Source organism: Palaemon carinicauda, chromosome 29, assembly GCF_036898095.1.
Source record: "Palaemon carinicauda isolate YSFRI2023 chromosome 29, ASM3689809v2, whole genome shotgun sequence".
NCBI classification, from domain to species: Eukaryota; Metazoa; Arthropoda; class Malacostraca; order Decapoda; family Palaemonidae; genus Palaemon; species Palaemon carinicauda.
This window is the reverse complement of record NC_090753.1, coordinates 86,747,650-86,819,738: the sequence shown is the minus strand read 5'-3', so window position 1 is coordinate 86,819,738 and position 72,089 is coordinate 86,747,650. Positions and strand designations below refer to the sequence as shown.

Sequence of the window (72,089 nt, the reverse complement as noted above, 5' to 3'; positions counted from 1 at the left end):
ACTCCCATATTATCTAAAGTTTTTGAACGTCTTCTGGCAAAACGTCTTAATAGGTTTGCTGAAGGTAATCATCTATTCCCTAGTTTGCAATTTGGTTTTCGGAAAGGCCTTGGAGCATGTGATGCCCTTCTTACAATCTCCAATGCAGTACAGAAATCCCTTGATTGTGGTCGGGAAGTTCGTATGATTGGCCTTGATTTTAGTGCTGCCTTTGACCGTGTTAATCATGAGGCCTTTGTTTTCAAACTGAAACAGTTGGGAGTGGGTGGGTCGTTTCTTAGCATTATTATTGATTTTTTAAGTAGTAGATCTCAGAGTTGTTGTTGATGGGCACCATAGTGAGTATAGGAATGTGATATCCGGTGTTCCACAGGGTAGTGTTCTTGGCCCATTACTTTTCATACTATATACACATGACATGTGGTTTGGCCTAGAAAATAAGCTTGTTGCATATGCAGATGATGCTACTCTCTCTGCATCAATTCCATCCCCTGAATGTAGATCTGGGGTTGGTGAATCCCTTAATAGAGATTTAGCTAAAATTAGTGCATGGTGCAAATTATGGGGTATGAAGTTGAATCCTAACAAAACTCAAAGTATGATTGTAAGTAGGTCAAGGACGGTGGCTCCTCAACATCCGGATCTCAGTATTGATAATGTTTCTTTAAATTTGTATGACTCTTTCAAAATTTTAGGCGTGATTCTTGACAGCAAATTTACTTTTGAGAAACATATAAGGTCTGTGTCTTCTTCAATTGCACAAAAAATTGGCTTATTGAGAAAGTCTTTTAAGATATTCGGTGATCAATCTATTCTGAAGAAGTGTTTTAATTCTTTTATTCTACCCTGTTTTGAGTATTGTTCTCCTGTCTGGTCTTCAGCTGCTGATTCTCATCTTAATTTGTTGGACAGAAACTTACGGTCTATTAAATTTCTTATTCCTGATCTAGATATTAATCTCTGGCACCGTCGATCAACTAGTTCATTATGCATGTTGCATAAGATTTTTCATAACTCTGACCATCCTTTACATTCAGATCTCCCTGGACAATTCTATCCTGTTCGTAATACTAGGCAGGCAGTTAATTCTAATAGCCAGGCCTTCTCCATCATAAGACTCAATACTACGCAGTACTCTAGAAGTTTTATTCCAGCTGTTACCAAGTTGTGGAATGATCTTCCTAATCGGGTTGTTGAATCAGTAGAACTTCAAAAGTTCAAAGTTGGAGCAAATGCTTTTTTGTTGACCAGGCAGACATGAGTCTTTTTATAGTTTATATATGACATATTTGTTGTTGACGTTGTTAATAGTTTATATATGATATATCTCTTTTGACATTACTTTTTTTAGAATGATTTATTGTTAATTTGTTCTCATCATTTATCTATTTCCTTATTTCCTTTCCTCACTGGGCTATTTTTCCCTATTGGAGCCCCTGGGCTTATAGCATCTTGCTTTTCCAATTAGGGTTGTAGCTTGGATAGTAATAATAATAATAATAATATGGACACACGGCGTGTAGGACCCACGCCCCTTGTGCCAACAAGAAAGGGGATCTGAAGCTCTGGGACCCGCAGAACTGTACGGTCTGCCAGGATCGCCTGGTCGATGCGTTTAATAACCCTCCCTCAGCGGAGATTAGGGACGCTTCTCGAGATAAGCTACGCAAGTGGGTGCGTGGCTTTCAGAAGAACGCTACTGGACCGTACCTTGCCACTGAAGATATGAGGGCCTTATTGTTCCCAAAGGCTTCCCCAGATTCTGTGGTCCCCAAAGATCAGATCCCCACCGTCCAGATCACGGTGGAACCCGATGTCGTCATGGCCCAGTCCATGCACGAGTGTCGCCTGGATGTCGAAAACGATGAACGTATGTCGGATATTTCCGAGGACACGGAGAGGACCCTCATGGCCCAAGGTGCGGAAGATGAAGAGGACCAGGTGGATTACACAGTCGGAGCAGGAGGTCGCTCCGCCTTCCATCCCCGCCCCTACTCCTACACCGACGGAAGTGTCTCTCCCGTCTACCTCCGCTACCCCAGATCCCATCCCATCCGCCCAGGAGATGTTCCGTATGATAGAAGCCCTTATGGAACAGAAGCTTCAAGTGACACGAGTTCATCAGATCCATGGGAGGGTCCAAAGAACCGAAGAGGATCTCGGTTAAGGACCTCCCTGCATGCTCACATGCCAACCCCTGGAGGTATGCTGAGCATATGGTTATCGCAACAGGCAGGATCTTTATCAGCGATAAGATCGGCACGGTTGCCCTGGAAGAAGTGGAGTTCTTCCCGAGCTTTGAGGCTTACCCGGACTGTTACGTCCGGCTTCGTTCTGAACCTGCCTCTAAAGAAGAGACCGAACCCAAGAAGGTGATAGTGTTCGATCTCCCGAAGGCTCAGGCTATGCTAGCCAACGCGTTCAAAAGTAGGGGTTTTACCTGCTCTAAGCTTCCGGCCCTGAGCAAGCACCACCCTACTTACGTCGCACCCGACGACGCAGTCCTTCCCTTCACGGAAAAGGCCTTCGCTGCGTGCCACAAGGGAAGAAGGGAAACCCTGTCCTGCACTGGAGGAGTGCAGACCCTTCTCCATGGTAACTCCCCCCGACGTTCGACACTGGAAGGATATCCAGCATACCTTCGTGGTGGGAAAGTTAGATCCTGACGTAGCTGGACGTCAGTTTAACGAAGACCTCCCGAAACTCAATGACCATCTCCTTCGTCGGGAACAAGACACGAAGGAAAGGCTCGCAGCATCCATGTCCCTCCAAGTACAACTTGACGTCATGGCTGGTGACACCAGAGTCCCCGTCCACTATATGGTACTCGCCAAATCACACATGGCTACTCTGGTAAAGGACTTGTACAACTTCATGAAGGCTCGGAGAGCCTGTCGAGAATTTGTTTTCAAGTGCCACTGTGAGACACGAACCCCGGAGGCTGATTTCCTCCAACATCTGGGGTAAACACCTTTTTCCCTCCGATCTTGTGAAAGAGATCACTGACAAGGCTGCCACTGAGAATAGGAACCTTCTCAACAAGTGGGGCATGTAAAAAAAGAGGAAATCCTCTCAGGACGATGGCCCTCAACCTAAGAGGAAATCCTCCAAGCAAAAACCCCAGCAACGTCAACAGAGACGGCAGTTTCCGGAACCCGCTACTCCCCAAGTGGCTGCTCAGCCACAACAGACCTTTCAGTTGGTCACCCAACCGGTTTTGTCCCAGTCACCGGTTTTCACCCCTGCCTTTGAACAACAGACAACTACCTTTCGTCCCAAAGGTAGAGGCTCAATCAGGGGTGCAAGCAGAGACGCATCTCGCCGTCCCTCCAGAGGCAGAGGAGGAAGGGGAGCTAGCGGCCGAGGCAGTAAACCCTACTGCCTCGGGACACCAGAAGCAATGAAGTTCTTCCGGTGGGAGGAAGACTCCGCCAATTCCAGGATCGTTGGACCTTCGATCCCTGGGCACACAGCATTGTCAAGAAAGGTCTAGGCTGGAGTTGGACTCAATCACCCCCAACCTTCCAGCAATTCTTCCAACGATCAACCCCCCTTCTGGAAGAATGTTCTAGACCTCTTGAACAAGGTGATAAGGAGGGTAAAGTCCACCAGGTTCCAAGGGAGACTGTTTTGCGTCCCCAAGAAAGAATCCGACAAACTCAGTCATTCTGGACTTATCCCCCCTCAACAAGTTCATAGCGAATGACAAGTTCAAGATGCTGACTCTTCAACAGATAAGGACCCTTCTGCCTCGAGGTTCTTACACGGTCTCCATAGACCTGGCGGATGCATACTGGCACGTTCAAATGAACCATCACGCTTCCTCCTACCTAGGATTTCGACTCCAAAGGAAAAGCTACGCCTTCAGGGCCATGCCCTTCGGCCTCAACGTGGCCCCTCGGATCTTCACAAAGCTGGCGGACGCCATAGTACAACAGCTCCGCCTACGAGACGTCCAGGTGATGGCCTACCTCGACGATTAGCTAGTCTGGGCTCCATCGCCTGAGGATTGTTTAAAATCCTGCAGCAAAGTCACCCAGTACCTAGAACACCTGGGATTCAAGATAAACGCGAAGAAATCTCGCCTCTCTCCAGCTCAGAAGTTCCAATGGTTAGGAATCTAGTGGAACCTTCAGTCACACCGCCTTTCCATCCCCCAGAAGAAAAGGAAGGAAATAGCAGGGTCTGTCAAGCGACTACTGAAATCCAAACGGATCTCAAGACGCCAGCAGGAACGAGTTCTAGGCTCTCTACAGTTCGCCTCAGTGACAAACCCAGTGCTTCGTGCACAGCTAAAGGATGCCGCGGGAGTCTGGAGACTTTCTGCATCCATCGCTCGGAGAGACCTCAAGAGACGGCTCCCAAACAGACTTCGACTTCTCCTCAAGCCGTGGTCGGAAGAGACGGCCCTGAAAAGGTCCATCCCTCTTCAACACCCACCTCCATCACTCAACATCCCCACGGACGCTTCGCTGGAGGGTTGGGGAGGTCACTCCCACCAAAAACAGGCTCAAGGCACATGGTCTCCCCTATTAAAGACGTTTCACATCATCTTGGAGGCCATGGCGGTCCTTCTAACGCTGAAGAAACTCTCCCCGCCTCCCTTGATCCATATTCGTCTAACCCTAGACAACTCGGTGGTAGTTCGATGTCTCAATCGCCCCAGATAAATCAGGTGCTTCTAACAATCTTCCGTCTGGCAGAGAGGAAGAAATGGCACCTATCTGCAGTTCACCTACAAGGATTCCGCAATGTGACGGCGGACGCTCTATCTCGGACAAGCCCGATAGTCGGAATGGTCTCTAGACGCAAGATCATTCTCCTTCATCTCTCGCCAAGTCCAGGAACTTCAGATCGATCTCTTCGCAACTAGCAACAACAATCAACTTCCTCGATATGTGGCCCCGTACGAGGACCCCAAGGCAGAGGCAGTGGACTCCATGTCTCTGGACTGGAACAGATGGTCCAAGATCTACCTGTTCCCTTCCACCAACCTTCTGCTGAAAGTCCTCTCCAAGCTGAGAACCTTCAAAGGGACAGCGGCCCTAGTGGCTCCCAAGTGGCCCCGGAGCAACTGGTACCCCCTGGTCCTGGAGCTGCAGCCCACGCTGATCCCTCTCCCGGGCCCAGTTCTCTCCCAGCAAGTACAGAAGTCGACTGTCTTCGCTTCATCATCGAAAATCAAGGACCTTCATCTCATGATTTTCTCTCCCTAGCCGCGAAGAAGAGGTTTGGGATCTCGAAGGAAAGTCTAGACTTCCTCGAGGAATACAAGACCGAATCCACAAGACAGCAATACGAATCATCTTGAAGAAAATGGGTCTCATTCGTCAAGGCAAAAAATCCTACGGAAATCACCATTGATTTTTGCATGTCCTTCTTTATTCACCTTCATGGACAGGGCTTGGCAGCCAATACGATTTCTACTTGCAAATTGGCCTTGACTAGACCACTGTTGTATGCCTTCCAAATTGGCCTTGACTAGACCACTGTTGTATGCCTTCCAAATTGATCTGTCCAGCGACATCTTCAATAAACTGCCGAAAGCATGCGCTCGTCTACGCCCAGCACCCCCACCGAAACCGATCTCCTGGTCATTGGACAAGGTGCTCCATTTCGCCTCCAACTTGGATAATGATTCATGCCCTCTGAAGGATCTGAATCAGAAAGTTATATTTCTCTTTGCTCTTGCTTCAGGAGCCCGAGTCAGCGAAATAGTGGCATTATCAAGAGAAGAGGGTCAAATCGTGTTTACTGACTCAGGAGACCTTACCCTCTTCCCGGATCCGACGTTTCTCGCCAAAAACGAATTACCCACCAAAAGATGGGGCCCTTGGAGAATATGCCCCCTGAAGGAAGATGCCTCTTTATGCCCAGTAGAGAGCCTCAAGGTCTATCTCCGCAGAACTTCGGACTTTGGTGGATGCCAACTCTTCAAAGGAGAAACATCGGGCAGTGACCTGTCACTGAAACAACTAAGAGCGAAAATTACCTACTTCATTCGCAGAGCGGATCCTGACAGTACACCCGCCGGTCACGATCCTAGAAAAGTTGCATAGTCTCTGAATTTCTTTCAGAGTATGGACTTCGAAAGCCTTAAGAGTTTCACAGGCTGGAAGTCCTCGCGTGTTTTCTTCAAACATTATGCGAAACAAGTGCACGAAGTCAAACATTTTGTGGTAGCCGCAGGTAGTGTTATGAAACCTGCACCTAACTCTGCATAGAACAGTGAGTTACTTGGGACTCTAACTCTTCGGGTGCCTATGTTGACCCTCGAGTGATACGTAGTGATGTCGAAAACACTTAGTGCTTTTCTTATAACTGTTCTTATCCCAGGTGAAATGTCAGTCGTCACAAGAGTGCCGCATGCCTAGAGCATGATGTGTTTTATTTAAAGACTGACATTCCTCGAACGAGTGCCTACTAATAAATTTTAAATTCCCTTTCAGATTCAAGAGCAAGTCTTTATTACTATGTACATTATAATTTGTTGTAAATTAACTTTACATATTATTGCAATTTATTTATTTTCTCTGCAATTGTGAAATAAAATTCTTATTTTATTACTTGTGCGTCTCAATCCGCTCCTACTTATCCTATGAAATACATGTCTGTCATAGTTTTATCCCCTTCCTCTTATGGCTAATGAAGATACTAAGGTCTCAACCCTTATTACATATTCACCTATGCAATGTAATATTCCAATACGAATACTTACTCTCTTCATACCTTAGAGACGAGACGATTCTCCTCTACATACAGTGCCTAACCACCACTCGTCTGCACTTGAGAATGTTCCTATATGAATGCCAACCATTCAGTCTTGTCTCCAAGTTCTTCAGGTTCTTCTGGCAAGGTGAATAGCCCTTCGATAACCACTTTGATCTCGGCATGGCCCGTGGGAACTTCACTGCCAGGGGGGCAGGAAGGTCTCTTCCCTACGGTTCTTCTATTAAGATTACTATGCTACCCTGTTCAAAGCCCTTGGCACTTACTCAAATAGGGGAAAATCTACCACGATACATTGATTCTCTGGTATTCTTCCATCAGGACGCCATGGCTTGAGCCCAAAAAACTAAGTCCAGTTTTTCAGGTCCTACCCTGCTCTGCTGTATCATGGCGATCGGCAAGCAACTGGCTTCAGGATGAGGACGGACGTGACGTCATTTAGCAATGGCGCCCGTTTAAGTCTCGAGTACCAAAAGTAGCCACGAACGAGATTAGCTGTGGAACGGCTCCCCAGCTATTCTCCGCCCCTACACACCGAAGTGTTAACTCTGTTTGGGGTGTAGATAGCTATGTGGCGCGTTAATACATGCGTCCCCTGTTGATATACGATGTCTCAAAAGGGAAATCTTTAGGATACTCGCTCCAGAAGTTAGAATTCTGTGATAACCTGTGGTTAAATTCTCTGGGAATATTTAGTGATATACCCAAGGAAGCTACCTAAAAGAAACCTTCCATCAGGATGCCATGGCTATCTCACCCAAAAATAGATTTTGAGCGAATTGAGGTTTTGGTAAAATTACTGACTATATACAGTATCTCAAGTTCCGAACGTATTGGTTTAAATTAGACTTGTAATCTTGATGCATGCTTATTAAATTCTCTTGTGAAAATCAAAGTTTTGAGATTGCAAGGCATTTTCAATATTTTTTTTTCAGACTAATTTAAATATTTTCTTGCAGGCCTATTGAAATACCTAACCAGTTAGTATGGCAATTAAACAGGCGAAATAAAGGTTTACTTTGTACCGTTTCATGCAACTTTTTGTTTAATGTCTTTAATTCTTTGAAGATGCTAGTAACAAAGTAAATTAAAGGATGAATCTCTTAAGTATTTTGATATTTGAGGTAAATTTCATTCTTTTTAGATTATAGTTCGCAAAGGTTTAAAGTGTGGAACTTTATTTTGAATGTTATGTGCAGAAAGCCTATTCTAGACCTTGATGTGCAGTCTCTAGTTGGGGGCGGGGGGGGGGGGGGGTGACTGGTCGAGGCAAGGTCCCTTTATCAGACGGTGAAGGTAAAAGTTTTAATAAAGTATCCTAATTTTTGTTGCGCATGGGGAAAAATTTGAGTTTTTAGGACCCTGGAGAATTTTGTGACTAAGTATAGAAGTTTGAGTTTTTATGTTGAAAAGATTTTTTCTAGAGGGAAGATGAGAGGACAGTACATATTCCGTTCAAATGCTTAAAGTTTAAAAGAACTGTCCTATAAACTAAATTTTACTCTATTTCAGGTAGACCAAAATATGAATGGGGGTGATTTAACAACTTAGAAGTAATCACTGCCTACTTCAATTGTTTGCTGTTCGTGGAACTGTGGTTGGACGCTAAAGCTTCTGTAATCCTGTATGATATGAATGGTATAAAGAAAAGGAGAATATATATAGTATGTGGAATTACTTTTAGAAGGTAAACTTACAATATTGAGCTTGCCAGTCAAGACAATATACCATGTCTTGAATCTCTCTAACCAGTGAGGTTAGATAGGTAAGCAGTGTTAGGTCCGTTATCAACTTTAAAAGTTTTGAAATATTCTATTGTTCTTTTAAGTAAGGTATATTTATCCCTGAATTTGTAAAAGTCATATGATCGACTTGGAGCATTGAATTTTTTATCTATTGGGTCAGATAAAAAAAAGTAGTGTACCATTGCATTCATAAGTTTTTACTTTATTTCCCGTGAAAAATAGGCTTGATGCTAAGCAATTATATGGACTTATAGAACATAAATTGATATTTTTTTTCTATGCCTATTTCTTACAAAAGTTTAAATATTGCAGGTAGAGGCAACAAGGGACTACTGGTTGTCGTAGATTCTTCACTTTGTGGCCAGCTGCTGCAGATGATGTCTTAGTAATTAACTTCATCTAACCAAATGCAATTAGAATTAGCCAAACAAGATGACGATGCGGTGGAAATAATGTAAGTTTCTGCAAAGTTTACTTTTTAAACTTCTGATATTTTAAATTAGGAACGGACAGCTGTAAAATTTTAATATTGACTTGATATACAACTGTGACTTGGAGGATGTGGCAACCATGAATGTTGCGGTTGTGACCTTTTCAGATTACTTAAACTTTGTTGTAAAGTCTTGTCTTAAAGAGATCAAGGTAGTTATAATCACGGGAGTAATGGATGGATAAAATAAAATTTTTTGCCTTCATTATTCAGTCGATTTCAAAGTTGGTGTCTACTTAAAGAAAGTGTTCGGCAACGTAGTGTGGTGAAAATCTATTTCTTGTAAGCTGTCTCAGGTTGAGATTTTGATGTTGCCTACTCTTTGGTGATGACTATCGGGGAAGTCGACAAGGTTAAACAATAAATGATTTTGTTCAAATATTGCCATAGATAAGATGTAACGATTGGTTAATTTTCATATTAAGGAGTGATTTTGGCAGACTGGTATTACCTAGTTAGTTTAAAGGTCGTCTATGGGAAGTCTCGAGCATTTTCTATTTAAAAGTGGATCTTTAGTAGTTTTACAGTTTTATGTATTTTGACAATATTCGATAGTTATTCTTGGTTTTTCTTCACAGGACTGACGTTGGTATTGGAATGGTGTATGTCCTTTCAAAATTCTAATCTGGACTTGCAGAAAACTTGTCCGGGGTTCTCAAACTTTTAGTGGTTCTTTGGAGAAAAGATGTTTTGGCCTTCTACAATCAGAAGCTTTTTGTAAAATTTGAATAACTTTGGTATTCAATAAAGTGAAGGCTAACTTTGAGTCTGTTATTGGTTCCTGATACTGCATGCTTGGAAATTTGATTTAATGGTTGAATGTTGTGCTGTTATGGTTTGATAGGTGGTTGATTGATTGCATTGCACAACTAGTTCTGATTTTTAAAAATGTTGGTCAACTTTTCAAGTTTAAACACTCCCGAGCATGTGGTGCACTTAACGGATTTTGAAGCAAAGCGAAAAATCTATTTTTGGGTGAGAGCCATGTCGTCCTGATGGAAGGTTCCTTTAAGCATATTTAAGGGATATTTAGCTACAGTGATACTCCCAGAGAATTGACCATAGGTCTCCAGAATTCTAACTCCTGGCGCGAGTATCCTTTAAGAAATTCTTAAGGATATCCCGTAATATCAGTGGATGTATTTCTTGATACGACAGGAAGGGTGGCGAAATTGAAGGGGAGCCATCAAGGTTGCCCGGTGGATCCCCTTCCCGTACTACTACAGCGCCAAATATGGCGACCAATTACTTGTTGCAATTAAGCATGGAAGGCTACAGATAGTAGTTTCGGGTGGGGATTGTTACATAGGTATACTCCTTTTCTTAGAAAAGGAGGGTGGGTCCATCAGGACGACATTGCTATCCAACCCAAAAATAGATTTTTTGCTTTGCTTCAAAATTCGCTTTTTGGGCTCTGCCATGTCGTCCTGATGGAAGCTTACCAGAGAATTACTTGAAAGTACTGTATCTGTGGGTTTGTCTAAGTGCCTTAATCTTGACTCAGCTTCTATATGGTCACCCAGACCACAAATATGATGCCGTTATTAATCATGTCCACTAAGCTTGGAACAATCTTAGGACTTCCTGCCGCTTGCATGGAAACTAAAAACTGACTACAGAAGCGAAAAGGTTTGTATATATGTCGGAACAAATTTAATTATCTTATAATCATGTTCACACGTATAGGCACCTTCAAGTGTTTACCTTATTTTTAGGAAAAGTAAGAAACAAACAGTCTAGTTTTATTCAGCTACTTATGGGGCGAATAAAAGACATACATTTTTTTACATTTATTTGTATAGACAACATAAATATAACGAATCTATTAAAATAGAATCATACTATACAGCCAACATCTAAAGGTACATAAATATTAACACCTGTAAGGGAAGAAATATACTAGTAAGCATTGCCACTCGAAATCATTGTAAAATTAAGATAATTTCACTGAATTTCAACACTGTGCGTATGTACACATGGCACTGGTGATATTGGTTTGATTCTACACCTATAAGAACAGTCCCAGGGGCACCAGGGTGACCCTTAATAAAAGGCATTACACTGAAAGATGTTAACACCTTTTCACCCAAACGGTTCACTGTTCATCGCAGCACTAGACAACAGGTTTTATAACTCTACCTGCCGCCACCACAAAGCGTTTCAGCTCGTGCACTTGCTTCGCATAATGTTTATAGAAGACTAGAGGATTTCCAACCAGTGTATGAGTGGAGTCTATCAAAGTCCATACACTGAAAAAAAGTTGAGGAAGCAATCTTTCTCGGATCATGACCTGCGAGTGTACTATCAGGATCCGCTCTGTGAATGATGTAGGTGAGCTTCGCCCTCTGTTTCAGGGATAAGTTTTATCCTGAGGTTCCAGCCTATGAAGAGCTGTCCTCCCTTGAAGTCTGAAGTCCTTTGAAGATATACCTCTAGACACTACTGGACAGAGAGAGACTTCCATCAGAGGGCAGATTCTCCAGGGACCCCACCTCTTGGTTGGTAGCTCGTTTTTGGCAAGAAAGGTAGGATGGGGAAAAAGATTCGGTTCTCCCACTTCTGTGAACTGAATATGGCCCTAGTCTCTTGATAGGGCTACTATTTCACTAACTCAAGACCCTTAGGCTATAGCGAACAAAATTATCACTGTTAGATCCTTTAGAGAACTATCTTCGTTTTTAAAGTTCGAAGCATAGTGCAAGACTGTCCAAAGACCATGAAATGGGCTTTGGAGGGGCTGCTGGTTTAAGTCTAGCGCATGCCTTCGGAATCTTGATTTCCTTCGACAGGTCCACCTGGAAAGCGTATAGAAAAGGTCTAGTCAAGGCTGACTTACACGTAGTTATCGTGGTGGAAGCCAAGCCTTGTTCGTGAAGGTGGATGAAGGACGGGCAGAAGTCTATAGAGATTTAAGTAGGCTTTTTTTGCTTTAACTAAAGCGACCCACTTCTTCCAAGACTATTCATATTGTCTTCTGGTTGATTTTTACTTTTATTCTTCTATAAAGTCGATACTGTCTTTAGAGATACCAAATCTTTTCTTGACTGCTAAGGCAAGAAAATCATGAGATGAAGGCTTTGGCTTTTCTGTGATGAAGCGAAGACAGGCTACTTCTGAACCAGTTGGGTTCGGTAGAGGAAACTGCCTCGACTTCAGTTCCATCACCAGAGGGAACCAATTGCTTTTGGGCCACTTGGGGGCCACCACTGCTGCTGTTCCCTTGAAGGATCTCAGCTTGAGGACCTTCAGCAGGAGGTTTGTTTGGAGGGGGACAGGTAGATGTGAGTCCATCTGTTCCAATCGAGGGACAGGGCGTCCATCGCCTCTGCCCTAGGGTGCTCGTATGGGGCTACGTATTGAAGTAGTTTCTTGTTGTTGCTCGTTGCGAAGAGGTTGATCTGCAGTTCTGGGACTTTTTCCAAGATGAAGGAGAATGAGTCTGCGTCTAGGGACCATTCTGACTATCGGCTTTAGCCTGGATAGAGCGTCCACTGTCACATTGTGGAACCCTTGTAGGTGAACTGCTGATAAGTGTCATATTTTCTTACTTGCCAAGCGAAAGATGGCCAACATCACGTGATTGATGTAGGACAATCTCTAGCCTTGTCGGTTCAGACATCTCACTATCACTAAGCTGTCCAAGACCAGCTTGATGTGGGCTGATCTGTGAGGGGATAGCTTCAACGTCAGGAAGACTGCCATGGCCTCCAGAATGTTGATGTGAAAGGTCTTGAACATGGATGATCAGGTCCCTTGATCTTTCCGTTGATGGGAATGACCTCCCCATTCTTCCGTCGAGGCATCCTTATGGATGATTACCGATGATTGAGGTGGTTGTAAGGGAAGTCTTTCCTATGCTCTTGACCTTCGACCACGGCTTCAGAAGTGATCGCAGTAAGGTCGGTATCGGTCTCTGTAGATCTCTTTGAGTGTTTGATGCGTATCTTCTCCAGACTCCTGACGCATGTTTCAGGGTTGCTCTTAGCACTGGGTCTGTTACTGCTGCAAACCAGAGAGCCCAGTATTCTTTCCTGTTGGCGTCTTTGAGATCCTGTTGGATTTCAGTTGTCTCTTGACAGAACCCGCAATCTCTCTCCTCTTCTTTGGTGGAATGGAGAGGTGGTGTGACTGTAAGTTTCAATGGATTCCCAACCATTGAAACTCTTGAGCTGGGGAGAGGCGAAACTTCTTGTAGTTGAACTTTAATCTCGGATGTTCCAGGAACCTGGACCACTTTCTTGGTTACCTGCAGACAAGCAGTCTTGGATGCTGCCCACATCAGCCAGTCGTCCAGGTAAGCAGCTACCTGAAAGCTTTTAAGCGTAGCTGTTGTACAACTGCGTCCGCAACTTTCGTGAAGATCCTTGAGTCTATGTTTAGTCCAAAAAGCATGGCTCTGAAGACATACTTTGTCTTCTGTAGCTTGAATCCTAGGTAGGAGGAGAGGGGCCGACTGACTGGAAGGTGCCAGTAAGCATCTGCCAGGTCTATTGATACTGTGTACGCCCCTTTTGGTAACAGGGTCCTTGTGTTGTAGAGTGAGCATCCGGAACTTGTTGTTCTCGAACTTGAGTGAAGACAAGTCTAGAATGACTGAGTTTTTCAGAGTCGTCCTTGGGAACTCAAAACAACCTTCCCTGGAGTTTGATGGACTTTGCTTTCCTTATAACCTTTTTGTTCAAGAGTTCTAAGGTTTTCTTCCAGTAAGGGGATGGAGTGTTGGAAGAACTGAGGAAATGAAGGGTTTAATATAGGGATAGGTTGAAATAGTGTGGTGGCATTGCCTCCAAATCGCCTAAAAAAAAAAAGAGGCCACACATTTCTTTTAACCAAATAGTCTTGGTTCTCTGAGATTTCACAACTTAGTTTTCATTTTGAATGGAATTAAAAATGGGACACTTTCCCTTTGTTTAACCTGTGTGAAAATACAGGTGGATTAAGTATTGAGATTTTCTGCATTGTAAGTTAGGCTAATGCTCTTTATTTAGCCTTCTCTGGTATCAAGCTGCCGTGTCGAGATAATTGCCTGAAGCTTTCTAGGAAATTAGTGTTTGGTAAATAATTCTTAAATCTTAATCTATATACTTGATCTGTTGCTAAGTGTATACCTCTATAGAATAATAATGCTTTTTGAATTTGATTTAACTAGGGAATAAGACTAATTTGGTACAGTCAATCTGCATTTGTTCCGACACCAGATACAAAACCTTATGCCTTTTAGGCTACGTAGAATTATTTCGGTGTTAGCTGAAAACCATCCGTTGAAATTTTCAGGTGTAAACTACCTTCACTAGTTAGGAGGCTAGTGTGGGTAATCTACTCACCAACACTAATACTTTTATTTTGGCTCTACGAAGTGCAGAAGTGATTGACTTCCACTAAACCCAAAATAAAAGATTTCCATTATTTAACAAGTGGTCTAAAAAGTGAAACTACTTCCATTTACATTTCAACTTCTTTTCAGGTTTGACTGCCCGTAAGATCAAAGAATGCGTGATTGTCCCAATAATAAACGGCGCAGTTTTGGTACCTTCATGTCCGCAGAGGAGATGAAGACTCGTGGTCTCTGCCCTGCGTTTAGGGATCGCACTTGGACGCTGGAGTCTCGTTGTTCAGTGTGTAGGGAGTGGTTGCCCTCCCACTGGATGCGATTTAGGTGACGGAAGACGATGACGAAAAAAAACCTCCATAACTGTCAACTTTCTACTCTAGGGGAAGTAGAACGAGAAGTCATCTAGAGTGGCGCAAATGTGACTCTGGAACTACTTAAAATGTTGGGGGCCTTTGCTATTCTCTCCTAGAGGAACCGCCATAGGGGAGTCTTTCTGACAGAGCAGTAAATCTGTGGCCTAATTGGGGCTCAAGGGTTCTCCGTGCAAGGAAGGTTGTAAGAGGTCAGTTTGGCACAACGGGAGTAGACATCCTCCCAAGGGTTGATTCTAATCTCCCCGCTCTGTCTCCGAAGGTCTGAGTGAAAGTCTTGCTGGCAGCTCAACCATCTTGACTTCGGCTTCTGCTAGCCCCAACATAAGCTCTGCTTCAGCGGGCAGGCATGAGCAGTCGCTGAGGAGTACTCCTCAGAGTGACTTGTTGGGTGATCCCTCTGGAGGAAAACCCAGCGTCTAGCTTTGGCTATGTCCGAAGGGAAGTTAATGGAATTGATCTTATAGCTGGATTTGCCCAGCCGGTAGAGATGGCGTGAGATGTATGGAGGTCTGCCCCCAGGTGCTGAACCACCTCTTTTCCGAGGGAGAAGAGTTCTCCACTAAGTGTTGGGCGAATTGAGTCTGGTCCGTAACGGAGGATTCTAATTAGCTGTTACTAAGGAGGTAATTGATGAGAACTGAAAGAGCCTTCCCACAGATCAACAGGCTCTTTGTAGGCACTGGGAAGGAAAAAAAAAAGATGAAGATCGTGAAGTACTTTCTTCCTGGATCAGGCATGTAATTGAGAGAGCCACTCACCAAGACGACCACTGTCCAGTCAGCGTCCCTGTGCCCATGATGTTGGTATCGGTAAATCCATGGCGTTTAAAAAATGTATGATGCTGGTGTTACAAGCAAGCATGTGGAAACTACAGACTATGTTCACTGCCCACAATCTGCAAGACATAACCCACAGGAACCTAAACACTTTCACCTTAGGGCTTGTGGTGGCTGGACTAAACATTGTCAAGGCACTCATCAGCTTCCTTGTTGAATAAGTAGCAATTGGTTGAGGACAAAAGTTACCCATGAGTTAGACTAGAATGAACTTAGTGACTGGCCACTTCCTACTTACTTCTTCCCCTCTTGGGGCTCAACATCTGAGGAGCGGCAAATTGACCGCAGGTTGGTACCATGCTCTTTGTGCAATCTGATATATATGTATTGATATTTATTTGTCCCCGTCCTCCATGCGAGGTGGATTTGTGCAATATGTCTGGGTTAAAGGAGGAATGTGGCTCCAACTTTTAGCTTGACCACCTGGTCAAGCCCCATTGCTAAATTCTATGCTCGCACAGATGTCCCAGGCAGTCCTATTTTAAGATCACAGAGGGTGACACCCTCGGTTCTCCAGCCAGTTGGCTTTAGTGACTTCAACCCACAAACTAGGGTTGTAGCTTGGCTAGTAATAATAATGAGGCGAGTCTTATGTAAAGATCTTAAGGTTTGCATCTAGTGGCGAAACAATGACAAAATTTGGAATGTGCATTTTTCCTAACTATGCAAACTGAAGCTCTTTACGCATTGGTTCCACCATCACCTTCCCCTAGAAGTACTGCCACAATTGTAAAAGTGACTGTGTTTACTGGCTAGTGTGTTATCCCTGCTAAGTGGATGGAGGGTAGTTTAGGCTACACCTCTTAAAATTTTAACGGATGGTTTTCAGCTAGCGCTGAAATATATACTATGTAAAAAAAGGTACAGGTTGAATATTTAGGTAGAATACAAATAATTCCAAACTTGTCATATTAGTGTAACCCAGCAGTTCCTTGGTATGTTGAAAAAAGACAGCTTGGTTGATTGATTAATGAAAAACTTTGGAATAAAATAATTCTAAATTATTTTACGTTTATCTTAAGGGGTAAATAAATACATAAATAAATAACTATCAATGCATCCATTCAGGCTAAAATACTTAATGAAGGTTATTTTTGTGGACAGCTTAAGCCCTTAATATTTCTTGGATTAATTATCAAATCAAGGTTGCAGCATGTGGAGCCTAAATTTTTTTAGTTTTGTGAAGCATTACTTTTTAATGCACACAATATAGAATTAAATATTTGGAATTCTAAAGGCTGAAAATTTGAATATTTACTGCAAAATATACAGCTTTACAAGTTTATTGTCTTAACGTTAAAGTTGATCTTCAATTAACTTTGTTGATCATTGTCTCAATTCAGTCACTTAGTTATTTTTACTTGTTGCACCAATGGATAACCAATTATATTTTTAAAACTTATATTGCATATGTACACAGTTATTAGGAAATTATATCCAAAAAGCATTTTTTAAAATTTTATTCCTATTTTTTTTAACAGATTTTACAATGTATATGCTGTTAAGGCAGCAATTAAAGCAAACTTGCCAGTAAAGGGGAATTAACAGTATTAGTCGCAAAAGGTAAGATTATAAGACCAAGTATGGAGAGAGCAGCAGGAAGATTGGTTCTCAGAGAGGATTTTACAGCAGCAGAAAGAGAACAGTGAAGAATTAAATGCTCTTGGAATGTAGTAGACATCATGGTTGTTTAGCACTAACAAAGAACAAATGCACGGCTAAGCGTACAAGAGAGTAGCAGGATTGACAGATGTTGCTAGAGAAAGAAAAGCAGCCACTTTAATAGCAGCAGAAAATTTGCGAACACAGAACAAGGAGGTGGTAGCTGAAAATTAGAAGAAAAGCGTGTGTATAAAATAAGTAAGCGGTATTCTACAGCAAGTTCAAACAATGATGAAGGGGAATTGAGAAGCAAAGTAGGGCAGCATAGTAGTAACAAAACAGTCGGGGCAGAAAAAGCTGTTAGATAAACAGTGCCTAGGAAAATGAGAAGACAAGTCAAAGTAACAGGATGTAGCAGGAAACAGTGCCTAGGAAAATGAGAAGACAAGTCAAAGTAACAGGATGTAGCAGGAAACACAGTGCCTAGGAAAATGAGAAGACAAGTCAAAGTAACAGGATGTAGCAGGAAACACAGTGCCTAGGAAAATGAGAAGACAAGTCAAAGTAACAGGATGTAGCAGGAAACACAGTGCCTAGGAAAATGAGAAGACAAGTCAAAGTAACAGGATGTAGCAGGAAACAGTGATCAGTTGACTACTACTTGTAAACAAAGTAGCAGTTTATGAACTTTGAATAAATATTCGATAAAAGAGTAAAGAAAAAAGTAAAGCCGCAACAGCTTTTAAGTAAAGAATACATAATGAAAAGTAAAAAATATGTAGTGCGCCAGAGGAAAAGGTGGTGCAGCAAGAACTGAAGGAATAAGAATTGAAGTGAGCCTAGGAAAGATAAGAAACTGAATCAAATCAGTAACAGCTTTAGTAAACAATAAGACTTGAAGAGTGCCACAGAAAGCAAGTGTTAGTATATTAGAACTAAAAATCCTAGGAAAGTAATCCAAATTCAGAGAAAGTAGATGATCTGAAATGCCTAGTATGGATCAAGGATTAAATTAAGAATTGAAGAGTTTTAAAGAAAAATGTAGAGCAGCTGCAATAAAGAAGAAAAATTGAAGAGTACCAAAAGGATACAAAGAAACTAAGTATTAAAGCTAGCATATTGCACAGTTTTTAATAGAAGCAGCAATGTGCTGGATATAAAAATGAAAAGATCCTTAATATATATATTAGATGAAAAGATTCTCAATATAAATATTAGTAACAAAGCCAAACTTCAGCAAAATTAGAGGCTATAAGAAAGTGTAAGGTGAATAACAGTATCAGCAGTAGGGACAAGTAGAAAAAAGATTGTTAAAGGCAGTGACCAAAAACCATTTCATGGAGTCAACTGTATGTCAGCCATCAGTTTGATATTAAAGTTTCTTCCTAAATAAAAAATAGAATAATAAAATACACCTAAAATAGTAATTAAAATGAATAATGTATTATGTGCCATATGTTTTTGGTCTTAATAATAATAAATTATTTCCACCTTCTTCCTTCCTTAATAATAAATTATTTCCACCTTCTTCCTTCCTTATTTACCCTTATCTATATAATTAACAGGTTACTTGAATTAAATTACAGATTTTATTTCAATGATCTATTCCTTGTCCTTTCACAATACAATTATAATTCAATTATAATAAAAAAAAAAAATGAGATTGTTACGCTTCCCACTAGTTTTTAGCATTGGAATATATTTTTTCAATACTTCCTATTTTCTCAAAGAATTCTAAAAGTAAAACTAAATTTTTACCGTACTATTTCTTCCTCGCATACAGTAGTTGTGGAGTGATTATCCAAAATGCAGCATACAGTAGTTGTGGAGTGATTATCCAAAATGCAAAGTTTTTCCACGAACAACTCTTCCTCTGACAGTTTAGCAATCTCTATAGAAAGGCAATTAGTTGGGTACATCATATCATGTCACCTGAAAAAGTTGGGAAAGGTTTACCAATATAAATTGCTCTTTTTGATTAGAGCATATAAGAAAAATGGTCTAAAATTTCTGGGAAAAAGGTTAGCCTTTTACATGGAATGTCTTTTGAGTGACCAATATGCCAATAACTGACCTGTATTAAAAATAAAAACAATTTAGTGAAAAGCATCTCAAAGTTATGACATTTGTGGAATTTTAAATGCTTATTTTACTATACATTCACTTTCAAAGCAACAAATAAATACATGTTGATGGCCTTCTGCTAACACACAGACAGGGTATTTAATACTAGGCAAGAACAAACGACAACATTGCTGCTAAATAAATACATGTTGATGGCCTTTTGCTAACACGTAGACAGGGTATTCAATACTAGGCAAGAACAAACGACAACATTGCTGCTAACATGAAATTTTCTAATGAGCTGTGGATCATTATTTTAAATATATTTTACCAGGATTTAAGGCCCAGAAAGTAAACACCAGATGGAAACTGGCCACAAATTAAACCTAGCCTCTATCAACACCTGTGTATATACTGTACATAATACAAAACGGATTTTGAAGTAAAGCGAAAAAATCATTTTTTGGGCAAGATGGTCATGTCATCCTGATGGAAGCTTCCTATAGACAGCTTTATAAGGGATATTTGGCTACAGTGATACTCCTAGAGAATTGACCATAGGTCTTCAGAATTTTAACTCCTGGAGCAAGTACTGTATCCTTAAAAATTCTCTAAACGATATCGCATATCATCGGGACGTATATCTTGATACGACACAGCATTCTTCATCCCGAATAGCATTTTCGCTTCGAGGGGGAAGAGTGGAGAAATTGAAGGGGAGCTGTTATCAAGGTAACCCTTCCTCCCCTACTATTAAAAGTCCCCAAGATAGCGCTCATTCCTTGTAGCATTGAGCATGGTGCTACAGATATAGTTTCGGGATCGATTATTACCTAAGCCTCTTCTTTGAAAAGGAGGGCGAGTCCATCAGGACGACATGGCCATCTCACCCAAAAATGGATTTTTTGCTTTGCTCCAAAATCCGTTTCTTGGGCTCAAGCCATGTCACCCTGATGGAAGTTTACCAGAGAATTACTTGAAAGTACTGTATCTGATAGTTTTGTATAAGTGCCTCAACCTTGGGTCAGCTTTTATATGGTTATCCAGACCACTGAAAGATATGACTACGACGATACCGTTATGTGTTATAACCGCTAATCATGGAACAATGTTAGGGCTTCCTGCCCCCTGCAGGGAAGTGTCTTGCTAGACACTAAAAGCTCAAGGTTTGTTTATGTGTAGGAACAAATAAGTATCCACCACATTTATTTGTTCATATACATCAGTACCATAAGTATGAGTTTTACTTACGAAATTAAGTAAAATGACTAGCTATGTTTTATTTTTGCTACTTGTGGGCCAAAATAAGATGCAACTACACTTTTAGACATTTATCTAAGTTAAATGAATAAATGGAACATCATGTGTAATATAACAAAGGAGAATTATACATTCAACATATACAGACAACATTTTCCTACCTGAAAGGGAAGAAAAGGGTTAATGCCACTCACAACAGTTGAGAAAATTATTAAGATTATTTTTACTGTAAATGTTGGATACTATCAACACTGTACAATGTACACATGACAGTGTCATTTGTATAATTCTGCACCTAGAAATGAATAGTCCTAGTATCACCAGGGTGATACAGTACTACAATAAAAGATATTGCACTGGAAAGTGTCAAAACCTTTTTCACCCAATTGATAAGTCCCATTCAATTCACTGTTCATCGCAGCACTAGACGACAGGTTTTACCACACTACCTGCCACCACCACAAAATGTTTGAGATCGTGCACTTGCTTCGTATAATGTTTGTAAAACACACTGGAAGATTTCCAACCAGTGTATGAGCTTAGACGGCAAGTCCATATACTGAAAAAAGTTCAGTGAGGAAGCAATTTTTCTCAGATCATGACCTGCGGGTGTACTATCAGGATCCGCTCTGCTTATGAAGTAGGTGAGCTTCGCCCTCAGTCGTTTTAGGGTAAGTTCGATCCTGAGGTTTCGCCTTTGAAGAGCTGTCCTCCCCTGAAGTCTCAAGTTCTTCGAAGATAGACCTTGAGTCTACTGGACATAGAGAGATCTTCCTTCAGAGGGCAGATTTCAGAGACCCCACCTCTTGGTGGGTAGCTCGTTTTTGGCGAGAAAGGAAGGATCGGGAAAGAGATTGTTCTCCCGCTTCTGTGAACTGAATATGGCCCTCATCTCTTGATAGGGCTACTATTTCACTAACTCTAGCCCCTGAGGCTATAGAAAACAGGAAAATCATTTTTTGGGTTGAATCCTTAAGAGAACAATCTTCATTGTTCAAGGCTGAAGCATAGTGTACATAGTGTAAGACTTTATCCAGAGACCATGGAATGGGCTTTGGAGGGGCTGCTGGTTTAAGTCTAGTGCATGCCTTCCTGATCTTGTTAAAAATTTTGTTCGGCAGGTCCACCTGGAAGGCATATAGAAGAGGTCTAATCAAGGCTGACTTACACATAGTTATCGTGGTGGCAGCCAAGCCTTGTTCGTGAAGGTAGATGAAGGAATTTCTTTGGGCCTTTTTGCTTTAACGAAAGCAACCCACTTTTTCCAAGACACTTCGTATTGTCCTCTGGTTGACTTTGACTTGTATTCTTATAAGAAGTCTATACTGCCTTTTGAGATCTCAAATCTTTTCTTTACTGCCAAGGCGAGAAAATCATGAGATGAAGGTTTTGGGTTCTCAGTGATGAAGCGAAGACAGTCTACTTCTGAACCAGTTGAGATAGAACTGGGTTCGATAGAGGGACCAGCCTCAGCTTTAGTTCCTTCACTAGAGGGAACCAATTGCTCTTGGACCACATGGGGGCCACTAGTGCTGTAGTTCTTTTGAAGGATCTCAGCTTGTTAAGGACCTTCAGCACGAGATTGGTTGGAGGGAACAGGTAAGATCTGGGTCCATTTGTTCCAATCGAGGGACAGGGCGTCCGTCACCTCTGCCAGAGGGTCCTCGTATGGGGCTACATATCGAGGTAGTTTCTTGTTGTCGCTTGTCACGAAGAGGTTGATCTGCAGTTCTGGGACTTTTTCCAAGATTAAGGAGAATGAGTCTGCGTCTAGAGACCATTCTGACTATCAGCTTTAGCCTGGATGTAGCGTCCGCCGTCACATTGTGGAACCCTTGTAGGTGAACTGCCGATAAGTGCCATCTCTTCTTTTTCGCTAAACGAAAGATGGCTAACATCACATGGTTGATATGGGGCGATCTTGAGCCTTGTCGGTTCAGACATCTCACTATCACTTCGCTGTCCAAGACCAGCCTGATGTGGGCTGATCTGTGACAGGATAGTTTCTTCAGTGTCAAGCGGACTACCATGGCCTCCAGAATATTGATGTGAAAGGTCTTGAACAGGGATGACCAAGTCCCTTGGGCTGGGCTTTCCTTTGATGGGAATGACCTCCCCATCCTTCTGTCGAGGCATCTGTGTGGATGGTCACCGATGGGGAAGGTGGTTGTAAGGGAACGGTCCTCGTTAGGCTCTTGACCTTTGACCACGGCTTGAGTAGTGATCGTAGTAAGGTTGGTATCGGTCTCTGTAGGTGTCTGAGCGTTTGAAGCGTATCTTCTCCAGACTCCCGACGCATCTTTTAGCTGTGCTCTTAGCACCGGGTCTGTCACTGCTGCAAACTGGAGAGAGCCCAGGACTCTTTCCTGTTGTCGTCTTGAGATCTTGTCGGATTTCAGTAGTCTCTTGACAGAACCTGTGATCTCTTTCTTCTTTGGTGGAATGGAGAGGCGGTGTGACTTCAAGTTCCAATGGATTCCCAGCCATTGAAACTCCTGAGCTGGAGAGAGGCGAGACTTCTTGAAGTTGATCTTGAATCCCAGATGTGTCAGGAACTGGATCACTTTCTTGGATGCTTGCAGACAAGCAGTCTTGGATTCTGCCCGCACCAGCCAGTCGTCCAGGTACGCTGCCACCTGAACACCTTCTAGGTGTAGTTGTTGTACGACTGCGTCCGCAAGTTTCGTGAAAATCCTTGGGGCTATGTTTAGTCCGAAGGGCATGGCTTTGAAGACATACTTTGTCTTCTGTAACTTGAATCCTAGGTAAGAGGAGAGGGGGCGGCTGACTGGGAGGTGCCAGTAAGCATCTGCCAGGTCTATTGAGACTGTGTATGCCCCTTTTGGTAACAGGGTCCTTATGTGTTGAAGGGTTAACATACTGAACTTATTGTTCTCGAACTTGAGTGGCGACAAGTCCAGAATGATTGAATTTGTCAGAGTCCTTCTTGGGAACACAAAATAGCCTTCCCTGGAATTTGATGGACTTTGCTTTCCTTATAACCTTTTTGTTCAAGAGTTCTAAGGTATATTCTTCCAGTAAGGGGGTGGACTGTTGGAAGAATTGAGGAAATGAAGGTGAAGACTTGTTCCATTTCCATCCTAGTCCATTTTATTAGGCTGTGGGCCCAGGGATCGAAGGTCCAACAATCTCAAAAGTGTTGGAGTCTCCCTCCTACCTGAAGCATCTCATTGCTTAGGTGGTCCGCAGGGGTGTCTTGGGAAGCCCCGTCGAGAACCTCTTCCTTTTGGTCTTAAGGTAGTGGTTTGCCTCTCAAACCCTGGGTTAAAAGCTGGTAACTGGGCAACCAGCTGTTGAGGCACCACTTGGAAGGTGGTCTGTGGCTGAGCAACCACTTGGGGCATCGCGGTCATGGTGACTCTAGGATGTTGCTGGGCAGGCCGAGAGGGTAGTCTTGGCTTCTTCGACTTCCGCTTTGGTTGGGAACCCGCATCTGGGGAAGACTTCCTCTTTGAAGAGATGTCCCACTTCGAGAGAAGGTTCCTATTCTACGTGGCGGCTTTCTCGACTACCTCTTTGACCGCTTTACTTGGGAAGAGGTCCTTACCCCAGATGCTGGAAGAAATAAACTTCCTGGGTTCGTGTTTTACTGTCACACCAACAAACACGAACTCCCTACAGGCTCTCCTAGCCTTCATGAAGGCATACAGGTCCTTTACTAAGGTGGCCATATGCATCTTGGCTAGGACAGTGAGCATGGCTGGGGTGCTGTTGTGGCCTGCACACATCTCGATGCAGTTCTGGAGGGACAGGGAGGCGGCAAGCCTCCCTTTCGTCTCTTGCTCTCTTCGCAAGAGAAAGTCCAACAGCTTAGGGAGATTCTCACTGAACTGCCGTCCCGCGATATCTGCATCCAGCTTTCCTACTGATTAGGTTAAGTGGACCTCCTTCCATTCCTTCTCATCCGTGGGCAGGGCTAACGACAAAGGCCTACACTCCTCTAGTGTAGGGCATGGTTTGCCTGCCTCAACTGCCTTGGCAACAGTCTGGAACGCCTTCAACGTAAAGGGGAAGGCTCTGGAAGCAGGAGCAAGAAAGGTAGGGTGTTTCTTGCTCAATGCTAGAACTTTCAAGTTGGTATAACCCGCCTTCTTCAGTAACAAAGCCAAACTTCAGCAAAATTAGAGGCTATAAGAAAGTGTAAGGTGAATAACAGTATCAGCAGTAGGGACAAGTAGAAAAAAGATTGTTAAAGGCAGTGACCAAAAACCATTTCATGGAGTCAACTGTATGTCAGCCATCAGTTTAATATTAAAGTTTCTTCCTAAATAAAAAATAGAATAATAAAATACACCTAAAATAGTAATTAAAATGAATAATGTATTATGTGCCATATGTATTTGGTCTTAATAATAATAAATTATTTCCACCTTCTTCCTTCCTTAATAATAAATTATTTCCACCTTCTTCCTTCCTTATTTACCCTTATCTATATAATTAACAGGCTACTTGAATTAAATTACAGATTTTATTTCAATGATCTATTCCTTGTCCTTTCACAATACAATTATAATTCAATTATAATAAAAAAAAAAAAATGAGATTGTTACGCTTCCCACTAGTTTTTAGCATTGGAATATATTTTTCCAATACTTCCTATTTTCTCAAAGAATTCTAAAAGTAAAACTAAATTTTTACCGTACTATTTCTTCCTCGCATACAGTAGTTGTGGAGTGATTATCCAAAATGCAGCATACAGTAGTTGTGGAGTGATTATCCAAAATGCAAAGTTTTTCCACGAACAACTCTTCCTCTGACAGTTTAGCAATCTCTATAGAAAGGCAATTAGTTGGGTACATCATATCATGTCACCTGAAAAAGTTGGGAAAGGTTTACCAATATAAATTGCTCTTTTTGATTAGAGCATATAAGAAAAATGGTCTAAAATTTCTGGGAAAAAGGTTAGCCTTTTACATGGAATGTCTTTTGAGTGACCAATATGCCAATAACTGACCTGTATTAAAAATAAAAACAATTTAGTGAAAAGTATCTCAAAGTTATGACATTTGTGGAATTTTAAATGCTTATTTTACTATACATTCACTTTCAAAGCAACAAATAAATACATGTTGATGGCCTTTTGCTAACACACAGACAGGGTATTAAATACTAGGCAAGAACAAACGACAACATTGCTGCTAAATAAATACATGTTGATGGCCTTTTGCTAACACGTAGACAGGGTATTCAATACTAGGCAAGAACAAACGACAACATTGCTGCTAACATGAAATTTTCTAATGAGCTGTGGATCATTATTTTAAATATATTTTACCAGGATTTAAGGCCCAGAAAGTAAACACCAGATGGAAACTGGCCACAAATTAAACCTAGCCTCTATCAACACCTGTGTATATACTGTACATAATACAAAACGGATTTTGAAGTAAAGCGAAAAAATCATTTTTTGGGCAAGATGGTCATGTCATCCTGATGGAAGCTTCCTATAGACAGCTTTATAAGGGATATTTGGCTACAGTGATACTCCTAGAGAATTGACCATAGGTCTTCAGAATTTTAACTCCTGGAGCAAGTACTGTATCCTTAAAAATTCTCTAAACGATATCGCATATCATCGGGACGTATATCTTGATACGACACAGCATTCTTCATCCCGAATAGCATTTTCGCTTCGAGGGGGAAGAGTGGAGAAATTGAAGGGGAGCTGTTATCAAGGTAACCCTTCCTCCCCTACTATTAAAAGTCCCCAAGATAGCGCTCATTCCTTGTAGCATTGAGCATGGTGCTACAGATATAGTTTCGGGATCGATTATTACCTAAGCCTCTTCTTTGAAAAGGAGGGCGAGTCCATCAGGACGACATGGCCATCTCACCCAAAAATGGATTTTTTGCTTTGCTCCAAAATCCGTTTCTTGGGCTCAAGCCATGTCACCCTGATGGAAGTTTACCAGAGAATTACTTGAAAGTACTGTATCTGATAGTTTTGTATAAGTGCCTCAACCTTGGGTCAGCTTTTATATGGTTATCCAGACCACTGAAAGATATGACTACGACGATACCGTTATGTGTTATAACCGCTAATCATGGAACAATGTTAGGGCTTCCTGCCCCCTGCAGGGAAGTGTCTTGCTAGACACTAAAAGCTCAAGGTTTGTTTATGTGTAGGAACAAATAAGTATCCACCACATTTATTTGTTCATATACATCAGTACCATAAGTATGAGTTTTACTTACGAAATTAAGTAAAATGACTAGCTATGTTTTATTTTTGCTACTTGTGGGCCAAAATAAGATGCAACTACACTTTTAGACATTTATCTAAGTTAAATGAATAAATGGAACATCATGTGTAATATAACAAAGGAGAATTATACATTCAACATATACAGACAACATTTTCCTACCTGAAAGGGAAGAAAAGGGTTAATGCCACTCACAACAGTTGAGAAAATTATTAAGATTATTTTTACTGTAAATGTTGGATACTATCAACACTGTACAATGTACACATGACAGTGTCATTTGTATAATTCTGCACCTAGAAATGAATAGTCCTAGTATCACCAGGGTGATACAGTACTACAATAAAAGATATTGCACTGGAAAGTGTCAAAACCTTTTTCACCCAATTGATAAGTCCCATTCAATTCACTGTTCATCGCAGCACTAGACGACAGGTTTTACCACACTACCTGCCACCACCACAAAATGTTTGAGATCGTGCACTTGCTTCGTATAATGTTTGTAAAACACACTGGAAGATTTCCAACCAGTGTATGAGCTTAGACGGCAAGTCCATATACTGAAAAAAGTTCAGTGAGGAAGCAATTTTTCTCAGATCATGACCTGCGGGTGTACTATCAGGATCCGCTCTGCTTATGAAGTAGGTGAGCTTCGCCCTCAGTCGTTTTAGGGTAAGTTCGATCCTGAGGTTTCGCCTTTGAAGAGCTGTCCTCCCCTGAAGTCTCAAGTTCTTCGAAGATAGACCTTGAGTCTACTGGACATAGAGAGATCTTCCTTCAGAGGGCAGATTTCAGAGACCCCACCTCTTGGTGGGTAGCTCGTTTTTGGCGAGAAAGGAAGGATCGGGAAAGAGATTGTTCTCCCGCTTCTGTGAACTGAATATGGCCCTCATCTCTTGATAGGGCTACTATTTCACTAACTCTAGCCCCTGAGGCTATAGAAAACAGGAAAATCATTTTTTGGGTTGAATCCTTAAGAGAACAATCTTCATTGTTCAAGGCTGAAGCATAGTGTACATAGTGTAAGACTTTATCCAGAGACCATGGAATGGGCTTTGGAGGGGCTGCTGGTTTAAGTCTAGTGCATGCCTTCCTGATCTTGTTAAAAATTTTGTTCGGCAGGTCCACCTGGAAGGCATATAGAAGAGGTCTAATCAAGGCTGACTTACACATAGTTATCGTGGTGGCAGCCAAGCCTTGTTCGTGAAGGTAGATGAAGGAATTTCTTTGGGCCTTTTTGCTTTAACGAAAGCAACCCACTTTTTCCAAGACAATTCGTATTGTCCTCTGGTTGACTTTGACTTGTATTCTTATAAGAAGTCTATACTGCCTTTTGAGATCTCAAATCTTTTCTTTACTGCCAAGGCGAGAAAATCATGAGATGAAGGTTTTGGGTTCTCAGTGATGAAGCGAAGACAGTCTACTTCTGAACCAGTTGAGATAGAACTGGGTTCGATAGAGGGACCAGCCTCAGCTTTAGTTCCTTCACTAGAGGGAACCAATTGCTCTTGGACCACATGGGGGCCACTAGTGCTGTAGTTCTTTTGAAGGATCTCAGCTTGTTAAGGACCTTCAGCACGAGATTGGTTGGAGGGAACAGGTAAGATCTGGGTCCATTTGTTCCAATCGAGGGACAGGGCGTCCGTCACCTCTGCCAGAGGGTCCTCGTATGGGGCTACATATCGAGGTAGTTTCTTGTTGTCGCTTGTCACGAAGAGGTTGATCTGCAGTTCTGGGACTTTTTCCAAGATTAAGGAGAATGAGTCTGCGTCTAGAGACCATTCTGACTATCAGCTTTAGCCTGGATGTAGCGTCCGCCGTCACATTGTGGAACCCTTGTAGGTGAACTGCCGATAAGTGCCATCTCTTCTTTTTCGCTAAACGAAAGATGGCTAACATCACATGGTTGATATGGGGCGATCTTGAGCCTTGTCGGTTCAGACATCTCACTATCACTTCGCTGTCCAAGACCAGCCTGATGTGGGCTGATCTGTGACAGGATAGTTTCTTCAGTGTCAAGCGGACTACCATGGCCTCCAGAATATTGATGTGAAAGGTCTTGAACAGGGATGACCAAGTCCCTTGGGCTGGGCTTTCCTTTGATGGGAATGACCTCCCCATCCTTCTGTCGAGGCATCTGTGTGGATGGTCACCGATGGGGGAGGTGGTTGTAAGGGAACGGTCCTCGTTAGGCTCTTGACCTTTGACCACGGCTTGAGTAGTGATCGTAGTAAGGTTGGTATCGGTCTCTGTAGGTGTCTGAGCGTTTGAAGCGTATCTTCTCCAGACTCCCGACGCATCTTTTAGCTGTGCTCTTAGCACCGGGTCTGTCACTGCTGCAAACTGGAGAGAGCCCAGGACTCTTAACTGTTGTCGTCTTGAGATCTTGTCGGATTTCAGTAGTCTCTTGACAGAACCTGTGATCTCTTTCTTCTTTGGTGGAATGGAGAGGCGGTGTGACTTCAAGTTCCAATGGATTCCCAGCCATTGAAACTCCTGAGCTGGAGAGAGGCGAGACTTCTTGAAGTTGATCTTGAATCCCAGATGTGTCAGGAACTGGATCACTTTCTTGGATGCTTGCAGACAAGCAGTCTTGGATTCTGCCCGCACCAGCCAGTCGTCCAGGTACGCTGCCACCTGAACACCTTCTAGGTGTAGTTGTTGTACGACTGCGTCCGCAAGTTTCGTGAAAATCCTTGGGGCTATGTTTAGTCCGAAGGGCATGGCTTTGAAGACATACTTTGTCTTCTGTAACTTGAATCCTAGGTAAGAGGAGAGGGGGCGGCTGACTGGGAGGTGCCAGTAAGCATCTGCCAGGTCTATTGAGACTGTGTATGCCCCTTTTGGTAACAGGGTCCTTATGTGTTGAAGGGTTAACATACTGAACTTATTGTTCTCGAACTTGAGTGGCGACAAGTCCAGAATGATTGAATTTGTCAGAGTCCTTCTTGGGAACACAAAATAGCCTTCCCTGGAATTTGATGGACTTTGCTTTCCTTATAACCTTTTTGTTCAAGAGTTCTAAGGTATATTCTTCCAGTAAGGGGGTGGACTGTTGGAAGAATTGAGGAAATGAAGGTGAAGACTTGTTCCATTTCCATCCTAGTCCATTTTATTAGGCTGTGGGCCCAGGGATCGAAGGTCCAACAATCTCAAAAGTGTTGGAGTCTCCCTCCTACCTGAAGCATCTCATTGCTTAGGTGGTCCGCAGGGGTGTCTTGGGAAGCCCCGTCGAGAACCTCTTCCTTTTGGTCTTAAGGTAGTGGTTTGCCTCTCAAACCCTGGGTTAAAAGCTGGTAACTGGGCAACCAGCTGTTGAGGCACCACTTGGAAGGTGGTCTGTGGCTGAGCAACCACTTGGGGCATCGCGGTCATGGTGACTCTAGGATGTTGCTGGGCAGGCCGAGAGGGTAGTCTTGGCTTCTTCGACTTCCGCTTTGGTTGGGAACCCGCATCTGGGGAAGACTTCCTCTTTGAAGAGATGTCCCACTTCGAGAGAAGGTTCCTATTCTACGTGGCGGCTTTCTCGACTACCTCTTTGACCGCTTTACTTGGGAAGAGGTCCTTACCCCAGATGCTGGAAGAAATAAACTTCCTGGGTTCGTGTTTTACTGTCACACCAACAAACACGAACTCCCTACAGGCTCTCCTAGCCTTCATGAAGGCATACAGGTCCTTTACTAAGGTGGCCATATGCATCTTGGCTAGGACAGTGAGCATGGCTGGGGTGCTGTTGTGGCCTGCACACATCTCGATGCAGTTCTGGAGGGACAGGGAGGCGGCAAGCCTCCCTTTCGTCTCTTGCTCTCTTCGCAAGAGAAAGTCCAACAGCTTAGGGAGATTCTCACTGAACTGCCGTCCCGCGATATCTGCATCCAGCTTTCCTACTGATTAGGTTAAGTGGACCTCCTTCCATTCCTTCTCATCCGTGGGCAGGGCTAACGACAAAGGCCTACACTCCTCTAGTGTAGGGCATGGTTTGCCTGCCTCAACTGCCTTGGCAACAGTCTGGAACGCCTTCAACGTAAAGGGGAAGGCTCTGGAAGCAGGAGCAAGAAAGGTAGGGTGTTTCTTGCTCAATGCTAGAACTTTCAAGTTGGTATAACCCGCCTTCTTCAGGCTGCTCAACAAGAGAGCCTGTGCCTTGTCGTGGTCGAAAATCATGACCACCTTCAGTTCTGTCTCTTCCTTTGAAGCTGGCTTATGCTTCAGTCGAATGAAGCAGTCAGGGTAGGCATTAAAGCTCGGCCAGAACTGAATGCCGTCTAGGGGAACTGCTCTCATCTTCTCTGGTAATCGGCATGTACTCCGCGTACCTCCAGGGATTGGTCTCCGAGTAGGTTGGCATATCTTGAACTCTGGGTCGCTTGCAAGACCCTCGGGCGGCGGTGGTCCGTGTCACTTCACGGAGCTCTTGTGAGCTTCGCTTCCCGTGCTTCGTTCTCTTTGCGAAGATTCTCCATCATTGTGGTAATATGAGCCAAAACTGCCTGGCCCATGGCGTCCAATGGAGGGGTAAGAGCCGAAGATGTAGATGGTGTCGGCTCTGGTGCCGGCACGGGTGGAAGGGACTCCTCCACTTTCGACGAATCCACGTCCTCTTCTCCTCCGGGAGGTAGAGTAGACTCTTCCTCGGGATCGCCCCTAAGGAGATCCTTCTCTGTGTCCGTGGACACTTCAGACATCCTTTCCTCCTAGTGGATGTCCATGCCTTGCATCGCCTCACTGACTTCCACCTCAGTAGTGATCTGGACGCAGGGAGGTCCGGGTCGTATCTGGGGCACGATGGCTTCGTTACCTGCTTTGGGGAACAGCAAGCTACGCATCCTGTCGTTTGGAAGGTACGGTCCCGGAGAGTTCTTCTGGAACCCTCGTACCCATTTGCTTAGCTTCTCGCGTGCTGCGTCCCTCGACTCCGATGACTTGGGGTCGCCGAAACCCTCGGCCACCATGGCCAAGCAGACGTTGCAGTTATTGGGGTCCCAATACCGCAAGGTTTCCCTGGTAATGGCGCAGGCGGCATGAGTCCTGCACATAGTGTGACCACAAAATTTCCTACTCTTGTGGTTGCAGATCAGCTCGCACTTCATTTTGGGGTCCTCCTGTAAAGAAAGGAAATTTAAATGAGTATGCGGTTATTCATCACACTTGATAAATAAGTTACATGCAATAAATGTGTTGGTAACTTAACCATTATAGCTTAGGATAGTAAGCTAGAAAGGAAATACGAAAGACACATACTTGTGTCTCCTATCCAGCCAATAGCTGCGACCTCCCCCAATATTAATGTTAGAATTTCCTTATTAAGGGAAAATCAAGAAGAAAAATAAGCTACATGCAATAAATGTGTTGGTAACTTAACCGTTACGAGCTGGGTACTCCAGGTAATTTCATGTTTTTGTGGTAGTGTAATTTTCCTATTTATTGGATGACATTGCAAGGCTAGTAACTTCCTCGAGTCTCTAGACAAAAGTTATTTCATGGACAAACTTTGCCTTAAATACAGCTATTTCTTTATGAAATGAATTTTTTTTTACTTTTTACAAGTGTTTTAAATGCTTAGGCAATTCGTACTAGTTCGTTTCATTATGCTTTTTTGGCAACTTTCAACTTTAAAATTAGTAAACTGAAACCACGAATATAAAGATAATTTTTATTTCCAATTTACATTTCATCTAGAACATTTCACACAGCTGTAACAAACTCCTAAGCAGTCTTCAGGACAGTCAAGCAACCTCCAAGCAATTCATCAATATGTAGTTAAATATTGAGAAATTCATCTTATAGTACCAAAAATTATCCTTGTCAGTAAATCAAAGGTTCATTTTACAGAATAACTTAATTCGGTTAATAAACAATTTAGATGAAAATATTTGTATTGTAAAGTTCAGAAAAATTTAGAAATGAAAAGTTTTTAGTCTTACCACAATACAGTAAGTATCAACCACACTTAACATTTGATACCTCTGGCTAAGTAAATTTGCAATATCAAAATGGTTTAAAGATGAAAAATATGAAAGCAAGATACAACCCTGAGCTCTCTACATAGAAGTAATGATAATAGCAAAGCTGCAATACCGACAAACTTTTAAAGAGATGTTAACCTATTGAGCTGTTACCAGTCAGTAATGGGGAAGCATCCCAAGCTGCTCGTTCACTACAACACTGATTGCAGAGGAGACTTCCAGGGGTAGATAATAGCAGGTAAATTTGCAAAAAATAAAGTTTGTATGCTTGGCAAAAATACAAATTATTTCATATCTGTCATTTGTTCCTACACCAATACAAACTCTCATTCTTTACATAGGCGACTCGTTAGGAGGGTGGAGGTACCCTTTCAAACTGGCCAGAAATTCTTTCAGGAATTGCTGCACTCAGCACTTCTTGAGGTTGAACATGACTGATCTTCTAAATTGAGTAACACATTAGCAAAGGTAGTTTTCATACTAATCCAATTAAAAAACTAGGTCGCCATGAATGGATGGTATTGCACTAAATGTTTAAGGCTATTGAGATTCAAATGCCTATTGTGCAAAATAAATTCTAGATTATGTGGCAAGATGAAGTCACGCCTGTTGAATTGAAAATGAAAGGGACTATTGTTGAGAGTAGAGAGATTAGATAGTGGGAATTGAAGAGTGATCACATTTCCAACAACGGGTTATTAAGTTATTTCAATGTAATATTGAATAGGATACAACCTGAAATAAATTGAATATTTCAAAAAGTGCAAGTTTCAGAAAGGGTAGACTTTTATCTCAAGAGAGCTCAACAATAATGTACTAAAATCACCTCTCGTTTTAAGCTTGTGAATTTTGAGAAAGCATAAAAGAATTTTATGCTTGTGAATTTTGAGAAAGCAAGAAATAATTTCATGCCTGCAGATTTTGAGAAAACATTAAAATTTCAAGTAGCTTGTTGCAAAAGATTCCGAGGCACTATGGGATACCAGAAAATATTGTAATCATCATAATGGATATGCTTAGTGGAACTTCTTGGAGGGTGATGGTTGCTGGTAGTTTTCAGATGAATTGATGTCAAGAATTGAATACTATAAGGTAGAATATTGTCCCATCTACTGTTTATGATGATTATGTTAAGAACTAGGTAATGCACAAGGAATGAATAATGGTACTCGATGGATAGGAAATGAGAGATTGTGCAATCTTGAACTCAGATATAGCTCTAATATCCTCTAAAATGGCTGAAATGCCAGATGATTGACAGGTTAGTACTGGAGGGGAGAAAAGTTAAATTGATAAACCTGAGACTGAGGTCATGCAAATTCAGTGGTGATCAGATGAACTGCCTTATCAGGGTTAATATTACTTAACTCAAGCTTTTAAATATTTAGGAACCATCATTATCAGCAATGGATCACTAGTTACAAAATTCAAATAGAGAATAAGGAGGGAAGAACAAGCAATGGGCATGCTAAAAAGTTTTGAAGTCGAATTTAATAAAGGATAACAGCAGAATCAAAATATACATATCACTTGTTGGATAGATATCAACTTGTGGGCATCAGTAGTGGAATAATGCTGAAACAACTGATGCAAGATTTCAGAGAAAGCAGAGATTGATTTTGGGAATCAAACGGCAGCAGCATAATTGAGGAATACACTCCTTTTAAATACCTGGCTCAAGGCCGAGCGATAGCCTTTCACCGCTGACCGTTTTTCCTCCTAGCGAGTAAAAATTCAGCAGCGAGGGGTATAGGGGCTCCAACCACAGAAGATAGCCCACTTTGCTTGATATACTGAGGTTGGAGATCTCTGGAGGTATCTGGACATGTGTTTCACCACTGGTTGTGAAAATCCTCTTTGGAGATGCTTGATAACCTCCAAGCGTCAAGCCATAGAAATGCAGCTGAGCTATGCAAGACACTGAGGTGTGGTTGTTGTAGCAGGTTGGGAAAGGGAGGCAGATCCCTCCAAGAGTTGGATGTCCTGTTTTTTTGGAAGAAGCCGTCACCTTCCTTTGGCAAGGCTTGCCTATGAAAGAGGACAAGGTGCCAGGTCCAGCTTACTTCGAAGCAGTTGCTTCCTGAGTTTTGTTGAAGCTTCTATATGTTCATGCTTTCTTCCAGGAAACAGCAATGAAAGGAGCAGCATATACAGTTTCAATCCTAACAGCCTTTAGTTGACAACTGAATTCTCCCTTGGAGACCCATCTCTTATGGGTCCTAGGGTGGAAAGTACTCCTCCAAGGTGATGTAACCTGCTGCTTAGACCAGCACCTCTTGCAGATTACCTTAATTGGGATATTTCCAAGTCTGCCCACGTAGTGTCTATTCCTGATGGCCTGGGTTTGACTGCTCAGGTCTATAAACTGGTCCAACCGAAACATGTGCAGCCGGAGGACACTTAGGAGCTGGTGGTATTTACAGTCCAGGAGACATGACAGTGTCTCTTCCCTAATAAGTGGGCCAGAATTTTTCAATAATGAAAATCCAGAAGCCTCACATAAAATGGTCTTCATGGATGAAGCAACTATAATATACTGCTGTAGGAACAGAGCCCCTGGAGCTATGGGTGGCTATCCCTGCTCACATGCTCTACTCTAACAGATAAAGAAGGGTTAAACAATATGGATTTCTTGTGAGCTATGGGGGAACATTGGGAGCACTTGCTGATGGCATGGTAGTGCTCTCATCCCATCCAGGTGAGCAGGATGGTGATTACACCTGCCACGTAGCCACAGGTACCCGTGTGTGCTTGAGACCCAGAGTGCCCTGTGCAAACATAGCAGCACAATATTTGGTGCACTGAACTAACTGCTGAGATCAGGAGAACTAAGCACTCTGATGACAAAGTATGCTGGTGTATCTAAGCTACCCAAGCAGATGGACCGCCAGGGGCAGATGTCTACTCGCACTTTACAGTGTGTTCACCGGTATTAGATTGATTTGGAGTGTTTGGCATCCTGATATCTATGGTCATTGACACCAATATCAATTGTTGTAAATGAAAAATAAAATTGAATTTAAAACAAAAGGAAAATTGTCTTTAAAAAGGTTAGTTTTCAGAAGACCTGCTTCTGAAGTAAATTTAAAAAATACCACAAGCATAGTATAACATTATGTCCAGTATCTTGGCAAGAAAGGAAGCTGCCATCCTCACCTTGAGCCTCAAACACTTACCTTACGCTGCTAAAAGAGGGGCATTTGGTCAACCAATGTCTCCTATCAGGGGTACCAAACAATTGCTACAATATGGCTGTTGTTAGCCAGTCAGAAGAAACTTGTCAACCGTGTGACCAATGTAGAAACGACAGTCTCCCCCTTTCGGGGCATCATGTTATACCTCCATGGGATATAATATTTCTCATTTTTTTTTCAACTAAACTATCCAAATGCTATTGCCAATATTAATAAATTAAAAATTTAAAAAAAAAATTATTACAAAGAATGGGATACCTTCCTAGTAACAACTAAGCTGCAGCATTCTTTGCCAGTAAATCTGCCTTCTCATTTCCAGGCACACCTGTGTGCGCCAGAACCAACCAATAAAAAAAAACCCACTAAAATCTTCACAACTAAAGGGTTATTGGAATTAAAAACCATACCAAGCTTGTGGACACTTCTTGCATCACTAAAAATGGTAAAATTGCCCCCTTTTAATGATTTTTTTTTTATTGCTGTTAGAATACCATACAATTCGGCAGTAAATATAGAAGGTAATCGAGGAAGTGCACCTTTTACAAGTAAAAGTACTACTATATACTCCAGATCCAATGCCATCAGGTTTGGAGCCATCAGTACTGTACAGTATTATAAAGTAGATTCCCTATGTTTGACATGTTTAATAAAGAAACCTGGCTTTCAAGTCAGCTATGTTCTTTTATTATCCCAATAAAATATTTACATTGATATATCTGGTAATTTCCATGTTAGGGTTGATACCCAAAATGGAAGAAAGGTCCGTTTTACTCAAAAACCAAGATTAGTGGTCTGATACGCTAAAGAATTGGGTAGTCTCTGCAGCCTAAACCAAAGAATAGAAGAGTTTCGATAAAGGTCTAAAAGCAATTCTCTGGTATCAAGGAGGCAGCTTGAGATAGAAGTTCTAAAGGCTCTTGTGGCCAATCTGATACCAGTATATAGTAAAGAATCTTAAAATCTTTAATCAACTTGGGGTGGCTGGAGTATATTTCACACACAAACTTTAAAAAAAATATAAGCTTTGTAGAACTTTAAAATGGTTTTGTTGACTGCTCCCGACAGTGTAAGGGACAAAACTATCAAAATATTCAGAGCCACTAGTCATTTTACTTTCAATGCCTTAAAGTGAGGAACCCATATAAACCTGCTGTCAAATATCAATCCTTAAAATCTAGCTTCACTTATATACGAGACCCATTGACCTTTGATGTAAATCAGGTCTGGATGTGCTACTCTAATACAACAAATGGAGAATAAAAGTTTTACTTGTCAAAAACCTAAATCTATTCATATCAGCCCAGCGAATTATTTTGTTGATCGAGAAATTTAATTTTCTCTCAAACATTGATGTTCTAGCTCCAGCAAATATGGAGAGATCAAATAAGTGTTGAGAGAACATCTTGAGGATACTCAATGGGTAATGCAAACAGGGTTACACAGCACTTTACCCTGGGGAACTCCTCCTTGCTGGCAGTTTCATCCACTAACTTTGAAAAATCTATGAAACAAATGCTTGAATTAAAAAAGTTAGCTATCCTCCCAATACCAAGTCATAAATGCTTTTAAGAATACAAAATCTCCATGCAATATCATATGGTTTCTCAAGATAAAAAAAAAAAAAAAAAACCCTCGCATGGTGCTGTTTAGAAGCTAAGGCTTCACAAACGGCAGATCCAAGTCTTTATTATTATTATTATTATAAGAAGCTAAGCAAGATGCTAGAAAGCCAAGGGCTTCAACAGGGAAAAATAACCCAATACAGAAAGTAAAACTAGGAAATGAATACATAGCAAGAGAAGTGATAGTGTCAAAATATTTTAAGAACAGTAACATTAAATTAGATCATTCATATATAAAAAATAAAAACTTAAAAATACAGGATAAATAAGATAGAACAGCTTGCCCAAGTGTACCTTAGAGCAAGAGAACTCTAATCCAAGACAGTGGAAGGCCACAGAGGGGCTATGACACTACCCAAGACTAGAGAATGCATGACTGACATGAAAGTGTGGGGGCTCTCCTGTATTAAGAAGTCCTACTTCTTCAATCCCTACAACTGATTACGCAATATTACCCCTAGTGTTAACTAAAATTTTGCCCCATATAGGATGTCCCATTCAAATCTCTTAAGAGAAAAGTGTGGAATTGAATCACCTCTACTAAATTATACGAGAAGTTATTTGGAGGCAAGTAGAGGAAATTGTGTAATTTCTCCCTATATCGATTTCTACAACCACTGCCTGTAGAGACTTAAATATAAGACAAATTTGAGGAACATCTCAACGAACGTGTATAAGACTTGCACCATGGCTCCCTGCTCAATCATAAGGCGTCCTATAGCCAACACACTCGTACTCTCAGAGGACAGCTCATGAATGAGAAACTGAAGTTCATATTGGGCCCTTAAATCCTGACAATTCCATTGCAAAATGGAGGAAAAATAATGGTTTATTTTCTGGCAGAACCTTAGATGAAGTCTTCTCATTGGCAATTTTTAATCAACAATGTCTCCCAGTGGTTACGTTCGAGAGGGGCTTGATATATTGGGTTGTCCCCCCCCCTTGGACTTGATTATTGAGGGGGATGGTGGACCTCAACTTTAATTAATGATTTATTTAAGTTGTCTTCCAGTTAATAAAAACATCTGCAGACAAGACGACATTTATTTGAAGTCATAACTTTGCTGTTTCTTATGGAAGGGGGCAAGAGATTGAGGTCTTTTTATCAAAATGCACCTTCCCCACTACAAGTGAACCAAGTAAATTGGTTTTAAGTGGAACCTCCATCAAATCAGGCAAGGACACGGCCTGAGATATGTACAGAATGGGGGAAGATGGTTTTTTCATATCTTTGTTCCTCAAGTCTTTTTCTACACTTTCTGGATATAAATTTACAATGGGACTTTAATCTTGTTCAACTACTTTCATATGTTTATGTTGGAAGTGAGGATACTATTTTCGTCTGTTTTGATAAATTTTTCTTCAGAATCAATTAAAAGGGTTGCCCTGCCTTATTTGCTTTTCAAGAGCTCTTTTGTGAGACTCTTACAAAGCAACTCCTATGGTCCTCATTGTCTGAATTTCTTCATCAAAAAATAACTTGACAACCTTTAGATGTAGCTGGGTGTGATTCCCCAAGGTAAATACTGGAATTTTCTGTGTATGGTCAGTGACTTTTTTCAACAGTTGGCACAAACAGCTGGCTAACCTAATTTTTCCTTGTACTTTTGGCTTAAATGGCCATACACTTGGCAATAATAATATCACAATGGTGTATGGTTTCACCTTTAAAGAGAGACAACCAGCTTTAATAAAATTAGGTAGTCTACGCTGATCAAAAGCTGTAACCATAGCAGCAAGAACAACATTCTTGAACACTTATTCTAAGTACTACTACTACTACTACAACTAGAACTATTAAATTCTCAATTTCTCTCTTCCTCCATCTCTAGTAAGCCTGGGATATTTATCACACTCCTACTCTGGTTAAAAATAGCATGCAAAAAGCATTTGGCACTGACCATTCAAAGTGTAGTGTGCTTTCAATCTTTCACTTCTTATTGGGGATAGCGTGTATCGAGAGCCTTTCATTCCCACCCCCACGGGAAGTTTTTGTCAGCCCTCCACATTTTTATTTCCCTATTGGCTTTAAAAGCATTCACATTTCCATGTCTCCCATTTTCAAATTTTAGAATAAAATTTTGTTCATAATTCACTACTTAATAGTTGCCAGGAAGTATATCTGCTTCTCTATTTTGCAATTGCTTCTTACTCTCTTTCTCTACATTATGCGAGTAGGGTTCAAATGTCAATATTAGAACCCAAGTTGGAGTTGACAATACAGAAATCTGTAATTGTATTTTCCTGAAGTGTGGTTTGCACACAGCAGCAAACTGAGATAACCGTCTTTTATCAGAGGATGCAAGCCCTCCCATCTCGTGCGGCTCAACATGTTAAGAGGTTTCAACAGGGACTAGTCCTCTAATTCAAAGAGGGGCTGCCTCTCTAGGAGGGCATACATTGGTCAGTGGGGGTAGTTACCAATCCCATCGAAGACTCCAATGCCTTACATCACTCATTACCTGCAAAGATGGGAGACTAAGATTATTGGAGCCTGACTGAACAGACAGCTGACTTAGACTAAGTCTGCACAATTGGGTCTGCCAGAGGGTGATGGCACCTAAATTTGAAGCATATACGAAACCTGGTCAATATTCTAAGGTGTCATCCACAAAATTCCATTAGAGCCAAGAGAAAACTAAAAAAGCTTGCTTATAGAGGTCCAGTCTTGGTCTCTCAGAACTAGCCTCAGCAGTATGGTTGAACCTGCCAGGATGGATAATCACTCCACAGCCATTGCCCAACCCATCATTGACACACTCAAGCCCTTCTAATGCAGTAATGTGGTGGAAAATCAGAGGGATCCGCCTATAAGCCCCGTAATGTGCTGGACCATCAGAGGGGTCTGTCAACAAGCCCAGTAAGGTTGGGAAGCTCAGAAGGAAGACAGGCAAGCCTGCTCCTGCACCGAGGGAACACTGCAGAGGGAGAACATGCATGAGGGGTGCTGTTGTGAGCCCCCCCCTCCCCACAGGCCCTAGGATGGGAGAGAACTTGCAGTGGATTTAGAAAACCCTGGGGGAATGTGCCCGAACAGGGGGGACACTTGCCTATCAGCTCGATGTGCCAAAGCTATCCCCAGCAGAAGAAAAACTGTCAAGCTGCCACCCCCAAGAACAACGACACACCAGCCTATCCTTTGATGGGGAACCAGTAAGCCCCAAGGAAGGCCAGAGAATCTTGTACAGCAGACTCAACAAGAGGAAGCTCTCACTTTTTTGCTGGGGGGAAACTGGAAGAGCTTCCTGATCCAAAGGTTGCCCAAGGGTTAAAGTATGCACAACTTACAAACCTGAAAAAGAAAAGTTTAATTTTTAGCCAGTAATCCAGAGCATGGAAGAGAAAGTTTGCTCTTAATCATAGCTGAAATCGAAGTAGTGTTGAGGTGAGCAAATGGGGGATGTTACTTCCCCGCAACAGAAAAAACCCAAACAGTTGTCGACACCGTTAAAAGTTCATAGCAGTATTTCAGCTCTGCTGTTAGCATTTCTCCTATGTAAAGAATGAGGATTTGCATTTGTTAGGGTACAACTATAATTTGAGTACTACAGCTCTAAAAATTTTATCTGTCCCTAAATTCTCAATGTTTCAAGTATTTCACGTAAGTGTGATATTCACTCGAACGAGATTTGCTAAGGGTTTTCACTTTAGATATACATAAAATTCTGATGCACTCAGGATTTGCAGATCTGGCAACATGCACGTATAAAGTGAATTATAATTGTACCTACTGTAGGTAACCATATCTAGGATAGCAAAAAATCTTTAAATTCATACAAAACTCAGTTTCTTGTCTTTCCACACACTTACCCACCATCACATTCTGTAAATGTGTACCTGTTAATTTGTCATAATCCAGGTCTCAATCCTGCTGTGCAGCTACCAACGGATTAGGTATAAAAATTTGACTATCCTCAACCTGAAATGATAAAATGCAGTAAGATCACAAAACTTCAAACAATTACGACAAAAAAAAAATTTTACTTCTGTAATATTGTATTTTTCCCAGCTAGAGATCTTTATTAATAAGGATTTCTTTCCAGTACAAGCTGGCCCTGTCGTAGAATCTTCAGAAGAGGTTTCTTCCCGTCCTCTTACACAATGACCTTGGACTATCTCCAAAGAACTAGGTTAGGGAGCAGACCAAGCAGTCCTACTCCATCAGCTGAACAATCAATCCATGGCACCACTCCTCTGATCAGAAAAAAAGGACACTACACATCCTTCTTGTGAATGCATGCACATTCACCAAGCTGCTCTGCAGCAGTGCAATACTGCATGCAACCATGTGAAGCCCCGGGCTTTGCTTACTTCCACAAATTAAGAGGGGCCTTTCGAGTCCCCCCCAACACTTAACCTGGTCTTTCCAAAGACCCTCACGACTCGGAATAACCAGTTGATGTAATTCTTCCTTACACAATAATAATGGTAGACTTTCTTGAACCATTTAAATCCAGCTTTTTTCCAGCTAGGAAATTTACAAGAAACATACCATTTCATGTTGCAAATAGAGGAATCTGTATAACCTGTCCTAATTACAAGTTCAAAGTTCAAAACAATTAACCTGGTAGTTAATCTAAATTCAATACAGTATTTATAGTATAAACAGTTGTTAGGCAAGTCAAATATCTAGCCAAATTTTATCAAGTGACCAGGAGATACTGCAACATGAATACTGTAATATAGTATATATTACAATAGGAAGTTGACAAGCAAAGGCCAAAAATTGGGTTAGGTCAGCATACTCCTCTTGGCAAAGACTCAAGCTCTTCAATAGGTACCCTAACCTTTTGCTCCTAGATTTACTATCGCACTAATTTCATCACATTCCAGGGTCTACTCAGTTTCTTGCCTGTTAAATATCATTTTTTCCTATCCCTTTAATGCTTTAGTGATTACTTCAAAATAAGTTTGATTAACTTATCCAAGATCAAGCCAAGTTTGACATGTGATAAATACCTCGAAGTTATAAATTTCTATACAAGATCTTCAGAGAAAATAGGTATTTTGAGAATTTTGAGTACCACTGACCTTCATTAGACCATAAAAAATATATATAACTTAATAGTCAGAAAAAAAGGACTCATGACCAACATATGGAAATTCATCGTAGTCCAGATTTATTAATCAGATTTACATAATTGTTCATACCCGTAAACCAAAATAACCCTTAGCGATAAAACATTAAATCACAGTTCCTAGAACCAGATGGAAATCAAACAGATAAAATTTACCCACCTGAGCATAAGACTGCAGTAACATCATAAAACTACAAATATAACTCCAGATGCCAAAATACTTTTCCAGCAGTATATTTTGGTTGCCAAGAATTTATTTTTTAAGTCCATAGTATCCAAACAGTTGAGAGTATCAATGTTGTGCTTTTACTTCATTTCCAATTTGTCACACCAGGATACTGGGATGAGGCACATCTGAAAACAATGTATTTTTCTATTTATATGAATCTTAATAGATCTAGATTAAAAGTTAGAACCTAGATAAACTATACCTTAAGGGGGTCGCATAACATCTGTAGAATTAATACTACTTTTAAAGTATAAAATTTTTTTACCAATTTAAAACCTGGTACCACCTAACTTCAGCTAGTACGTTTTATTTGAACAGCATTGGATGTAGCCTTGCCTAGGTGGTGGTTTTAAAGAACATACATACATAACCCAATTAAAGGGATGCACGCGAGTATGTACCTTAAACTTTCTCGACAACAGCCATTATCTTGGGACAAAAGTCAAGTCCACACACCTATAAGAGAATCAGTAACCCCAGACCTTTGAAAGAGTATCAATATTTTCTGAGCAGTGCATATTATCCAAGTGATTATACTTCATTTCAAGCTATTTATCAAAGATTACCAAAGAGTGCAAAATTTGATAGTGTAACCCAAAATAAGGTCAAATGAACTACTACAGACTGAAGGCTGCATTTAACATGATTGGAATAGTCACAGCTTTTCAGGTTTCCGAGAGCATTTTTCTAGTTAATGAATTCCTTTACCATTAAATTGCAATATCCATTGTTGTACATTCATGGTCTCCTATCCCTCCCCTTGACTGCAAACAAATGCTTTAATAAGCTTTGAAGTCCCTTGTTCTCAATTGATAATTACTACTCACTGATTCCAAGAATCTGTCTACTATCCAGTGTGTTCTGTCTCCCCTTTCACTTGACACCAAACTTTAATGATCCATTGTTTTCTTAAATTGTTACCAATCTATAAAAATCAGAATCTTTCACTTAGATGTAGTATTGTAATCTTTCCCTTCTGTTTCACTGGGCACCAAACACGACCATTTTCTATGAAATTATGAAGCAAGACTGATTTTTAACTACAATACTTAAAACTAGTAATGAAAAAAAAAATCTGACTCAAGAACGTGGATGCGGGCATCGTTCGGTTATCCAAATACCAAGTTTCCAACAAATCAGTCTAATATTTGGTGATTATGCAGCTTTTGAAATCAAATTATTAACTAAAATCAATAAGGGTCTGACAACTTTGTTCAGTGATCAATAAGTCATCTCTTGTCTACTTATCAAATTTTATGCTGATCTACTTATTAACAGTTTTCACATTAATCAATTACCAATCAGTGAGAATTTTGGACACTCAAAGGGTCTTTGATAGATACCGACCTGTCGAATGTACCCATTTCATGACTGTTCACAAAAAACAGTAACAGTAGGAAAAAAAACGTACACACCAGAACACTAGAACATTTAACCGGCATTCTGCCAGGAAAAATTGGAAAAAGGGGATGTTAAAGACAGTGATCTGAACTTATTATAATCAGTTGGTAGCAGGAACTAGTAAATATTCGAATTATTAATATTTATCATCTATATAATCAATATATGTTAAAGAATGCAGTTTGAGAATAATGCCAATTACAAAACAACCTAAACAAGTTGTACTGATAATTCAAAGCCTTGCTAAAACTTTACCACTACACTTTCAGATTTGTATATTTGCTAGAACTAAAAAGTGTTTCTTGAAATGGCTCGTGCAATTTCTTGCTACATTTCCCACTTCTAATTTTGCTTTTTTGATAACTTTCAAAATTAGTAACGAGAAATTGTCATGCACTACATACGTTTTACAACATACCGTCATTCATTTTAAAGAAATTACACTATTGCAGAATATTTGAGTGACTACATACAATATTAGACAAGCCTAGGGAATAAAGTTTTAACCCTTCATTTGAGAGATTGAATAACATACATTCATAAGCTGACTAAGTTGGGAATTTATTATAATTGTACCCTAAAAGTATAAAGTTGAAAAAAGTTTATCAATATTTGTGTCAGACCCTTAATGTTCATATAAGATTTGGAAGGTTTATTTTACACAACTATTTCAATTTTATAAAAGACAACCCCTCCCTGCACCTAGATAATACCTTACTCTCATTAAGCAAGGAAAATCTTTAAGGCCTCTATACAGTACCCTTTACTTCATAAAGATCGTAAAGATAATGGCTGTTAAAAGTAGCTGCATCCACAAATTTGTGCAATAACATTGTTCTTAAGTTTTTTTTTTTTTTTTTTTTTTTAAATTGGGGTAAATTTCTTTCAACTGTTTGAATTCATTCAGGCCCATTTGATTTACCAATCACAATACTGAAGATTTAATTTTAATTTAAAAAAAAAAAAAGAATTCGGTTGAAAATATGGCAATTGATGCTAAGCTAAATTCTAAGTTTACAGCTTCAAGGTACAGCTACTGTATTTTGCTACAGATATTTGTCAAAGAGAAAAGATACATGTACAGTACATACAATATGTATTATGAACTTTAGAAGAAATCAAATATCTAGCCAGATTTTAGAGTGGCCTAGGGATACTCACCGTGACTACTGTACTTTCAATTACTGTTAGAAGATTGACAGACCAAGGGAAAAATATTGGGATGACTGCCCAAGATTAAATGCAGCTTGGCAACGGATGGAAAGCTTCGAGCCATTTAAGGGATTTGGATACCCATAATCATACCACACTAAAAGAATAATGTAAAACATTCCTACAATAATATTGACTACGCATTTCTGAGCGATTTGGTAACTATGCAATAGCGCCATCCGCATGCAACCCACAGAACAATAAATGCATGCAAATTTGATAATTAATGGGGTGGAGATGCAAAATTCTCCAACACGAAAAAGGGGTACTCAACTTAATCGATGAGGAATAAGCCGAAGCATCCATGATCGTAAATCGCTCAAAAAGCTAAGAAAAACGGGCAGGAAAACTCAAAGTGTACTTCAAAGATGGCAACTGCGAAAGGGAATTGATCAACAGCAAATGTGTTAGTTGTAGCATATTGAGATCGGTAGTTGCTATCACGCTCTCGCCCAAGTATCCTATCCTATTGCCTATCCTTCAAGACAAGGTTAACTATTTGGTAAAGGATAACCATGACATACTATTAACATGTCCCTGTTTTATACACAACGTCTCAAGATATTCGCTCCCGAGGTTAGAACTCTTTGATACCTTGAAGGTAAAATTTCTCTGGTATATCAAGTAGAAGATGCCAATGAACTTCCATCAGCACGGCATGACTCAGCACAAACTTGAATGCAGCATGGCAAAAGGATGGAAAGCTTGAGATGAACAGAAACTTAATCCTTTGGTTTTGGATTATTTGCTAGGCAATTCATCCAAGTTTTTTTTGACAACTTATTGCTTGTTTAGTTATCCCATTAGATTCATAAATGTTTTTCCTATTCCTTAAATGCTAATTACTCAATATACATATGCATTAATTTACATACCTTTAATCAAAATTCCTGTACGAGTTCGTCAGCAGACAACATTAGTATTAGGTCTGTAGATCACTGAATTCATACAAGCCATTAAATTACCACCTGCAAGAAATTTATACAACAGTAAGTCAAGTAAAATTCCTCGGATCAACAAATACTAAAACCCTACATCCATACCTAAATTTTGAAATAAAATGGATTTTGACATAGGAAAAATCTATTTTTGGGTGAGATAGCCATGTCGTCCTGATGGAAGTTCCTTCAGGCAGGTTCCTACTGTATATTATTTCTGCGAGTGATATTACAAGAGAATTACCCGCAGGTATCACAGGGCTCTAATCCCCGGAACAACTAGCCTAAGATATCGTGCATAATCAGGGATGTATCCGTAGACAACCATAGATATCTGCACCCCAAACAGACTTAAACCAGTCTAGGAATCTAAGGAGGAGGATAGGCAAGGAGTCATTACATATCCTGTCCCTTCATAGTACTACTCGTCCCTGATAAACTCATTCCACACAGTAGCGCAACTGCCGTGAGAAGAGACATCCGACGAGGCATCGGGGAGGGACAACATAACGGGTGGCCCATCAGGACGACATAGCTCACCCAAAAATAGATTTTTCCTAGGTCAAAATCAGTTTTTTGGGCTCGAGCCAAGTAATCCTGGTAGAAGTGCACCTGAGAATTACCTATACCTCGGTAGGAAGCCTCAAAGGGAGAGGTACCAATACCGAAATGCACTTACAGGATTACTCTGTTAAGCACAGGTATCACTCAACTATATATCCCAGAACAGTTCGGAGGCAGAATTGACAAGCATGATGGTCCGACAAGGAGGTAATAAAGACCCGAGGGACCGCCCTTCGCAATTAGAAAAACACCTGATGCTAGTGTCGGGAGCTCTAAAGGGTTCGAAACTTAAGGAGGCATCAAAGGCGAGGCGTATGTAACCAACGCCTCATGTAACCAAAACTCACCTTGAGATTAAATCCAATCATGTTCAGAAAGGATAATAATGAGAAGGCACACTTAATGATAAAGCCACTACAGTAATTATAATTATAATAGTAGGGTGTACAAGTAAAAGTCATGGAACAATTCACATCCTTTTACTCACAATCAGTGCCAAGGTTAGCAAGTAACCATCATTAACCTCTCATGGAAAATTTTTGTACTAAATAAATGCATCCCGTCCCTACCCATACATAAGGTAGTATAAGGGGGTCAATCACATGACAAGGAACCATAGGAAACTTATGACAAGGTAAACCTGATCAAGTGAAACATGATCACATTTTACCAAAAGAGGGATTAATCACCAAACCAAATGAGATATAGCTTAACGACATTTAGACAGTTAGGCTGTAGCACTGAAGGAACACAAAGCATCGTAAGACACCTGGGAACCTGAAAAGGAAATAATTATGTGCATTTTTCCTTTTTTCCTTGAAGCAAAAACTTCTGTTTACTCATTGCTAATAACGAGCTGAAGGAGTGCCCTAGGATGCATTTTGGGCGGCGATGTTGCCGCGGGTTTGATAACCCTTCCTCAACCAGCACAAAATGGCGTGGTTCCTCCAATTGCTTCACATAATGCCTGAAGAAAACCCAAGTGGACTTCCGACCAGTATATGTTTGCAGTCCCTCAATGGACATATACTGGAAGAGTTCAAGAAGGAAGACGCATCTTTAGGGCCGAGACCCGATGTGTTACGAAGCAGGTCCGATCCTCATACAAGTAATCAATCTTATTTTGTAACTGGTTTAGAGACAAATCAGACCCCACTACCATTTTGAAACAAAAGACTACCCATAAACTGCACTGTTCTCAGCAAATAAACTTTTGGACAGTGTATTGGACAAAGGAAAGGATCACCTTGAAGGTTAACTATTTTCCATAGAGACCAATGTGAAAAGGGAAGTTAATTTTTAGTCAGAAAAATGGGATCAGGGTATAAATTAACCTCACCATTATCCACAAATTCAATGTGGTTCCCGTCTCTAGAAATCGTTACGTCACTAACCCGAGCACCGGAAGCCTTCGCAATTAAGACGACGACTTTCTTAGTGGGATCAAGAATAGAAGCCTTTTGATTGCCTATTTCCGAAGCAAATTGCAAAACCTTGTCAAAAGACCAAGAGATACGCTTCAGTGGAGTCAACAACCGTAGCCTTGCACAAACCTTCGGAACTTTGTTGAAGAGATCAGAGTAAAATTCGACATCAAAGGCGTATAGTATAGATCTAGTTAATGAATCCCACTGTAAGCTAGTAGTTAGTTGAAATTCAACACAGTATTTATAGTATAAACACTTCTTAGGGAAGTCAAATATCTAGCCCAATTTTATCAAGTGACCAGGGGATACTGCAACATGAATACTGTAATATAGTATACATTTCAATAGATGGTTGACAAGCAAGAGGCCAAAAATTAGGATAGCTCAGCATATGCATCTTGGCAGAGACTAGTGCGCTTCAACAGGTACCCTAATCCTTTGCTCCTAGATTTACTATATTCTATCAGACTAATTTCATCATATTCCAGGGTCTACAAAGTTTCTGGTTTATCAAATATCAGTTTTTCCTATCCCTTAGATGCTCTACTGATTAATTCAAAATAAGTTTGATCAACTTATCCAAGATCAAGCAAAGTTTGACATGTGATACATACCTTATGTTACAAATTTCTATAAAAGATCTTCAGAGAAAATAGGTATTTTGAGAATTTTGAGTACCACTGACCATTTGACCATAAAAATATATATAACTTAGTCAGAAAAAATGACTCCTGACCAACATATGGAAATTCATTGTAGTCCAGATTTATTAATCAGATTTACATAATTTTTCATACCCATAAAACAAAATAACCCATAGCAATAAAAAAATTCTTAAATCACAGTTCCCAGAACCAAATGGAAATCCACCAGATAAAATTTACCCACCTGAGCATAAGACTGCAGGAACTTCATATAACTACGAATATTACTCCAGATGCCAAAATATCTTTCAGCAGTATATTTTGATTGCCAAGAACTTTCTATTTTTTACGTCCATAGTATCCAAACAGTTAGAGTATCAAAGTTGTGCTTTGACTTCATTTCCATTTTTTCACACCAGGATACTGGGATGGGGCGCACCTGAAAACAATGTTTTTTTCTATTTATATGAATCTAAATAGATCTAGATTAAAGGTTAGAACCTAGATAAACTACCAATTCATGACATACCTTAAGGGGGTTGCATAACACCTGTAGAATTAATACTACTTTTAAAGTATAAAATTTTTTTACCAATTTATAACCTGGTACCACCTAACTTCAGCTAGTAAGTTTTATTTGAACAGCATTGGATGTAGCCTTGCCTAGGTGGTGGTTTAATAGAACATATACATACATAACCCAATTAAAGGGATGCACGCAAGTATGCACCTTGCACTTTCTCGACAACAGCCATTATCTTGGGACAACAGTCAAGTCCATACACCTATAAGAGAATCAGTAACCCCAGGCCTTTGAAAGTATCAATATTTGCTGAGCAGTGCATATTAACTAAGTGATTATACTTCATTTCATGCTATTATTTATCAAAGATTACCAAAGAGTGCAAAATTTGATAGTGTAACCCAAAATAAGGTCAAATGAACTACTACAGGATGAAGGCTGCATTTAACATGATTGGAATAGTCGCAGCTTTTCAGGTTTCCGAGAGCATTTATTCTAGTTAATGAATTACTTGACCATTAGAGTGCAATAACCATTGTTGTATATTCCTGTTCTCCTATCCCTCCCCTTGACTGCAAACGACTGGTTTAATCAGCTTTGAAATCCATTGTTCTCAACAATTGATAATTACTAATCACCAATTCCAGAATCTTTCTACTATCCAGTGTGTTCTGTCTCCCCTTTCACTTGACACCAAACTTTAATGATCCATTGTTTTCTTAAATTGTTACCAATCTATAAAAATCAGAATCTTTCACTTAGATGTAGTATTGTAATCTGTCCCTTTTGTTTCACTGGACACCAAACATGACAATTTTCTATGAAATTATGGAGCAAGACCAATTTCTAACTACAATACTTTAACTAGTAATAAAAAAAGAAAAAAAATCTGACTCAAGAACGTGGATGCGGGCATCGTTCGGTTATCCAAATACCAAGTTTCCAACAAATCAGCCGAATATTTGGAGAGTATGCAGCTTTTGAAATCTCAAATTATTAACTAAAATCAATAATGGTCAGACAAAATGAAAAAAAAAAACTATTGCATTTTCAGGAAGAACAGTTGAGGCACCTTTTTCTATATTTGTCTTCACACTAATGAGCAAAGTATTAGGATACCTACGCCACAGTTTTATCCTTGGCACAAACCTTGATGGTCATAGGTCAAACTTCTTGGGCACTCAATTTAAAGCTCCCACTTCTTTCAGATTTCCTCTTCAGATAGGTTTAGCATTTTATGGAGCTGAAGCAGAAGGTGCCGAAGGCGCTGCTCTGGAAGCGGAAGGCGCTGCTCTGGAAGCGGAAGGCGCTGCTCTGGAAGCGGAAGGCGCTGCTCTGGAAGCGGAAGGCGCTGCTCTGGAAGCGGAAGGCGCTGCTCTGGAAGCGGAAGGCGCTGCTCTGGAAGCGGAAGGCGCTGCTCTGGAAGCGGAAGGCGCTGCTCTGGAAGCGGAAGGCGCTGCTCTGGAAGCGGAAGGCGCTGCTCTGGAAGCGGAAGGCGCTGCTCTGGAAGCGGAAGGCGCTGCTCTGGAAGCGGAAGGCGCTGCTCTGGAAGCGGAAGGCGCTGCTCTGGAAGCGGAAGGCGCTGCTCTGGAAGCGGAAGGCGCTGCTCTGGAAGCGGAAGGTGCCGAAGGCACTGCTTTAGAAGTGGAAGGGACACGAGCTGCATCAAGGATCAAGGTAAAGCCATGATTACACAAACCTCGAGGAGGATCTGCAATCCAGATGTAGTATGCAGATCGACTGTTCGGGATGCCGACATCATTCTCTCTGCACTATATTTAACCTGGATAGGTATAGTTATTCGACCACCTTAAAATAGGTAGGCTACCTTGAGTCGACCTCGACCCGAGGTCCAAAATAAAAACATGAAAAATTAATTTACAAATAAATTCACAATCTTTTAATAGCACAAAAATCTTTAAAAAAAGTAAATAGAAGCAAAGTTCAAAAAGAGTATTTATTACAAATAAATTAATAAGTATACAAAAAATGACCAAAAAAAAAAATTCACCAAAAATCTAAATATGGAAATAAACTAAAACTATTCTAAGCACTTATTCTATGATAATTGAGCACCATTTTCTGAGATCCGGGGAAAGTTTCCTGAAATGAGGAAAAAAAAAAAAAAAAAATTTTTGGCTAAAAAAATTTATCCTCTTTTCAACATTTTTTGGGGTAGGTAAATGACAGTTAGTGGCTGAAATTTTTACAGGATATTGTATTGTTGTACAACAAAAATATGTAAAAGAATCTGCACTTGGATAATATTTAATGTTTTATAAAGTGGCAATTTTTTTTTTTTTTTTTTTTTTGGCAGTTATATCATGAAATTTTTTAAGACAAATCCTTATATCCATTGCTGAGCATGGTATTTATGCATGGAAATATCAGAAATTTTATAAAAAAAAAAAAAAAAAAAAAAAAAAAAAAAAAATACAGAACTATGACAGCTTGTGTCAGATATGCTCTCAAAATGGGTGCCAACCCCACCACCTTGGAGGGTCAAATCTGCTACCTGAAATGGAGAAAGATATGTCAATATCAGCGAGTCATTTACTACATAATTGTTCGAGGATTTGCAGAAAAATAATATGGTAGCTAGAATTGAAGTTTATAGATATTGAAATTAAAAAAAAATTAAAATGATGATCATAATGAAATTATCATAAAGGTACAAACTTACAAAAACGGGAGAATTTATAAGCTATTTTATAAAAAACATAAGGTGTAGAAGACAATTCACAAATACTTTACAACAATCCTTTTTTATACACGTCTAAACACTAGTGCACATTCGATAATTACATAAAGTGATATTACATAACTTACCTTAATTAGGTAGTGATGGGTCGAGCTCGACCCAAGTGTATCTCAGAAATAGCACAAGGAAAAAGAGCTGGGATGAAATGCGTCCTCACCCAACTGCTGCGCACACTGAACTGAGGTCTTGCAGGTCAACATCACTCACAACCACTACGGATGAAAAATTATGGCAAATTTTTTTTTTTTTTTTTTTTAAACCTCGGGTCGTATACGACCCACCACACCTATCCTACTCGCCCACATCTTCCACTGCTACCCTGTCAACACTAAGTTTAGGTTGCAATTTCTTTAGTTTTCCACTCCTTCACTTGGTTATCAAGTGCTTATCTAGTTTCTGAAACCAGGAGTTATATATTCTAAACGTGTCGTCTGTACTGTAATATATATTCACCATCTTCATTTCTAATTCCAAAATCATACAAAAATAAGCAGATATATAGTACTGCCCCGTGGCCAAAAACTAAAGTGGTAAACCTGTGGCCTATCAAGGCTTATCCTCTAGCTATTATCGCTGCTTTATCAAAAGTCGAAAGCCATTTCAAGCTTTTCTGATATACTTCTTAAAAGACTATGGTTTGTACTAGTGTAGGAACAGATTTTTATGCTTTATTATTGACAATTTCCTTTGAATCAAGTAGAATCATCTCCAGTTTGATCATAATGCCCGCTTGTACCCTTGACCCACAATCAAATAAAATTAAAAAGTTGACTGAGGTCAGGGGAAAAAGGACAGCTTAAAATTCAACTAAAGGCAAGAACACTGATGCTTTGGTCTTGCACACTACATGCTTTAGTGATTTCTCCAACTTAATTATATTCCTAATCCTTGATAAGGTACCCAATTTACTAGATCCCTAAGATTACGGAACAATGCAATAAAATTTGTAAAAATAAGACATACTTTTGTGGAGTTTTCTAGAGAAAATTAACTTGTGCTATAGCGAGTCACTACCAAGAGAAAAACCATGAGTTGACGTTGGGCATTGCCGTCAATTATATTCAAAATATTGTACCTTTAAAATACACGTGTACCAGTCTGATATTTCAACCTTAAAATGTTTCCACCAGCCATAAAAAGTTACCATAATCAAAATCCAGTACCATAGTAGTAATGAAACAATTAAAATACTGGCGCTTTGTTTATCAGGACTTCTGGACATATTTCAAAACCATTTTCTATGGAGTCTTCTGTAGCATTGTTCATTGTATTACAAAATATCTCCTTAGAGTATATTTGCTTCTATGTTACTATGCCTAAACACTTATTGGCTTTATTTCTGTCGTAACCCGCTTCACTTCACTCTTATGTCCTGGCAAGAAAAATGTGTTATGCTACACTTAATCTCATGGGTTAGTATTTTGAGTTATTGAAATCACTTAGTTATACTGGTTTTTGCTCTGCCGTAACTTGCTTTGCTTGGGATTCAACATTTACTCGTTCCTGTTCTAGCAAGCAGAACAGGTTTTGCTAATATTTTGGCCCTGTTCTGGCAAGAATAGGTTTTACTAATATTTTGGCCTTTTATTAATTCAATTACTTAGTTCAATTATACACTCTTAAAGGGGCCAAATTGTAACCTTGTGCCCCAGCCTCGGTTAAAAAATGGACTACTTCCATTTCCCATTATCTGACTATCGAACACTTTTCTACCCTAACCATCGTTAACAAAAGAGCTATGATTAACTTCAAAATAATATTGAAGACAACCAAAATAGTTTAATATATAAATCGTGGGGTCCTTTATTCTGTTTGAACATGCGACTTACTACAGAAGCACCACCTATCAGTTTTTCTTGGCTAACAGGTGAAAGGATGCTCCCATTGCCTGTGCAAAGATGACATAAGGAACAAAACAGGATTTTATCAAAATCTAACTCGAAGGTTCCACCAGTATATGGGATTCAAAATAGTGAATTTGCAAAGACCTTAATTTATGAGAGTTCCAATGACGTAACCAACATTGCACCATTCTACATGGAAGACTAACTTTAGGTAGTTTAACCATGAAGGTAAAATGTATGACAGCTACATACCTATCAGGGAGCAGATCTTCAGTGGCAACCTTGCTTCTAACCCAATTATTTCATGTCGAAATAACTCCGTATCTGGAAGAGATTTATATAAATCAATATCTGGAAAAATTACAATACATAGGTAACTGGTCAGAATTACCCAATTGAATTCTGTAAACCACTGGATTCCTAAAAATATTGTAAAATTTTTCATAGCCTGTTTACAAAGAGCTAGAGCCATATTAAACATTTTATATAAATTTCAGCTTTGAGGGCTAGAAACAAGGAAAATGGAATTTCTTTACCATGATAAAATACTATTACAATACCACAAAACTACCGATAATACCAGACATTTCAGGACATCTTTCGGTAGCCATCCACAACAACAAATTTCATACTAGTTTTAGCGATTTCCAAATTTCAAGAATTTATTAAAAATTTCTCACTAAAGCTATCGGGCTTGAGTCATCAATGTACATATCCGTTTGGGTACTAGGGAGGACCACCTAAATTGTTGGGAATCAATAACTTAAAATATTTATTGGAAAACTAGAGGTTTACTATAGACATACCATAACCCCTAAAAATTAAGTTTTTCATGGGACAGGAGTTTCCTCCTTCCTTTCACAAGTATTGCGAAAAAACCCGCTTCACAGAAATACTGTTTTCTACAACCACACTTCTAAAAGTGCGCTTATAACCAAATTCATTAGGAGAATTTAGGGAGTAGATTTCAAGCTGTTAAATCTGAACAATTTATAATGCAGCAATTCTTTAAGAATCTGGTATGATTTCCTGCAGATTCAGGTTTGTTCTTAAACCTACAGTGTTGCTTATGCAGTTTTATAAAATTTCTTAATTACCTCCTGCTTAACTAATAATTGTATATTCTGTATATTGTTTTTTTGTGGGGTTTGAAAATTTATATTCAACTGATTTTAAAGTCTGGTCCCTACATAACCAGATTCAGTTGGCCTTCAATGCCAAAAGTTTTAGAAACTGGGCTTTTTGGGCTCAAGCCATGGCGTCCTGATGGAAGGTTCCTTTTTGGTAGCTTCCTTGGGTAAATAACTACTAAGATATTCCCAGAGAATTTAACCACAGGTTATTACAGAATTCTAACTCCTGGAGCGAGTATCCTAAAGGTTTCCCTTTTAAGACATCGTATATCAACAGGGGACGCATGTATTAACGCGCCACATAGCTATCTACACCCCGAACAGAGTTAATGCTTCGGTGTGTAAGGGCTGAGAATAGCTGGGAGCCGTTCCATAGCTAATCTCATCCGTGGCTACTTTGGTACTCGAGACGTAAACAAACGGGCGCCTTTGCTTAAATGACGTCACGACCGTCTTCATTCTTTGTTCAGTAGCTCGCCCTACTTAGACGGATTTTCCCTGTGCCTTACTTATCGCTTTGCATCTACGTTATGTCGCTACCTTCGGCCTCGCCTTCTTCTGGAAAGTTGAGTACAAGGTTCCAGTATTGTTTAGTTAAGCTCTGACCGTAAAGTAAATATTACTTTCCGAGATATTTGTTGTTTTGTGGCAGAGCTGTGCCTCTACCGGACCCGCCATTTTATGGCGTCGTTGTTGTTATGCATGCCTTATTTAGTTAGCCACAACAACGCTTCTGGCCTCATTTACTAATCGATAACATTAGTTTATTTAGTCTTCATAGCTAGGAACTTTTATATCGTGTTTTGACGCTTTTTATCGGTCATCGATTGACCTCATACCAGTCGGCTTCTATAGCCCCCAGGCCAGAGTGCCTATATATCAGTGTTCATGCATGATTTTATTAGTGATCCTAGGCTAAGTTATGAAGATAGTGGCATTATTTTACAATACTTTCGACTGTGATGCAAGTGTTTTTCGCCTTCAGGAACCATATAGGGGATAGGTTAGTTAGTGTCCCTTCCTAACCTAACCTACTTGTAGGACCCCTATATGCTTCCTTCATCCCCCTGCCCTTGGCATTCCCTGTTTAGCCTTGATTCCCTTACTAAGTAAAGGGATCAAGCGCCTAACGGAGTATATTATCGCCTCTCAGTCCTCCCTAAGGGAATGAACCCCCCTTAGGGTTGCGTCCGAGAGTGAGGAACGGCTAGCCCTTCCTCTATGGCTAGGACTAGTCTATGACTGTCCTGCGATAGCGATATGTCTTCTATCTTTCCTAGTTCAGGGCTCTTAGCCCTGCTCTAGGTTAGGTTTTGGAAAGGTTATTCTGTCCCCTGCTGAAACTGTACCCATGCACCGTTTCAGCCAGGCTGCCTTATCTTAGGTTAGGGAGTGTCCTCCCTTTCCCTAGTGGCCGCTCTGGTACAGAACCCCTTCCATGGAAGACTTCTCTTCTCCCCTCCCCACCTATCTCTTGTATAGCCTAGCCTACACTTAGGTTAGTCTATACCCATCTGTCCCCTGTCCTACAACTCCTCCTTAGGGTGGAGTGATAGGGCTACCTTGAGCTTCTATGTGCAATCCGCTCTGGTACATATACCCTTCATAGTGTCCTATGGGGTTAGCCACTGGATGTGTTCTGTATGTAGAGGTCTCCCCCTCTTTGGGTGTCCCCTAGCCCTCCCTTGGGCTACCCTAGCTCCCGGTCCTCTGAGACCCCTGCTTCTGGGTGATAGAGCCAGCCTCTATCATGGGTACACCCTCTCAGGGGGGGATGTCTGGGAGTCCATGACTGGACTTCTTACATCCCTCCCCCTGTCTCTCTCACTATCCGGGTGCCGGTCCCTTGCCGCCTCCACTGTCGGCGATACCCGCCTCCTACCTTGGTGACTCTCCCCTTACCCTCATGGCCGCCAGCCCCCCCGCGTGCCGGGGGACTGCCGACCGCCGCCGGCTTCCTGCCGATGGCTCTCCTCCTTCCTCATAGCTTCGCCGTCCGCCTGCCGGTCGGCCACCGGAGTGCCGGCATCTACTGCCGGCAACCTGGTTCCGCTATAACCATCCTTGTCCCAGTCACCAATCCGGCATCCTCCGACTGCCGGAGCCGCCGCTCCTCTGCCGGCGTGCCGCCGTTGTGCCGGCGGCCGCCACCCTGGTATTACTCTTGACTTATATATTGTCTGTTCTAATGCCAGAATCTCTGCTGGAGCGGCCTCCGGCGTGCAAGAGGTTTGCCGGAACCCCCCGGAGGCGTCAAGAATACTTGCACCCCCTTCTACTAGCTATCATACGAATACTGATAGCCCTACACTGCAAACAGATGGCCTGTTTACGCTATTAGATCAGTGCCTTGGTACTGTTCTATTAGTAATCATGCTGTCTCTTTGCATTCTTCAAAATTCCAGCATGCTGCGTGTATCTTAGCGCGGCTGGTTGCCTGAAGCAGTTACCCTAAGGGACCTGTTAGCCCCCTAATTTGGGACTGAGTGGCCTCGGTCCCAAACTTATCCTTGGCATTTCCATGGAATTCCATTGCCCTATGGACTTCTAAGGAATACTATCCTGTGCCTTCGGCCATCTCGGATTATCCAGGGATAAAGCTTGCGGTAGCCAGCCGGGCGGGATGCATGGAGTATGTTCTCTTTACTACTTCAATCTCTATGCATCACACCCTTCATTAAGTTAAAATTAATGATTAATGTTAACTTAGCTTGAGCCATTCTTATGACTCCCCCATACTCATTTTCTCTTTCTTCCACAGGAGGAGCAGATGAAGTGTGACTTCGACTTCTGCGCTGTGAAACGCCCGCACTTCTACGGGCATACGGCCTGCAGGACTCACACCCCTTGTGCTAACAAGAAAGGGGATTTGAAGTTCTGGGACCCGCTGAACTGTACGGTCTGCCAGGCTCACATAGCTGATGGCTTCCATAACTCTCCCTCAGCGGAGATCAGGGACATTGCTCGAGAGAAGCTACGCAAATGGGTGCGTGGCTTCCAGAAGAATGCCACCGGACCGTACCTGGCCACTGAAGAATTGAGGTCACTTCTGTTCCCAAAGGCCTCCCCTGATTCTGTGGTGCCCAAGGATTTGATCCCCATTGTCCAACTTACGGTGGAACCTGATGTAGTCATGGCCCAGTCCATGCACGATTGCCGCCTAGATTCCGATGATGACGAACACATGTCGGATGTCTCGGAGGGTACGGAGAAGACCCTTATGGCTCAAGGAGCTGAAGATGACAAAGACCAGGTGGAATACGCCGAGTCGGAGCAAGAGGTCGCTCCTCCTTCCATCTCCGCCCCTACTCCTACACCGACGGAAGTGTCTCTCCCGTCTACCTCCACGACCCCGGAACCCTCATCATCCACTCAGGAAATGCTCCGGTTGATTAAAGCCGTCATGGACGACAAGTTAAAGGAGAATCAGGAGTTCATCAGGTCCATGATAGGATCCAAAGAACCGAAGAAGATCTCGGTTAAGGATCTCCCCGCTTGCTCTCATGCCAACCCATGGAGGTATGCTGAGCATATGGTGATAGCGACCGGCAGAATCTTTGTCAGCGACAAGATCGGCTCGGTCCCCCTGGAAGATGTGGAATTCTTCCCAAATTTTGAGGCCTACCCGGACTGTTACGTCCGACTTCGCTCTGAACCTGCCTCTAAAGAAGAGACCGAACCGAAAGAAGAGATAGTGTTCGATCTCGCGAAGGCCCAGGCTATGCTAGCCAACACGTTCAAGAGTAGGGGTTTTACCTGCTCTAAGCTTCCGGCCCTGAGCAAGAAGCACCCTACCTACGTCGCAACTGAAGATGCGGTACTTCCATTCATGGAAAAGGCCTTCGCTGCGTGCCTTAAAGCTGTGGAAGAGGGGAAAACCTGCCCTGCACTGGAGGAGTGCAGACCCTTCTCCATAGTTACTCCCCCTGACGCTCGACACTGGAAGGACATCCAGCATACTTTCGTCGTGGGAAAGCTAGATCCTGACGTCGCCGGACGTCAGTTTAATGAAGACCTCCCGAAACTTAACGATCACCTCCTTCGTCGGGAACAAGATACGAAGGAGAGGCTCGCAGCATCCATGTCCCACCAGGTCCAACTTGACATTATGGCCTGTGACACCAGAGTACCAGACCACTACATGGTACTTGCCAAATCCCACATGGCAACCCTGGTGAAGGACATGTACCACTTCATGAAGGCTCGGAGAGCCTGTCGTGAATTCGTGTTCGCAGGTGCCACTGTGAAACACGAACCCCGGAGGCTGATTTCCTCCAACATCTAGGGCAAACACCTCTTTCCTTCTGACCTTGTGAAGGAGATCACCGACAAAGCCGCCACGGAGAATAGGAACCTTCTCCACAAGTGGGGCATGTCAAAGAGGAGGAAATCCTCTCAGGACGACGGACCTCAACCTAAGAGGAAATCTTCGAAACGGAAACCCCAGCAACGTCAACCAAGACGTCAGTTTCCGGGACCCGCTACCTCCCAAGTGGCAGCTCAGCCACAACAGACCTTTCAACTGGTCACCCAACCGGTGTTGTCACAGTCACCGGTCTTCACCCCTGCTTTCGAGCAACAGACGACTACCTTTCGTCCCAAAGGTAGAGGCTCAAACAGAGGTGCAGGCAGAGACGCGTCTCGCCGTCCCTCCAGAGGCAGAGGAGGAAAGAGAGCTAGCGGCCGAGGCAGCAAGCCCTCGGGACACCAGAAGCAATGAAGTGCTTCCGGTGGGAGGAAGACTCCGCCAATTCCAGGATCGTTGGACCTTCGATCCCTGGGCACACAGCATCGTCAAGAAGGGTCTAGGCTGGAGTTGGACTCAACCACCCCAAACATTCCAGCAGTTCTTCCAACAATCAACCCCCCTTCTGGAAGAATATGTCCTAGATCTCTTGAACAAGAAGGTGATAAGGAAGGTAAAGTCCACCAGGTTCCAAGGAAGACTGTTTTGTGTCCCCAAGAAAGACTCCGACAAACTCGGAGTCATTCTGGACTTATCCCCCCTCAACAAGTTCATAGCGAACGACAAGTTCAAGATGCTGACTCTTCAACAAATAAGGACCCTTCTGCCTCGAGGTTCTTACGCGGTCTCCATAGACATGGCGGATGCCTACTGGCACGTTCCAATGAACCATCACGCTTCCTCCTACCTAGGATTTCGACTCCAAAGGAAAAGCTACGCTTTCAGGGCCATGCCCTTCGGCCTCAACGTGGCCCCTCGGATCTTCACAAAGCTGGCGGACGCCATAGTACAACAGCTCCGCCTACGAGACGTCCAGGTGATGGCCTACCTCGACGATTGGCTAGTCTGGGCTCCATCGGCCGAGGATTGTTTAAAATCCTGCAGCAAAGTCACCCAGTACCTAGAACACCTGGGATTCAAGATAAACGCGAAGAAATCTCGCCTCTCTCCAGCTCAGAAGTTCCAATGGTTAGGAATCCAATGGAACCTTCAGTCACACCGCCTTTCCATCCCCCAGAAGAAAAGGAAGGAAATAGCAGGGTCTGTCAAGCGACTACTGAAATCCAAACGGATTTCAAGACGCCAGCAGGAACGAGTTCTAGGCTCTCTACAGTTCGCCTCAGTAACAAACCCAGTGCTTCGTGCACAGCTAAAGGATGCCGCGGGAGTCTGGAGACGTTCTGCATCCATCGCTCGAAGAGACCTCAAGAGACGGCTCCCAAACAGACTTCGACTTCTCCTCAAGCCGTGGTCGGAAGCAAAGGCCCTGAAAAGGTCCATCCCTCTTCAACACCCACCTCCATCACTCAACATCCACACGGACGCTTCGCTGGAGGGTTGGGGAGGTCACTCCCACCAAAAACAGGCTCAAGGCACCTGGTCTCCCCTGTTCAAGACGTTCCACATCAACATCTTGGAGGCCATGGCGGTCCTTCTAACTCTGAAGAAACTATCCCCGCCTCCCTCGATCCACATTCGTCTAACCCTAGACAACTCGGTGGTAGTTCGATGTCTCAATCGCCAAGGCTCAAGATCGCCCCAGATTAATCAGGTGCTTCTCCCAATCTTCAGTCTGGCAGAGAAGAAGAAGTGGCACCTGTCTGCAGTTCACCTACAAGGATTCCGCAACGTGACAGCGGATGCTCTATCTCGAACAAACCCGATAGAGTCGGAATGGTCTCTAGACGCAAGATCATTCGCCTTCATCTCTCACCAAGTCCCAGAACTTCAGATAGATCTCTTCGCAACGAGCGACAACAATCAACTTCCTCGGTATGTGGCCCCGTACGAGGACCCCAAGGCAGAAGCAGTGGATGCCATGTCACTGGACTGGAACAGATGGTCCAAGATCTACCTGTTCCCTCCCACCAACCTTCTGCTGAAAGTCCTCTCCAAACTGAGAACCTTCAAAGGGACAGCGGCCCTAGTGGCTCCCAAGTGGCCCCGGAGCAACTGGTACCCCCTGGTCCTGGAGCTGCAGCCCAAGCTGATCCCTCTCCCGGGCCCAGTTCTCTCCCAACAAGTACAGAAGTCGACTGTCTTCGCTTCATCATCGAAAATCAAGGACCTTCATCTCATGATTTTCTCTCCCTAGCCGCAAAGAAGAGGTTTGGGATCTCGAAGAAAAGTCTAGACTTCCTCGAGGAATACAAGACCGAATCCACAAGACGGCAATACGAATCATCCTGGAGAAAATGGGTCTCTTTCGTCAAGACAAAAAATCCTAAAGAAATCACAATTGATTTCTGCATTTCCTTCTTCATTCACCTTCATGGACAAGGATTAGCAGCCAATACGATTTCAACCTGCAAATCGGCCTTGACCAGACCAATTCTGTATGCCTTCCAAATTGATCTGTCCAGCGACATCTTCAATAAACTACCGAAAGCATGTGCTCGTCTACGCCCAGCACCCCCACCGAAACCGATCTCCTGGTCATTAGACAAGGTGCTCCATTTCGCCTCCAACTTGGATAATGATTCATGCCCTCTCAAGGATCTGACTCGGAAAGTTATATTTCTCTTTGCTCTTGCTTCGGGAGCCCGAGTCAGCGAAATAGTGGCATTATCAAGAGAAGAGGGTCACATCCTGTTTACTGATACAGGAGACATTACCCTCTCCCCTGATCCGACGTTTCTCGCCAAAAATGAATTACCCACCAAAAGATGGGGCCCCTGGAGAATATGCCCCCTGAAGGAAGATGTCTCTTTATGCCCAGTAGAGAGCCTCAAGGTCTATCTTCGCAGAACTTCGAACTTTGGTGGAGGCCAACTCTTCAAAGGAGAAACATCGGGCAGCGACCTGTCACTGAAACAATTAAGAGCAAAAATCACCTACTTCATTCGCAGAGCGGATCCTGACAGTACACCCGCCGGTCATGATCCTAGGAAAGTTGCATCATCTCTGAATTTCTTTCAGAGTATGGACTTTGAAAGCCTTAAAAGCTTCACAGGCTGGAAGTCCTCGTGCGTTTTCTTTAAACATTATGCGAAACAAGTGCACGAAGTCAAACATTTTGTGGTAGCCGCAGGTAGTGTTATGAAACCTGCACCTAACTCTGCATAGAACAGTGAGTTACTTGGGCTCTAACTCTTCGGGTGCCTATGTTGACCCTCGAGCGATACATAGTGATGTCGAAAACACTTAGTGCTTTTATAACTGTTCTTATCCCAGGTGAAATGTCATAGTTGTCACACAAGTGCCGCATGCCCTGAGCATGATGTGTTTTAATCAAAGACCAACGTTCCTCGAGAACGAGTGCCTACTAATAAATTTGAAATTCCTTTTCAGATTCGAGAGCAAGTCTTTATTACTATGTACATTATAATTACTGTAAATGAACTTTACTTATTGCTGCAATTCATTTAATTTCTGCATTTGTGAAATAAAATTTCTATTTTATTACCTGTGCGTCTCAATCAGCTCCTACTTACTATGAAATACATGCCTGTCATAGTTTTATTATCCCCTTTTCCTTATGGTTCATGGAGAAATTAAGATACTAACCCTTAATTTATATTCACTCTGACTATGTAATGTTCCAATACGAATACTTACTCTTCATACCCCGGAGATGAAACCAACCTTCTCAGCACACAGTGTCCAACCACCACTAGTCTGCTTTTCAGAATGTTCCTATACGAATGCCAAACATTCAGCTTCGTCTCCAAGTTCTTCAAGTTCTTCTATCAGGGTGAATAGCCCTTCAATACCACTTTGACGTCGGCATGGCCCGTGGGAACTTCACTGCCAAGGGGGGCAGGAAGATTCTTCCCTACGGTTCTTTACTAAGATTACTATGCTATTTTGTCAAAGCCCTTGGCACTTACTAATAGGGGAAAATCTACCACGATACATTGATTCTCTGGTATTCTTCCATCAGGACGCCATGGCTTGAGCCCAAAAAACGGATTTTGAGCGAAGCGAAAAATCTATTTTTGGGTGAGATAGCCATGGCGTCCTGATGGACCCTCCCTGCTACTTCGTCCAGTTTTTAGGTCCCACCCTGCTCTGCTGTATCATGGTGATCAGCAAGCAACTGGCTTCAGGATGAAGACTGTCGTGACGTCATTTAAGCAATGGCGCCCGTTTGTTTACGTCTCGAGTACCAAAGTAGCCACGGATGAGATTAGCTATGGAACGGCTCCCAGCTATTCTCAGCCCTTACACACCAAAGCATTAACTGTTCGGGGTGTAGATAGCTATGTGGCGCGTTAATACATGCGTCCCGTTGATATACGATGTCTTAAAAGGGAAACCTTTAGGATACTCGCTCCAGAAGTTAGAATTCTGTGATAACCTGTGGTTAAATTCTCTGGGAATATCTTAGTAGTTATTTACCCAAGGAAGCTACCAAAAAGGAACCTTCCATCAGGACGCCATGGCTATCTCACCCAAAAATAGATTTTTCGCTTCGCTCAAAATCCGTCATTTGGCCAGGCACTAGGGCAGCCGTAGCTACTCAACACAGTTTGCACCATTTTGTAAACTTTATTTCAGATAGCTAAGTTCAAGAAAAGCAAGAACAGGTATTACCTTTAAACCAGGATGCTAGAGGCTTGAACTATTCTAATGATCTCTAGTACCTATAGTGCATAATGCAAGATTCCAGGGTAGTTTCCTAATCCTCTTTGCTGCCCAAGTCTAAAAGAATGTTCCATTCTACCTATCCTATAGGACCTATAAAATCTTTTGCCACCAAGTTACACTAGTGGTAAAAATTATACACCAGTATGACCTTTCAAATTAAAGTAATTATTTTGCAGTTACAAATACACAAAGGTAGAATATAAGTTCCTGTCTAACTCCACATCTACAGTATATAATGGTTTTCAAGTCAATGACAATTTTATCAGTAGTTTAAGGTTAACCTCACATTTGATACCAACACAGCATTTGTGTAATACATTTTTCGAGTGTAAAATTCTGAGGTTAAGTAGGGTTATTAAAGTTATGTTATTGTTCATACTGTCCTTTTTTGTTCCTAATCTTTATAAATAACTCACTGTGCAGTGATATTGTCATGAATGCACACCAGCTCCACCCATTGTCACAGACGATTCTGTCAAACTCAGTCATGCAGACAATGCAGTAAGGATGACGTTGTTATTTAAAGACTGCTATATCCTCATTATTTGTAAAATTAATTGGCTGAAACTTCTGGAGAGCACGTATGTTTCTGCATACATCGAAGCAATAAAAGTATTTTCGATTTCTTAAAGTTGGTATGTCAAAACACCATGGCAGACGGTCCCCTTGAGTAATCTATGCTGTAAGAATAGTTACAAAAAATGCTAAAAATTATTTAGTTATTAGATCTTTGGAATAAAAAGTAATAATATATTAAGAGATTTACTATCAGATCCATTAGCCTACCTATCCTTGACCTCATCAATACCAAGTGTGTGCTACTCCAGTAATGAAGACATACTAGGGCTTTTCCTTCCAGAAAGAAACCTATTGGGTAATATTAACATTTGGTAAGCCAATTTCTTTTTGGAAAATAGGATGTTAGAAATCACAAACTAAAAATGATCAAATACTACACTTACTCATTGCAACCAGAGGATGCTATTCCATCACTGCAGTGAATTTCCATTAGGATTGGAGAATATTTAGAAGATTTTGAAGGTTTTGCAGATTAGCGGTAGGCATGGGAGTACGGTCATATGTGATGAGCAACTTTTGTCGTACGTAATGAGCAGCTTTTCTTATTGATGAGCAACTTCTTTTACACTTAATTTCTTCCATTATAGCTTATAAAGCTTCAGGTGGTGAAGATTCCTTAATCAAGAGTGGGCGTTTCTCACCCTCTCGTGTAGCACAACAATTATAGTGCACCCGTTAAGGAAAAATTGTGATTTATGCTTCTACCTGAAGGAAAAAATTTATAAAAATTAGTAGAAGTGATTAGAACTTGGGAAACTTCTGATAAATCAATTACAATTTGTTTTCCCACCTGTCCTTGACAGCCTTAAAAGCAGTGCGCACTATTCTTTGAAGAATAAGGTGGGCCGTTATATATTTCCTTCGAGAAAAATCTGTTTTGTTAGAAAATTACTTTGTATTAGCATTGCCAATCTAGTGCCACACTGCCAGTATGTTTATTACAAATTTACATTTGGGCTCATATCTACATATTCATGTTTACGTAAGTAAAATACTGCAGATTTAAATTTATTTCTAATTCAAGATACACATATGTACTGTATTATTAATAGTTTAAACTATTGTAGTTACAAACATTTTTTATCCATACTCTTTACATGCTCTAGCTTGTACTCCTTCCCAGCAATGCATCTTACAAAACTTCTCGTGGACCACCAATACTTTCTTGAATACGATGCAAGAGTTATCCAGTTAAAACCACTGCTTGAAATAACCAAATCCTTTGCTAGATTGTTAAAAGTAGGCAACATAGCTAATGGTGTATTACTAGTGCTTGCTCTGACCTGGGTCCTAAGCAGTATCAGTGATAAACTGTCAGAACACTTCACCTTCACCAGGATAAAGAAAGGAGTGGTGCTAATCCTCTATCCACAAATGTATTCTCTATCTTAAATCCTTGCCATATTAACTACTGCTATATGCACTGCACCATGCGGTCCACTTGTGCCAAGCATTACGAAAACTTTATTTATCTTTGTAACCCGCAAAACACTAGAATATTCGGCTCGCCAACGCAATAGGAAAACCCTTGGACCTTTCCAATATTTAATCAGCACTTCTACCTTTAATTTCAAGGTAATCACATTCTTCCGATACTTAACACTAGGCTTTGTGGAGAATTAAGCTCTTGGGTGCCACAGTAAAACTTTATCAGCTTTGAAAATTTCTTTACTACACGTTCTGTTCTGTATTCCCTAAAAGCTAGATACGACCAAATTCAGAGTACAAACTTACTAGTCAGTTTACCCATTCAAATAATAGCCAAGCTACAACCCTAGTTGGAGAGAGAATGCTAAAAGCCCAAGGTCTCCAACAGGAAAAATACATCAAGGTCTCCAACAGGAAATATACATTGAGGCTGTTAAGATTCACTCAATATTCTCTACTGAATTAACCATCTAAAATTGATTTATTTACAGTATTTAAATTACTTTAAAATTATACCCTAATTCATCAATTACTAGAAATTAAAAAAAGTCAGAATATATGGGTTTACTGTGACAGTATTTCCCTATTGAGAATAAAAAATGAATAAGCACTCTTATGGCTTTCTTACAATGCTAACAGGCCATAAAAAAGCTTCATTAGCAAAAGCCATTCATTACAGCCACTGGATCTGAAAACATCGTTATAACCAGGGCTGAACAAGATCCATGGGCATAGTGAGGGCTAGAGTTATCCTGCTGTGTCTTGCATTCCAGACAGAGCCCAGGGAGTAATTTCAGACTAGTGCCAGGGTAGTGAAGAGTGAGTAAAGAACCAGAGGTTTCTAGCATAAACAGACATTCCTGCCTGAAGATTGCTGGGAAACCATTTTCTTGACAAACCTTTACCATTTTGTTAGACAGCAACAACACTTAGGCTGGAAGCCTTCACATAAGAATGGCCTTCACTAAAGGTATATGTGGATACCAACAGGTTGCACAAAACCAAACTGATACATTTTTTTTCAAGAATACTGCATATTGTCTTCCTTCAATATACCTTTCATACAACGTCTACTGTACATAAAAAAAGATCAATTCAGCCAGATATGAAGCAGATATATAATACTGTCCAGCAGCCAAAATCAAAGTGGTAGCTCTGTGCCCTGTGATGGCTTATCGTGTAGCTATATCACTGCTTTGAAAGCCATTTCTGATATACTTCTACTAAAAGACTGGTTTGTACTAGCATAGGAACACTTTTAAACTATGAATAAATTCCTTTTGTCTCAGGGAATCATCTTGATTGATTGGCTATTACGATATCTTGAGGATTTAGAAAGTTGACAGATCAGTGAAAAAGGACAGCTTAAATTAAAATCTGAACTACAAAAGGCATGAACACAGACTAAAGCTTGGGTCTTACACAACATGCTTTAGTCCTTTCTTGGACTTAATAAAACTATATTCCTAACCTCTGATAAGGTACTTAAAGGTACAAAATTTTTAATGAAATAGACTGCAATACCCAAGGCAAACTCGTGTACTAGTCTAATTGTATGATATTTGAGTTAACCTTAAAATGTTTCCAATCAAAAAAATGTTACCATAATAAAAATTCAGTACTGTGGTAGTAATGAAACAATATACTGGTACAGTACTTTTTGTTTGCTAGGACTTCTGGACAGTTATTTTTCAATAACATTTTCTATGTTATATTTGATTGTATGTTCGTAGGCCTAAATAACACTGGCTTTAGTTCTGCCATACCCCTCTTCTCTCGCAGATAAACACTGTTCCTCTGTCCTGGCAAGCAGAGTTTTGGTTCACTTAACCCCCAGGGGCTAGTATTTTTTGGTTACTGAAATCACTTAGTTCAATTGGCTTTTGCTCTGCTGTAGCTTGCTTTGCTCCGATTCAACGTTATCTCATTGTTCACTAATATTTTGGAATTTTATTAATTCAATTACTTTGGATTACACACACTTGAGAGGCTAAATTGTAGCTTTGTGCACCAGCCTTAGTTCAAATATGGACTGCTTCCATTTCCCATTATCAGACTATCAAACACGTTTTTACCGTAACCATCATTACAAATGAGCTGTAATAAAGTTTTACATAATATTGAAGACAACCCCAAATATTTTAAAATAAAAATCGTGGGGTCCTTTATTCTGTTCGAACATGGAACTTACTACAGAAGCACCACCTATCAGTTCTTCTTCGGTATAAGGCGAAAGGAGGCTCCCATTGCCTGTGCAAAAATGACATTAGGAACAAAACAGGATTTGATCAAAATTTAACTTTGTTAAAGGTTCCACCAGTATGAGATTCAAAATAGTGAATTTATAAAGATCTTAATTCATGCGAGTTCCAATGACATACCTAATATTGCACCATTCTACATGGAAGACTAACTTTAGGTAGTTTAACCATGAAGGTAAAATGTATGACAGCTACATACCTAGCCAATTCAAGTAGCAGATCTTCGATGGCAATCTTGTTATGAAGGCTTCAACCCCAATTATTTCATGTCGAAGTAACTCGATATCTGGAAGAAATATATAAATAAAAATCTGGAAGAGTCATAGAATACCTAAGTAACAGGTTTGAATTACCCAAATGAAATCTAAATCAATGGATTCATAAAATTGTATAATTTTCATAGCCTGTTTACAAGGAAGCAGAGCCATTAAAAAATTTACGTAAAATTTTCAAAGCTTTCGGGCATGAGTCATCTGTGTGCATATCCTCGATACTGCGGAGGACCATTTTTTAAAAATTTATTAAAAACCTTGAGGTTTATTGACATACCATAACCCCTAAAAAAAACGGATTTTGAGCGAAGCGAAAAATCTATTTTTGGGTGAGATAGCCATGGCGTCCTGATGGAAGGTTCCTTTTTGGTAGCTTCCTAGGGTATATAACTACTAGATATTCCCAGAGAATTTAACCACAGGTTATCACAGAATTCTAACTTCTGGAGCGAGTATCCTAAAGGTTTCCCTTTTAAGACATCGTATATCAACAGGGGACGCATGTATTAACGCGCCACATAGCTATCTACACCCTAAACAGAGTTAACACTTCGGTGTGTAGGGGCGGAGAATAGCTGGGAGCCGTTCCACAGCTAATCTCGTTCGTGGCTACTTTTGGTACTCGAGACGTAAACAAACGGGCGCCATTGCTAAATGACGTCACGTCCGTCCTCATCCTGAAGCCAGTTGCTTGCCGATCACCATGATACAGCAGAGCAGGGTGGGACCTAAAAACTGGACGAAGTAGCAGGGAGGGTCCATCAGGACACCATGGCTATCTCACCCAAAAATAGATTTTTCGCTTCGCTCAAAATCCGTTTTTTGGGCTCAAGCCATGGCGTCCTGATGGAAGAATACCAGAGAATCTATGTATCGTGGTAGATTTTCCCCTATTGGGTAAGTGCCAAAGGCTTTGAACAAGGTAGCATAGTAATCTTAATAAAAGAACCGTAGGGAAGAAACCTTCCTGCCCCCCTTGGCAGTGAAGTTCCCACGGGCCATGCCGAGATCAAAGTGGTTATCGAAGGGCTATTCACCCTGCTAGAAGAACCTGAAGAACTTGGAGACAAGACTGAATGGTTGGCATTCGTATCGGAACATTCTCGAAGGCAGACAAGTGGTGGTTGGGCACTGTATGTAGAGAAGAATAGTCTCGTCTCTAAGGTATGAAGAGTAAGTATTCGTATTGGAATATTATATTGCAAAGGTGAATATATAATAAGGGTTAAGACCTTAGTATCTTCATTACCAATAAGGAAGGGGATAATAAAACTATGACAGACATGTATTTCATAGTATAAGTAGGAGCGGATTGAGACGCACAAGAAAATAAGAATTTTATTTCACAATTGCAGAAAAAATAAATGAATTGCAGTAATAAGTAAAGTTAATTTACAACAAATTATAATGTACATAGTAATAAAGACTTGCTCTTGAATCTGAAAGGGAATTTCAAATTTATTAGTAGGCACTCGTTCTCGAGGAACGTCAGTCTTTAATTAAAACACATCATGCTCTAGGAATGCGGCACTCGTGTGACGACTATGACATTTCACCTGGGATAAGAACAGTTATAAGAAAGCACTAAGTGTTTTCGACATCACTACGTATCGCTCGAGGGTCAACATAGGCACCCGAAGAGTTAGAGTCCCAAGTAACTCGCTGTTCTATGCAGAGTTAGGTGCAGGTTTCATAACACTACCTGCGGCTACCACAAAATGTTTGACTTCGTGCACTTGTTTCGCATAATGTTTGAAGAAAACACGCGAGGACTTCCAGCCTGTGAAACTTTTAAGGCTTTCGAAGTCCATACTCTGAAAGAAATTCAGAGACGATGCAACTTTTCTAGGATCGTGACCGGCGGGTGTACTGTCAGGATCCACTCTGCGAATGAAGTAGGTGATTTTCGCTCTTAGTTGTTTCAGTGACAGGTCGCTGCCCGATGTTTCTCCTTTGAAGAGTTGGCCTCCACCAAAGTTCGAAGTTCTGCGAAGATAGACCTTGAGGCTCTCTACTGGGCATAGAGAGGCATCTTCCTTCAGGGGGCATATTCTCCAGGGGCCCCATCTTTTGGTGGGAAATTCGTTTTTGGCGAGAAACGTCTGATCCGGGGAGAGGGTAAGGTCTCCTGAATCAGTAAACAGGATATGACCCTCTTCTCTTGATAATGCCACTATTTCGCTGACTCGGGCTCCTGAAGCAAGAGCAAAGAGAAATATAACTTTGAGTCAGATCCTTGAGAGGGCATGAATCATTATCCAAGTTGGAGGCGAAATGGAGCACCTTGTCCAATGACCAGGAGATCGGTTTCGGTGGGGGTGCTGGGCGTAGACGAGCGCATGCTTTCGGCAGTTTATTGAAGATGTCGCTGGACAGATCAATTTGGAAGGCATACAACAGTGGTCTAGTCAAGGCCGATTTTCAAGTAGAAATCGTATTGGCTGCTAATCCCTGTCCATGAAGGTGAATGAAGAAGGACATGCAAAAATCAATGGTGATTTCCGTAGGATTTTTTGCCTTGACGAATGAGACCCATTTTCTCCAAGATGATTTGTATTGCCGTCTTGTGGATTCGGTCTTGTATTCCTCGAGGAAGTCTAGACTTTTCTTCGAGATCCCAAACCTCTTCTTCGCGGCTAGGGAGAGAAAATCATGATGAAGGTCCTTGATTTTCGATGATGAAGCGAAGACAGTCGACTTCTGTACTTGTTGGGAGAGAACTGGGCCCGGGAGAGGGATCAGCGTGGGCTGCAGCTCCAGGACCAGGGGGTACCAGTTGCTCCGGGGCCACTTGGGAGCCACTAGGGCCGCTGTCCCTTTGAAGGTTCTCAGCTTGGAGAGGACTTTCAGCAGAAGGTTGGTGGGAGGGAGCAGGTAGATCTTGGACCATCTGTTCCAATCCAGGGACATGGCATCCACCGCCTCTGCCTTGGGGTCCTCGTACGGGGCCACATACCGAGGAAGTTGATTTTTGTCGCTCGTTGCTAAGAGATCGATCTGAAGTTCCGGGACTTGGTGGGAGATGAAGGAGAATGATCCTGCGTCTAGAGACCATTCCAACTATCGGGCTTGTCCGGGATAGAGCGTCCGCCGTCACGTTGCGGAATCCTTGTAGGTGAACTGCAGATAGGTGCCACTTCTTCCTCTCTGCCAGACGGAAGATTGTTAGAAGCACCTGATTTATCTGGGGCGATCTCGAGCCTTGGCGATTGAGACATCGAACTACCACCGAGTTGTCTAGGGTTAGACGAATATGGATCGAGGGAGGCGGGGAGAGTTTCTTCAGTGTTAGAAGGACCGCC

General features: G+C 41.5%; 1 long non-coding RNA gene across 1 annotated transcript; it reads right to left on the bottom strand.

The window, feature by feature from the left end:
- Nucleotides 1-25,144: 25,144 nt before the first annotated feature.
- Nucleotides 25,145-54,386, bottom strand: LOC137622853 (uncharacterized). The gene is made up of 3 exons (XR_011040497.1): nt 54,312-54,386; nt 41,276-41,357; nt 25,145-25,265 (listed from the first exon to the last, which is right to left on the bottom strand). It is a non-coding gene; the product is annotated as an uncharacterized lncRNA (long non-coding RNA).
- Nucleotides 54,387-72,089: the final 17,703 nt, after the last annotated feature.